At 34.1% G+C, this 72,089-nt stretch overlaps 1 protein-coding gene across 1 annotated transcript; it reads left to right on the plus strand.

Annotated features, from left to right (window-relative positions):
- The first annotated feature begins 17,834 nt into the window (after positions 1-17,834).
- LOC139903010 (pectinesterase-like) lies at positions 17,835-26,703 on the plus strand. The gene is made up of 3 exons (XM_071885759.1): positions 17,835-18,431; positions 18,626-19,031; positions 25,955-26,703. Exons 1-3 carry the CDS (start codon positions 17,835-17,837, stop codon positions 26,647-26,649), a joined length of 1,698 nt encoding a protein of 565 aa, XP_071741860.1. The 3' UTR covers positions 26,650-26,703.
- The last annotated feature ends 45,386 nt before the right edge of the window (positions 26,704-72,089 follow it).

Consider the following 72,089-nt stretch of genomic DNA (forward strand, 5'->3'; position numbering starts at 1 on the left):
TATGGACTGGTTGAAAGAAGTGAAAGCAGAGATCGTTTGTTACAAAAATGCAATTCGCATTATACGAGAAAAAGGAAAACCCTTAATGGTGTACGGAGAAAAGGGCAACACGAAGCTACATCTTATTAGTAATTTGAAGGCACAAAAACTAATAAGAAAAGGTTGCTATGCTGTTCTAGCACACGTCGAGAAAGTACAAACTGAAGAAAAGAGCATCAATGATGTTCCCGTCGCAAAAGAATTTCCCGATGTATTTCCGAAAGAATTACCGGGATTACCCCCACATCGATCCGTTGAATTTCAAATAGATCTTGTACCAGGAGCTGCACCAATAGCTCGTGCTCCTTACAGACTCGCACCCAGCGAGATGAAAGAACTGCAAAGCCAATTACAAGAACTTTTAGAGCATGGTTTCATTCAACCAAGCACATCACCGTGGGGAGCTCCTGTTTTGTTTGTCAAGAAGAAAGATGGTACATTCAGGTTGTGTATCGACTACCGAGAGTTGAACAAACTTACCATCAAGAACCGCTACCCACTACCGAGAATTGACGACTTATTTGATCAACTACAAGGCTCGTCTGTTTATTCAAAGATTGACTTACGTTCCGGGTATCATCAAATGCGGGTGAAAGAAGATGATATTCTAAAGACTGCTTTCAGAACACGTTACGGTCATTACGAGTTTATGGTCATGCCGTTTGGTTTAACTAATGCACCAGCTGTGTTCATGGACCTTATGAACCTAGTGTGTGGACCATACCTTGACAAGTTTGTCATTGTTTTCATTGATGACATACTTATTTACTCAAAGAATGACCAAGAACACGGTGAACATTTGAGAAAGGTGTTAGAAGTATTGAGGAAGGAAGAATTGTACGCTAAGTTTTCAAAGTGTGCATTTTGGTTGGAAGAAGTTCAATTCCTCGGTCACATAGTGAACAAAGAAGGTATTAAGGTGGATCCGGCAAAGATAGAAACTGTTGAAAAGCGGGAAACCCCGAAAACTCCGAAACACATACGCCAGTTTTTAGGACTAGCTGGTTACTACAGAAGGTTCATCCAAGACTTTTCCAGAATAGCAAAACCATTGACTGCATTAACGCATAAATGGAAGAAATTTGAATGGAATGATGAACAAGAGAAAGCGTTTCAGTTATTGAAGAAAAAGCTAACTACGGCACCTATATTGTCATTGCCTGAAGGGAGTGATGATTTTGTGATTTATTGTGATGCATCAAAGCAAGGTCTCGGTTGTGTATTAATGCAATGAACGAAGGTGATTGCTTATGCGTCTAGACAATTGAAGATTCACGAACAAAATTATACAACGCATGATTTGGAATTAGGCGCGGTTGTTTTTGCATTAAAGACTTGGAGGCACTACTTATATGGGGTCAAAAGTATTATATATACCGACCACAAAAGTCTTCAACACATATTTAATCAGAAACAACTGAATATGAGGCAGCGTAGGTGGATTGAATTGTTGAATGATTACGACTTTGAGATTCGTTACCACCCGGGGAAGGCAAATGTGGTAGCCGATGCCTTGAGCAGGAAGGACAGAGAACCCATTCGAGTAAAATCTATGAATATAATGATTCATAATAACCTTACTACTCAAATAAAGGAGGCGCAACAAGGAGTTTTAAAAGAGGGAAATTTAAAGGATGAAATACCTAAGGGATCGGAGAAGCATCTTAATATTCGAGAAGACGGAACCCGGTATAGGACTGAAAGGATTTGGGTACCAAAATTTGGAGATATGAGAGAAATGGTACTTAGAGAAGCTCATAAAACCAGATACTCAATACATCCTGGAACGGGGAAGATGTACAAGGATCTCAAGAAACATTTTTGGTGGCCGGGTATGAAAGCCGATGTTGCTAAATATGTAGGAGAATGTTTGACGTGTTCTAAGGTCAAAGCTGAGCATCAGAAACCATCAGGTCTACTTCAACAACCCGAAATGGAAATGGGAAAACATTACCATGGATTTCATCACTAAATTGCCAAGGACTGCAAGTGGTTTTGATACTATTTGGGTAATAGTTGATCGTCTCACCAAATCAGCACACTTCCTGCCAATAAGAGAAGATGACAAGATGGAGAAGTTAGCACGACTGTATTTGAAGGAAGTCGTCTCCAGACATGGAATACCAATCTCTATTATCTCTGATAGGGATGGTAGATTTATTTCAAGATTCTGGCAGACATTACAGTAAGCATTAGGAACTCGTCTAGACATGAGTACTGCCTATCACCCACAAACTGATGGGCAAAGCGAAAGGACGATACAAACGCTTGAAGACATGCTACGAGCATGTGTTATTGATTTCGGAAACAGTTGGGATCGACATCTACCGTTAGCAGAATTTTCCTACAACAACAGCTACCATTCAAGCATTGAGATGGCGCCGTTTGAAGCACTTTATGGTAGAAAGTGCAGGTCTCCGATTTGTTGGAGTGAAGTTGGGGATAGACATATTACGGGTCCGGAGATTATACAAGAAACTACCGAGAAGATCATCCAAATTCAACAACGGTTGAAAACCGCCCAAAGTCGACAAAAGAGCTACGCTGACATTAAAAGAAAAGATATAGAATTTGAAATTGGAGAGATGGTCATGCTTAAAGTTGCACCTTGGAAAGGCGTTGTTCGATTTGGTAAACGAGGGAAATTAAATCCAAGGTATATTGGACCATTCAAGATTATTGATCGTGTCGGACCAGTAGCTTACCGACTTGAGTTACCTCAACAACTCGCGGCTGTACATAACACTTTCCACGTCTCGAATTTGAAGAAATGTTTTGCTAAAGAAGATCTCACTATTCCGTTAGATGAAATCCAAATCAACGAAAAACTTCAATTCATCGAAGAACCCGTCGAAATAATGGATCGTGAGGTTAAAAGACTTAAGCAAAACAAGATACCAATTGTTAAGGTTCGATGGAATGCTCGTAGAGGACCCGAGTTCACCTGGGAGCGTGAAGATCAGATGAAGAAGAAATACCCGCATCTATTTCCAGAATATTCGTCAACACCTTCAACAGCTTAAAATTTCGGGACGAAATTTATTTAACGGGTAGGTACTGTAGTGACCCGAACTTTTCCATGTTTATATATATTAATTGAGATTGATATTTACATGATTAAATGTTTCCAACATGTTAAGCAATCAAACTTGTTAAGACTTGATTAATTGAAATATGTTTCATATAGATAATTGACCACCCAAGTTGACCGGTGATTCACGAACGTTAAAACTTGTAAAAACTATATGATGACATATATATGGATATATATATAGTTAACATGATACTATGATAAGTAAACATATCATTAAGTATATTAACAATGAACTACATATGTAAAAACAAGACTACTAACTTAATGATTTTTAAACGAGACATATATGTAACGATTATCGTTGTAAAGACATTTAATGTATATATATCATATTAAGAGATATTCATACATGATAATATCATGATAATATAATAATTTAAAATCTCATTTGATATTATAAACATTGGGTTAACAACATTTAATAAGATCGTTAACCTAAAGGTTTCAAAACAACACTTACATGTAACGACTAACGATGACTTAACGACTCAGTTAAAATGTATATACATGTAGTGTTTTAATATGTATTTATACACTTTTGAAAGACTTCAATACACTTATCAAAATACTTCTACTTAACAAAAATGCTTACAATTACATCCTCGTTCAGTTCATCAACAATTCTACTCGTATGCACCCGTATTCGTACTCGTACAATACACAGCTTTTAGATGTATGTACTATTGGTATATACACTCCAATGATCAGCTCTTAGCAGCCCATGTGAGTCACCTAACACATGTGGGAACCATCATTTGGCAACTAGCATGAAATATCTCATAAAATTACAAAAATATGAGTAATCATTCATGACTTATTTACATGAAAACAAAATTACATATCCTTTATATCTAATCCATACACCAACGACCAAAAACACCTACAAACACTTTCATTCTCCAATTTTCTTCATCTAATTGATCTCTCTCAAGTTCTATCTTCAAGTTCTAAGTGTTCTTCATATATTCTACAAGTTCTAGTTACATAAAATCAAGAATACTTTCAAGTTTGCTAGCTCACTTCCAATCTTGTAAGGTGATTATCCAACCTCAAGAAATCTTTGTTTCTTACAGTAGGTTATCATTCTAATACAAGGTAATGATCATATTCAAACTTTGGTTCAATTTCTATAACTATAACAATCTTATTTCAAGTGATGATCTTACTTGAACTTGTTTTCGTGTCATGATTCTGCTTCAAGAACTTCGAGCCATCCAAGGATCCGTTGAAGCTAGATCCATTTTTCTCTTTTCCAGTAGGTTTATCCAAGGAACTTAAGGTAATAATGATGTTCATAACATCATTCGATTCATATATATAAAACTATCTTATTCGAAGGTTTAAACTAGTAATCACTAGAACATAGTTTAGTTAATTCTAAACTTGTTCGCAAACAAAAGTTAATCCTTCTAACTTGACTTTTAAAATTAACTAAACACATGTTCTATATCTATATGATATGCTAACTTAATGATTTTAAACCTGGAAACACGAAAAACACCGTAAAACCGGATTTACGCCGTCGTAGTAACACCGCGGGCTGTTTTGGGTTAGTTAATTAAAAACTATGATAAACTTTGATTTAAAAGTTGTAATTCTGAGAAAATGATTTTTATTATGAACATGAAGCTATATCCAAAAATTATGGTTAAACTCAAAGTGGAAGTATGTTTTCTAAAATGGTCATCTAGACGTCGTTCTTTCGACTGAAATGACTACCTTTACAAAAATGACTTGTAACTTATTTTTCCGACTATAAACCTAGACTTTTCTGTTTAGATTCATAAAATAGAGTTCAATATGAAACCATAGCAATTTGATTCACTCAAAACGGATTTAAAATGAAGAAGTTATGGGTAAAACAAGATTGGATAATTTTTCTCATTTTAGCTACGTGAAAATTGGTAACAAATCTATTCCAACCATAACTTAATCAACTTGTATTGTATATTATGTAATCTTGAGATACCATAGACACGTATACAATGTTTCGACCTATCATGTCGACACATCTATATATATTTCGGAACAACCATAGACACTCTATATGTGAATGTTGGAGTTAGCTATACATGGTTGAGGTTGATTCCAAAATATATATAGTTTGAGTTGTGATCAATACTGAGATACGTATACAATGGGTCGTGGATTGATTCAAGATAATATTTATCGATTTATTTCTGTACATCTAACTGTGGACAACTAGTTGTAGGTTACTAACGAGGACAGCTGACTTAATAAACTTAAAACATCAAAATATATTAAAAGTGTTGTAAATATATTTTGAACATACTTTGATATATATGTATATATTGTTATAGGTTCGTGAATCAACAGTGGCCAAGTCTTACTTCCCGACGAAGTAAAAATCTGTAAAAGTGAGTTATAGTCCCACTTTTAAAATCTAATATTTTTGGGATGAGAATACATGCAGGTTTTATAAATGATTTACAAAATAGACACAAGTACGTGAAACTACATTCTATGGTTGAATTATCGAAATCGAATATACCCCTTTTTATTAAGTCTGGTAATCTAAGAATTAGGGAACAGACACCCTAATTGACGCGAATCCTAAAGATAGATCTATCGGGCCCAACAAGCCCCATCCAAAGTACCGGATGCTTTAGTACTTCGAAATTTATATCATATCCGAAGGGTGTCCCGGAATGATGGGGATATTCTTATATATGCATCTTGTTAATGTCGGTTACCAGGTGTTCACCATATGAATGATTTTTATCTCTATGTATGGGATGTGTATTGAAATATGAAATCTTGTGGTCTATTATTATGATTTGATATATATAGGTTAAACCTATAACTCACCAACATTTTTGTTGACGTTTTAAGCATGTTTATTCTCAGGTGATTATTAAGAGCTTCCGCTGTCGCATACTTAAATAAGGACGAGATTTGGAGTCCATGCTTGTATGATATTGTGTAAAAACTGCATTCAAGAAACTTATTTTGTTGTAGCATATTTGTATTGTAAACCATTATGTAATGGTCGTGTGTAAATAGGATATTTTAGATTATCATTATTTGATAATCTACGTAAAGCTTTTTAAACCTTTATTGATGAAATAAAGGTTATGGTTTGTTTTAAAATGAATGCAGTCTTTGAAAAACGTCTCATATAGAGGTCAAAACCTCGTAACGAAATCAATTAATATGGAACGTTTTTAATCAATAAGAACGGGACATTTCAATATAAGTAGTGCCTCCAAGTCTTTAATGCAAAAACAACCGCGCCTAATTCCAAATCATGCGTCGTATAATTTTGTTCGTGAATCTTTAATTGTCTAGACGCATAAGCAATCACCTTCGTTCGTTGCATTAATACACAACTGAGACCTTGCTTTGATGCTTCACAATAAATCACAAAATCATCATTCCTCTTCAGGCAATGACAATATAGGTGCCGTAGTTAGCTTTTTCTTCAATAACTGAAACGCTTTCTCTTATTCATCCTTCCATTCAAATTTCTTCCCTTTATGCGTTAATGCAGTCAAGGGTTTTGCTATTCTGGAAAAGTCTTGGATGAACCTTCTGTAGTAACCAGCTAGTCCTAAAAACTGGCGTATGTGTTTCGGAGTTTTCGGGGTTTCCCACTTTTCAACAGTTTCTATCTTTGCCGGATCCACCTTAATACCTTTTTTGTTCACTATGTGACCGAGGAATTGAACTTCTTCCAACCAAAATGCACACTTTGAAAATTTAGCGTACAATTCTTCCTTCCTCAATACTTCTAACACCTTTCTCAAATGTTCACCGTGTTCTTGGTCATTCTTTGAGTAAATAAGTATGTCATCAATGAAAACAATGACAAACTTGTCAAGGTATGGTCCACACACTCGGTTCATAAGGTCCATGAACACAGCTGGTGCATTAGTTAAACCAAACGGCATGACCATAAACTCGTAATGACCGTAACGTGTTCTGAAAGCAGTCTTTGGAATATCATCTTCTTTCACCCGCATTTGATGATACCCGGAACGTAAGTCAATCTTTGAATAAACAGACGAGCCTTGTAGTTGATCAAATAAGTCGTCGATTCTCGGTAGTGGGTAGCGGTTCTTGATGGTAAGTTTGTTCAACTCTCGGTAGTCGATACACAACCTGAATGTACCATCTTTCTTCTTAACAAACAAAACAGGAGCTCCCCACGGTGATGTGCTTGGTCGAATGAAACCACGCTCTAAAAGTTCTTGTAATTGGCTTTGCAGTTCTTTCATCTCGCTGGGTGCGAGTCTGTAAGGAGCACGAGCTATTGGTGCAGCTCCTGGTACAAGATCTATTTGAAATTCAACGGATCGATGTGGGGGTAATCCCGGTAATTCTTTTAGAAATACATCAGGAAATTCTTTTGCGACGGGAACATCATTGATGCTCTTTTCTTCAGTTTGTACTTTCTCGACATGTGCTAGAACAGCATAGCAACCTTTTCTTATTAGTTTTTGTGCCTTCAAATTACTAATAAGATGTAGCTTCGTGTTGCCCTTTTCTCCGTACACCATTAAGGGTTTTCCTTTTTCTCGTATAATGCGAATTGCATTTTTGTAACAAACGATCTCTGCTTTCACTTCTTTCAACCAGTCCATACCGATTATCACATCAAAACTCCCTAACTCTACTGGTATCAAGTCAATCTTAAATGTTTCGCTAACCAGTTTAATTTCTCGATTCCGACATATATTATCTGCTGAAATTAATTTACCATATGCTAATTCGATTAAAAATTTACTATCCAAAGGCGTCAATGGACAACTTAATTTAGCACAAAAATCTCTACTCATATAGCTTCTATCCGCACCCGAATCAAATAAAACATAAGCAGATTTATTGTCAATAAGAAACGTACCCGTAACAAGCTTCGGGTCTTCCTGTGCCTCAGCCGCATTAATATTGAAAACTCTTCCGCGGCCTTGTCCATTCGTGTTCTCCTGGTTCGGGCAATTTCTAATAATGTGACCCGGTTTTCCACATTTATAACAAACTACATTGGCATAACTTGCTCCGACACTACTTGCTCCGCCATTACTCGTTCCGACACCATTTGTTCCTTCCGTTCTATTAACCCCTGGTCCGTAGACCTCACACTTCGCCGCGCTATGACCATTTCTTTTACACTTATTGCAAAATTTGGTGTAGAACCCTGAGTGATACTTTTCACACCTTTGGCATAGCTGCTTCTGATTGTTGTTGTTGTTGCGGTTATTATTGTTGTTGGGATGATTATTGTAGTTGCTGTTGTTGTTGTTGTTGTTGGGCCATTTGTTGTAGTTTCGATTGATGTTGCGATTGTTGGGATAATTGTTGTGATTATTGTTGTAATTGCTGTTGTTGTTGTATTGGTGATTCTTATCACCGTTTTCCTCCCACTTTCTTTTGACTGGCTTCACATTGGCCTCTTCAGCAGTCTGTTCTTTAATTCTTTCTTCAATCTGGTTCACTAGTTTGTGAGCCATTCTACATGCCTGTTGTATGGAGGCGGGCTCGTGTGAACTTATATCTTCTTGGATTCTTTCCGGTAATCCTTTCACAAACGCGTCGATCTTCTCTTCCTCATCTTCGAATGCTCCCGGACACAATAGGCACAATTCTGTGAATCATCTTTCGTACGTGGTAATATCAAATCCTTGGGTTCGTAACCCTCTAAGTTCTGTCTTGAGCTTATTGACCTCGGTTCTGGGACGGTACTTCTCGTTCATCAAGTGCTTGAATGCTGACCACGGTAGTGCGTACGCATCGTCTTGTCCCACTTGCTCTAGATAGGTATTCCACCATGTTAACGCAGAACCTGTGAAGGTATGCGTAGCGTACTTCACTTTGTCCTCTTCAGTACACTTACTTATGGCAAACACCGATTCGACCTTCTCGGTCCACCGTTTCAATCCGATCGGTCCTTCGGTTCCATCAAATTTCAAAGGTTTGCAGGCAGTGAATTCTTTGTAGGTGCATCCTACATGATTTCCTGTACTGCTAGATCCAAGGTTATTGTTGGTATGTAGCGTAGCCTGTACTGCAGCTATGTTTGAAGCTAGAAAAGTACGGAATTCCTCTTCATTCATATTCACGGTGTGTCGAGTAGTCGGTGCCATTTCCTTCAAAATAGTCAAATGGAACAAGTTAATCATACAGAATATTAAGAGTAGTTAATAGTATTTCGTAGCATAATATGAACTCATTTATAAAAGCTTTTTCTTCATATTAGCGTTTTATAAGTTTAAATTCGGGTAGTACCTACCCGTTAAGTTCATACTTAGTAGCTAATATACAATTCAACTACAACAATTCTATATGAAAAACTGATTATAATAATATTTCGCGTTCAAACTTTTATACAATATTTTACAAACTTACAATACCGCTTATTTTACATATAGCATGAAATATAGCACACAATAAATTTGTTACAAGATGGTTGTGAAGATAATTCTAGCTAGTACACAAGTCGTTCAGCAAAGGCAATAAAGACACGTAATTCATACGTCCAGAAACAAGTCATGCATTCTGGTTTTACTAGGATTACTTCCCATCCTTGGTCTTGTGGAACATAACCGTTATGGTCGTTGATAAGACAGTGTGTTGTAACGTCGTCAAAGGGACGAGGGTTACGTAATGTTCAACAGTCCCGTAACAATCTAAAAACCTCATTTCTTACCCCAATTACCGACTCCGTCACTTGTGGGAACGTTTTGTTTAATAGTTGTAGCCCGATGTTCTTATTCTCACTTTGGTGAGAAGAGAACATTACTAATCCGTAAGCATAACATGCTTCTTTATGTTACATGTTAGCCGCTTTTTCTAAATCACAAAGTCCAATATTCAGATATATTGAGTCAAAATAATTTCTTAACCCATTGCGTAAAATAGCATTTGGGTTCCCCGCAATATATGCGTCAAAGTAAACACATCGTAACTTATGGATTTCCCAATGTGATATCCCCCATCTTTCGAACGAAAGCCTTTTATAAACCAAGGAATTCTTGGAACGTTCTTCGAATGTCTTACAAACTGATCTCGCCTTAAATAGTTGTGCCGAAGAATTCTGACCGACTCTAGACAAGATTTCATCAATCATGTCTCCGGGTAGGTCTCTTAAAATATTGGGTTGTCTATCCATTTTGTGTTTTTATACTGTAAAATAGACAAGAGTTAGATTCATAAAAAAAATACTTATTAATACAAGCAATTTTTACATATATCATAAAGTATAAGCACACTATATTACATATATTACACCACACGAATACAACTATCTTATTCCGACTCGCTTGTTTCTTCTTCTTCGGTTTTGGTTCATTTTGCCAAGTTTCAAGGGATATATGATGTTCCCCTAATACGAGCCGTCGTTTTCCACATTGGTTTAGAAAAACCTGGTGGTTTAGAGGTTCCCGGGTCATTGTTACAACTTAAGGACTTCGGGGGTTGACGATACATATAAAGTTCATCGGGGTTGGAATTAGATTTCTCTATTTTTATGCCCTTTTCCTTATTATTTTCTTTTGCCTTTTTAAATTCAGTTGGGGTAATTTCTATAACATCATCGGAATTCTCGTCGGAATCCGATTCATCGGAGAATTGGTAATCCTCCCAATACTTTGTTTCCTTGGCGGAAACACCATTGACCATAATTAACTTTGGTCGGTTGGTTGAGGATTTTCTTAACCGTTTTATTATTTCCCCCACTGGTTCTATTTCTTCTTCCGGTTCCGATTCTTCTTCCGATTCCGATTCTTCTTCCGGTTCCGACTCTTCTTCCGGTTCTTCTTCGGGAACTTGTGAATCAGTCCACGAATCATTCCAATTTACATTTGACTCTTCATTATTATTAGGTGAGTCAATGGGACTTGTTCTAGAGGTAGACATCTATCACATAATATCAAACGCGTTAAGAGATTAATATATCACATAATATTCACATGTTAAAAATATATAGTTTCCAACAAAATTTGTTAAGCAATCATTTTTCAAGTAAACACGGTCGAAGTCCAGACTCACTAATGCATCCTAACAAACTCGATAAGACACACTAATGCAAAATTCTGGTTCTCTAAGACCAACGCTCTGATACCAACTGAAATGTCCCGTTCTTATTGATTAAAAACGTTCCATATTAATTGATTTCGTTGCGAGGTTTTGACCTCTATATGAGACGTTTTTCAAAGACTGCATTCATTTTAAAACAAACCATAACCTTTATTTCATCAATAAAGGTTTAAAAAGCTTTACGTAGATTATCAAATAATGATAATCTAAAATATCCTGTTTACACACGACCATTACATAATGGTTTACAATACAAATATGTTACAACAAAATAAGTTTCTTGAATGCAGTTTTTACACAATATCATACAAGCATGGACTCCAAATCTCGTCCTTATTTAAGTATGCGATAGCGGAAGCTCTTAATAATCACATGAGAATAAACATGCTTAAAACGTCAACAAAACTGTTGGTGAGTTATAGGTTTAACCTATATATATCAAATCATAATAATAGACCACAAGATTTCATATTTTAATACCCATCCCATACATAGAGATAAAAATCATTCATATGGTGAACACCTGGTAACCGACATTAACAAGATGCATATATAAGAATATCCCCATCATTCCGGGACACCCTTCGAATATGATATAAATTTCGAAGTACTAAAGCATCCAGTACTTTGGATGAGGTTTGTTAGGCCCAATAGATCAATCTTTAGGATTCGCGTCAATTAGGGTGTCTGTTCCCTAATTCTTAGATTACCAGACTTAATAAAAAGGGGAATATTCAATTTTGATAATTCAACCATAGAATGTAGTTTCACGTACTTGTGTCTATTTTGTAAATCATTTATAAAACCTGCATGTATTCTCATCCCAAAAATATTAGATTTTAAAAGTGGGACTATAACTCACTTTCACAGATTTTTACTTCATCGGGAAGTAAGACTTGGCCACTGTTGATTCACGAACCTATAACAATATATACATATATATCAAAGTATGTTCAAAATATATTTACAACACTTTTAATATATTTTGATGTTTTAAGTTTATTAAGTCAGCTGTCCTCGTTAGTAACCTACAACTAGTTGTCCACAATTAGATGTACAGAAATAAATCGATAAATATTATCTTGAATCAATCCACGAACCAGTGTATACGTATCTCAGTATTGATCACAACTCAAACTATATATATTTTGGAATCAACCTCAACCCTGTATAGCTAACTCCAACATTCACATATAGAGTGTCTATGGTTGTTCCGAAATATATATAGATGTGTCGACATGATAGGTCGAAACATTGTATACGTGTCTATGGTATCTCAAGATTACATAATATACAATACAAGTTGATTAAGTTATGGTTGAAATAGATTTGTTACCAATTTTCACGTAGCTAAAATGAGAAAAATTATCCAATCTTGTTTTACCCATAACTTCTTCATTTTAAATCCGTTTTGAGTGAATCAAATTGCTATGGTTTCATATTGAACTCTATTTTATGAATCTAAACAGAAAAAGTATAGGTTTATAGTCGGAAAAATAATTTACAAGTCATTTTTGTAAAGGTAGTCATTTCAGTCGAAAGAACGACGTCTAGATGACCATTTTAGAAAACATACTTCCACTTTGAGTTTAACCATAATTTTTGGATATAGTTTCATGTTCATAATAAAAATCATTTTCTCAGAATAACAACTTTTAAATCAAAGTTTATCATAGTTTTTAATTAACTAACCCAAAACAGCCCGCGGTGTTACTACGACGGCGTAAATCCGGTTTTACGGTGTTTTTCGTGTTTCCAGGTTTTAAATCATTAAGTTAGCATATCATATAGATATAGAACATGTGTTTAGTTGATTTTAAAAGTCAATTTAGAAGGATTAACTTTTATTTGCGAACAAGTTTAGAATTAACTAAACTATGTTCTAGTGATTACAAGTTTAAACCTTCGAATAAGATAGCTTTATATGTATGAATCGAATGATGTTATGAACATAATTACTACCTTAAGTTCCTTGTATAAACCTACTGGAAAAGAGAAAAATGGTTCTAGCTTCAATGGATCCTTGGATGGCTTGAAGTTCTTGAAGCAGAATCATGACACGAAAACAAGTTCAAGTAAGATCATCACTTGAAATAAGATTGTTATAGTTATAGAAATTGAACCAAAGTTTGAATATGATTATTACTTTGTATTAGAATGATAACCTACTGTAAGAAACAAAGATTTCTTGGGGTTGGATGATCACCTTACAAGATTGGAAGTGAGCTAGCAAACTTGAAAGTATTCTTGATTTTATGTAACTAGAACTTGTAGAATTTATGAAGAACACTTAGAACTTGAAGATAGAACTTGAGAGAGATCAATTAGATGAAGAAAATTAAAGAATGAAAGTGTTTGTAGGTGTTTTTGGTCGTTGGTGTATGGATTAGATATAAAGGATATGTAATTTTGTTTTCATGTAAATAAGTCATGAATGATTACTCATATTTTTGTAATTTTATGAGATATTTCATGCTAGTTGCCAAATTATGGTTCCCACATGTGTTAGGTGACTCACATGGGCTGCTAAGAGCTGATCATTGGAGTGTATATACCAATAGTACATACATCTAAAAGCTGTGTATTGTACGAGTACGAATACGGGTGCATACGAGTAGAATTGTTGATGAAACTGAACGAGGATGTAATTGTAAGCATTTTTGTTAAGTAGAAGTATTTTGATAAGTGTATTGAAGTCTTTCAAAAGTGTATAAATACATATTAAAACACTACATGTATATACATTTTAACTGAGTCGTTAAGTCATCGTTAGTCGTTACATGTAAGTGTTGTTTTGAAACCTTTAGGTTAACGATCTTGTTAAATGTTGTTAACCCAATGTTTATAATATCAAATGAGATTTTAAATTATTATATTATCATGATATTATCATGTATGAATATCTCTTAATATGATATATATATATATATATATATATATACATTAAATGTCTTTACAACGATAATCGTTACATATATGTCTCGTTTAAAAATCATTAAGTTAGTAGTCTTGGTTTTACATATGTAGTTCATTGTTAATATACTTGATGATATGTTTACTTATCATAGTATCATGTTAACTATATATATATCCATATATATGTCATCATATAGTTTTTACAAGTTTTAACGTTCGTGAATCACCGGTCAACTTGGGTGGTCAATTGTCTATATGAAACATATTTCAATTAATCAAGTCTTAACAAGTTTGATTGCTTAACATGTTGGAAACATTTAATCATGTAAATATCAATCTCAATTAATATATATATAAACATGGAAAAGTTCGGGTCACTACATCACCGATTACCAGCAACAGAAGGCACTCAGAATTCTAATCTTATTGAGCCTTCTCTTCGTCCTTATCACCTGAGAATAGACATAACACAGTCAGTAATCATGTCTTGATAACAACTCAACAAATAGAAAAGAAAAAAAAAATTGGGTTGATGATTGTGGTTTCACGTTGGTGGTTTAGTTGTGGGTTCAAGAGGGTGATCATGGTTGTCGTGGTTGATGATTGTAGCCGATGGTTGGGCTCGATAGGCACAGAAGTGGGTTTAATCGGATATAGAAGGAATTGGTTTTGTTGTTGAATTATGCAATAGGTGAAAGTGGTGGATTTAGGTGACTGTAAATGTGTCAATCTATCTTCACATAGATATATTATATATAGATATTAAGTATAATGATAATGATAATAATAATAATAATAATAATAATAATAATAATAATAATAATAATAATAATAATAATAATAATAATAATAATAATAATAATAATAATAATAATAATAATAATAATAATAATAATATATAAACAACAAGGGATCCATGAATCAAACGTGCAACATAATGCAGCAGCCACTTATTTTAACTTCATCTACCGACAGTTTATTAGGGATATTATATTGTGGTCCGTTGTTTAACAGTGGCGGATAAAAAGTTTTCAGAAAAATCCCATATTTTTAAATTAACTATATTTATTTATTTTGATCATTATGGTATAAAATTCGATCCTTAATTTATTAAATAAAAATTACATCAACTGTCCCTCTCAATTCTGGGTAAAATATAAAAAGTGTTAAAATTTAATAACTAGATCCTAAACACATTTTTAGTAAGCCTAAAATTTATAGAACTCATTTTCGAATCACCGTTTATTTTAAAATCATATAAGTTGAATTTAACTTACTTAATATCAATCGGGACATCAAATGAGTATTACAATCATTTAATATTTATTTTTAATATAATTTATTTATATATATAGATATATTTTAAATAATAATTATTATAATATCCTATTTTTTATTTTATTTTACATAATTAAATTTTAATAGCAATAACATATAATATTTCAAATTATATTTTCAATTACCATTTATATATATATATATATATATATATATATATATATATACACACACACACACACACACATATCTATTTACAATTAATTGTTCGTGAATCGTCAAAACTGGTCGAAGGTAATTGAATACATGAACATAGTTCTAAAATTTTCGAGACTCAACATTATAGGCTTTGCTTATCGTGTCGGAAATATAGAAAGATCAAGTTTAAATTTGGTCGAAAATTTTCGGGTCGTCACAAAATGTATATTTGGTAGCAACTTCTTTGTCTACATCACATTCTAGTATATTGAAATGAGCCAAGCTGCTTAACTCGATTCGCGACGTGTTTAAATGAGCCAAGCTGGTAGCAACCAATAATAATGTATTATTATTATTATTATTATTATTATTATTATTATTATTATTATTGTTGTTGTTGTTGTTGTTATTATTATTATTATTATAAACCAACATAACTCGAGTCAAACTCGAACTGATATTATATCAAACGAACTGAATTTGAGCTTAATACATTAAAATTAGGGTAATTGGCCTGAAAAGGTAGTGTAAGTTACCAAATTTGACAATCAAGGCAACCCCTAATTTTCACAAGCCCTAAAAGGATTTCAATTTAATTTTTGCGCAAAAAAGGATTACGTGTTAAAAATATTTAAAATTGAGGTAATCTTCGTCAAACTCATTAACGATCGTTAGTCAAAAATACACGTTTGGTCCCTGAAGTTTAAGAAAAATTTCATCCATAATCCTCTTCATCTTCATCATTATAAACATGCATCATCATCTCAATTTCTTTAATCAAAATCAATAACTTTCATCCTATGATTTGTTAAAAACGCACTAAGCATATAATCAAAATTAAATTAACATTTTCAAAGTTTTCAAGCTATACAAAATTAAATCAATCACCTATTGTAAGGGTGTTTGTAAACTGACTTTGAACCCAAAATCCAACCGTCATTAAACTGCAAACAGTGAATATTAACACGTAAAATTCCTCAAACAGTGATTATTAGTTCGAAATCAGTTCATATTTGTGATCTACAACGAAAATCTAAGCTAAGTGAACCTTCAAATCTGATTCACAACTTCAAATTCCTCCTAGATCTAATGTTCTTTGTTTGGTCAAACGAAGGTCAACAAATCAATTAGCATGATTATGTGATCTTCAGGCATTAAAAATGAATTTCGAGCATTTGTATGAGGATTCTAAGCATCTTTGATTCAGATAACAACATCTGAAATCTTATAGATTTTTAGTTTGATTTTTTAAAAGTTCATGAAGGTTACGTCACTGTTCTTCGATATAACATCAATTTGTTGTTGTTTTTGGCTCTGAAACTTCACTTAAGTCAACTATTCGCTGCTACTGTAATATATATAAATCGATTGGAGGCTTCAATTCGTTGCAAATCGTTGAAGATGATGAAGGGGACGTATGGTGCAAATTTTTTTCAAACTTTAGGGACCAGTTTTGTATTTTTGACTAACGATCGTTAATGAATTTGACGAAGATTACCTCAATTTTAAAATTTTTTAACACGTAATCCTTTTCTTGCGCAAAAATTAAATTGAAATCATTTTCGAGCTTGTGCAAATTGGGGGTTACCTTGATTGTTAAATACCTTTTCGGACCATTTGCCCTAAAATTATAACAAAGAGCAGTGTTGTAAAAAACCCGATTACTCGCCGATTAATCTCCGATTAATCATTTTTAAGAGCAATCCGTTCCGATTTTCTAAAATCCGTTTAATTAAACGGTCAACGTCAATTGATGGGTCAAAATCGAATTTGTTAATCAAAGTCGGTCAAAGTAAAAAATTATTAACATTTTAAAATGAATTTACACTAAAACTTTATAGTTTTTGAGCAACTAGACAATTATGTTAAAATTTATTTTTATATTTATGGTTTTTTTTTTCTATATTTACACATATAATTTTGAAATTTAATATTTAAATGTATACAGTACAATTCGATTAATCTCCGAATTACCGATTAATCCTTCTAAAGTCCCGACCGATTAATCCCCGAATAGCGAATTTTGAAACCTTCACAAAGAGAGCTCAAGCTCAAATTTTTCAAATTTTAAATGAGCCGGATCTAGTCGAGTTGATTAAACTCATCTCAACTCTTTTAAGCTGTACTATATTCTACCTCACTCATATGAGTCATATGCTACTTTCATCAAAACTGGTCCATTTGCTATGTACGTACAACAGCATATATATATATAACATGATGTGAGTATTCCAAAAGCTTAAATTTTCCCACAATGCAAACCAATAAACACTTTCTCATAACACTTACTACTATTATCTTCTTACTTGCATTTTCCATTTTTTCACTTTTCAAATTTACAGACAACCCCCAAACACTTCCACTATTTACAAAAACTACCCCATTACACATACACATTCACAAACACATCCAAACACAAACAGCGCATACACATTGTGATGGTACTCTGTACTATGACCTCTGTCTTCAAACACTCACCACTATCTTACCTGACCTCCGATCAAAATCGTTACCGGAGATCATTTCTGCTACGATAAACCAGACCGTATACGATGTACGATCTACAGACTTCAATGTTACTGCTATCAGACGAAAACTTCGTAACCTTAGTCCAATTGAAGTTCGAGCACTTGAAGATTGTCACTCTTTGTTCCTTGAAACTGTCACTGAACTCACTTCAGCCATATCGGACCTCAAACGAAGCCCGTATGGTAAGAATTATGATCTACAAACACTCCTTAGTGCCGCCATGACGAACCAAGCAACTTGCCTAGACGGATTCGCGTATAGTAAATCGAGGAATAAGATTCGAAGATATTTTCGTAAATCGTTACGAGACATAACTCATCAGGTAAGAATGGATATATTTAAACTTACACATTGATAGTTAAAAAACATCTCAATTATATTTAAATAAAATGTGTACATAATTTTTTTTACGATATTATATGTTGGTTGGAGGTGATATGTACATCATCATTCAGAAAATAATATATACGGAGTAATATATTATAATTAAAAAAATTTCTGAATTTGACACTGCAGGTGAGTAACTCGCTTGCTTTATTGAAAAAAGTAAACGGGACGTCAAAAGGGAAGGCCGAGACCTTCCCTGAGTACGGTGAAATGTCGGGTGGGTACCCACATTGGGTGAAGAAAAAGGAACGAGCGCTATTACAAGCGGCCGTGAACCAGACGGTGTACAATTTAGTGGTGGCAAAGGACGGAAGCGGGAATTTTAGTACGATCGGGGAGGCGTTAAATGCAACTCCAAACATGAGCACAACTAGGTTTGCGATATATATAAAAGCAGGGGCATATTATGAATACTTAGAAATTGATAGTAGAAAGACAATGGTAATGTTGGTTGGTGATGGGATCGGAAAAACATTGATCAAAGGTAACCGGAGTGTGGTCGACGGGTGGACAACTTTCCGATCAGCGACTGTCGGTAAGTTATTAGTAATAATAGTAATATAATATAGAAGGAGTATTATATACAATAATTGTTTTTGGGCCACATATTTATTTTCTTGTAGTGGTTTTGGTATAATTTGGTAATCATTGCGATTTGGTGAACATTTGAAAAAGACATAAAAGGAATGTTACCCCACTAATTGCATGGAATTAGTTGTTTAGCAGTATAAATAAATTATATATAAAATTTAATTTTGGAAGATGTCACTAGTCACTAGAGGTATTATATATAATGTACTTACCTGTATATATACTTTTTTGGTTTATATTCAACTGTTTTTAGTTTATACTTTTGACAATAAACTAATTAATATTGATTTGTGTGTGTATAGGTAGTATAATATTTTTACTTTGCATCTTAGGGAAATGTTCTTATTAGTTTGGTGGGCTGGTGGCGAAGTCAAATTTATTTACCTTTAAGTAAGCTTATATTATTTAGCTTGATTGTAATTAAAATGTTTCTGTGGAACTAATAGTTAGAATTATCCACCCATGTTTATTATCAAATCTTATATTTAAAATAATTTTCATTATTAAGATGATTTAAAATGTGAAAAATTAGACTCTTGTGAAACAAAAGGTATCCAAATGCCAAAAGTCAAAATTGTATATACTTGGCTAATTATTTATTTATTTACTGTATGTATAACATAAAACAATACATTATCTTGACTTATATACGTCATCATGATCATGTGAATACAAATCGAGATTTATTAGTTAAAAGTACCGGATAATAAAAATATAAAATAATAAGTAGAAGATCTTAAGACAATAAAAGAGGGTCAGGAATATGTTAAATTTGCAGGCGGGCGGGCAGGTGGGCTGGCCCAAATTTAACCACTCACCTCCATTTTTATCGGGTGATGATATGTACACAATCACTTTTTACACATACACAACCAAATATGTTTTACAGTATTGTACAATATAATACTGTAAAGTGTGTTTGATTGTGTATATGTGTACAACAATGTAAAGCGTATTTGGTTGTGTATGTGTAAAAAGTGGTTGTGTAAATATCACTTTTCTTTTTAATCTCAATGTTTGAGTGGGGCCCAATTACAGTCAAAGAAATGTCATTGCATTTGCACAGGACGGTGAACCACTACCTAGTTCATATTTGTGGTCAGTGGTCACTACTAAATTAATCTTAACCCACGAGTTGGGTGTGGTGTTCATACGCATTTATTTTTTTTATGAAAGGTAAACTCACACACATTTTATGTTGGGAAATTACGGTCTCAATAATTTTCAACACCTAGCCCAACAATAACAGTAAAGAAATAAGAACACCACAACACAAGAATTTAACGTGGAAACTCCCAAAAACAGGAGAAAAACCACCGGCCCCCAAAGAGAGAAATTCACTATATCACAAATTGTTACAATGATATAGACGGCTCTCTTAAGCCAACTACACTCTCCAAAAAATTTAACTAATACAACTCTCAAACAAGAGTAAGAAAGAAAGAATTAATCAAATACTTAAAGTGTATTGATTGGTGCAATTTAGAATGAAGACTTAGCCCTCATTTTATAACCAAGTCACCTACCTCCAACTTTCTCCTCTCACCTATGTGGGATAACATCCTTCACAAAGTAACCATATCAATTTTTTCTATCAAAAAATAAAACCAACAAATCTCCACCTTTTTGATAGAAAAAGATAACCATACTTAAACATTATAAGGATAACCGATATAGATGCTTCCTCGACGACAACTTCAAGATCTTCATCTTCATGCCGATGACATTATCTCTCAAAAGACAAAACTTGCATCTTCATCGAACATTGTCTAAACCGACAATCATCGTCATCACAGACAATCATAACTCTTAACAAGAATTATCATACTCCACCATTAAGAGTATAGCACTTAGAATATCACATTCCAAACATTTCACCTCGGCACATGTTGTTGAACAACCAGCTGAAACTTTATGGTGCAACTTCATGTTTAGCTTTCCCTGAAAGTTTCATCAGCTACAACATCAGTTTTCACCACACAACCTGCATCAACGCCAAACCAATGCCCATGTGTAATTGTGGAACCGCTAACGAACATCCCTTTCCACGGTGGCGAGGACACACCATGAGGATGGTGTGACTTCAGAGGAATTCGTCACTCTCCGTAACAACGGAGACATCATTAGCGCCTTTAGAGCCATTTACCGAATTAGCTCCACTTGGACAATTAACCCTTACATGCCCAGTCTTTCCGCACCTCCAGCATACCAGATTCTTCCCAGAGTTTCTCTTTCGCCTATTCGAACACAACACTATCGTATCTCCTGATGACGAGACCCCGTTACCTTCCAGTCTTTTCTCCTCGGATAAAAGCTTGCTAGTAACGTCTTCAAACTTCAGAGTTTTCTTCCCATACATCAAAATAGGTTTCATGTGTTCATAAGACGATGATAAAGATAATATCAACCTCAAAGCTTTATCTTCATCATCCGTTTTAACTCCAATAGCCTCCAGTTCTGAAACAATACCGTTAAGAATACTTAGATGATCTGAAATCTTTGAACCCCCATCCATACGCAGAGTATGAAATTGTTCTTTAAGACACAACCGATTTGAGATGCCCTTGCCCTGGTACAACTGCTCTAGTTTAACCCAAAGCTCCTTTGCCGTTGATAACCCGTGCACATTTGTAAGCACGTTCTTTGCAAGACACAAACGAATCGCACTTGCTGCCCTCAAATCCATATCATCCCATTCTTTTTCATCGAACTTACTGCTAGAATCACTGCCGGGAACAAAGGTGGGTTTACCTTTCAATGCCTTGTGTAACCCGGACTGAATCAACACATCCTTGACTTGAACCTGCCATAAGCCAAAATTGATCATCCCATCAAATTTCTCTACATCAAACCTCATTGGACTGAACTTTGACATCGTATTCGTATCCTATAAACAATATTTTCTCTGATTTTGCTCATGTTTCGAATAGCCAAAAGATGTAGCAGGTAGCCAGGACCCTTTAAATCGGAAATCCACAACTCGCCACTAACAAATCCAACTATTACTACGAATCAGAAAAAATATTGTCTAACTAGATACCCTATACGATCAATAGAACTCGTTTCTCATGTGGACGATCCACTCCCGTGACAACCACAGAGCATACTCCGACTCCTATAACCGAGACCCCCGTCAAACTTAACGCTCTGATACCAGTTGTTGGGAAATTACGGTCTCAATAATTCCCACCACCCAGCCCAACAATAACAGTAAAGAAATAAGAACACCACAACACAAGAATTTAACGTGGAAACTCCCAAAAACAGGAGAAAAACCACCGGCCCCCAAAGAGAGAAATTCACTATATCACAAATTGTTACAATGATATAGACGGCTCTCTTAAGCCAACTACACTCTCCAAAATATTTAACTAATACAACTCTCAAACAAGAGTAAGAAAGAAAGAATTAATCAAATATTTAAATTGTATTGATTGGTGCAATTTGGAATGAAGACTTAACCCTTCTTTTATAACCAAGTCACATACCTCCAACTTTCTCCTCCCACCTATGTGGGATAACATCCTTCACAAAGTAACCATATCAATTTTTTCTATTAAAAAATAAAACTAACATTTTATACGAATTTTTACAATAAATCACGAAATATGTCCACGACAGGTCATTGATCTAGATCCGTAATGTTATACTCACCCGTCCCAATTGGTCTAGATTTCTTATTTTGGTCGTTTTATAATGGTCTATTTTATGAAAATAGATAAGTAATAATAGTGATGTATAGTTTTTTTAAGACCCTTATTTTATTTATATAAAGCAAAGATGTGGGTAAAAGAGTATGGATAAAGCTGTACATTAAACAAAAAATCGAGTAAGTTTTCTTAAACTGCGTATTTTTCATATACAGTACTCCGTATTAAATTAGAACGAAAAGATTAGCATTTTTACTTCCTAACAGAATATCTATGGTTATCAATTGTTTTATTATTGTTCACTTTGTGTTGGTTTAATCTTATGAATGTTGTTTTTGGTCGTCAATAGATCTTGTTAATCAGTCATAATTCACGTTTCTTCGAAAAGAAAAAAGGAAATATTTATAGTATCAGTCCATGCATGGTGCATATTAATGGTATTAGTTCAATTTTCAATCTATATAAACATCTATTTTTCTTTTCTTTTTATTTTTGCTAAAATAACTAATACTTAAAACAAAACATAATTCATTAAAAGATGAACCAACCGAACAAAGATACAACATGATAACGAAGCTTCGAACTAGAAAACGAAAGCTTAATCTATATTAGCATTTGAATCGCTTTTTCTCTCTAAATACTTTCCCTTTCATTTTTTTCCACGCCCATCTCCCTCAACCGTAATATTTACGCCGCATCCACCACCTTCTCATTTTCACTATGCTTCCCTTATGTGTTTAGCTGCCGGTTAGTCGCTTCAGGTTCTTCTTCTCCAACCACCGACACTTTGCCGGTGGCTAGGTCTTTCGCTTTTTTTCCTCATTCCTGACAAGTAGTTTCTGGCCGATTTACTCTTTATAGCCATTGGGCTCGTGTTTTAGTGTAATGATTTTGGCATCCTTGATGGTTACTGATTCTTTTTTTACTTATGTTTAGATGCCATTTTCTTGCTTTCTCTTTGGTAATACCGAGTTCCCCGTGATCACCATAAGTGGTTTTTTGGTTTCCAGATCTTCTTGTTCAATGTTCTCTCAACCTTTCTTGTTCCTTATAATACCTCTTCGTGTTGTGGCTTCATCGGAATTAGATGCATTGGCGGATTATGGTTTGCCTTGTAGGAGTACAGTTTTATTCTTCATCCTCTTCAGGTGACGAATACCTTTAGGTATTCTAATTTTCAGTCGATGGGTGATGGCTCGAGTTATTAGATTTGCTAACTTTGGATTTTGTTGGAGAAGTTGTGGGTTTGATGGTGGCTAATGTGTTCCGTGGCAGGTACATGGTTCTCCGGCTAGTTTTGTGACCAATGTCTTAGGCTACTCTAATTGCATGGGTCCTTTTGTGATATAGTAAATAAAGAATGTGGTAAGACCTTTGCAGAGTTCCACAACAGCATAGAGCTTGTGTATCTCGAACCTGGTCAAGATCCGAACAACAAGGAGCACTCATTTTCTTCCTTTCGAGTTGAGGTGACGAAGTACGGTTGGATGGTGATTGTCGTTTCGTGCAGTGGTTGTCCGATGGTAGGGTTAGGTTGTTTATTCCTGTGGTGGTCAGCGTTCTCCGATCATCGTCGTTTTGTTATATTTGTTGTAATTGTGTAGTACATACGTTACTTTTGTTTTCTTTCCTTACATATTTAGCCTTGCTTTGTATCCTAGTAAAACATGTTTTCACCTTTTTGATGAGACCGTTTGGTTCAATTTGTTTAGAGTGCGTTTGTTTGCCTCTTAATGGAATGGTTCAGTGCTAAATGCTGAACCGTTCAGCATTAACTGCGTTTGTTTCTGACCTTTGAATGACATATAGTGTTGAATAGTTCAGAATTCAGTGCTGAATCATTCAGAGATGAAATACACTCTTAACCATTAAGAGCCTAAATTTTCTGTAATTTTCTCCTCAAATCATATTCCGAACACTTAACTAACAAGTATATTGAATATTTTATTTATTTTACACTTTGATAAGGTGATTTTACTCCGCTTATATCGTTCATTCTAAATGATTATCAAACAGCTTATTTTCATTCAGAATAAACTTTATTCAGAGGCTTTGAATCATTCAGATTCTGAACCATTCAGCGCTAAATCATTCAGTTTTATCAAACGCACCCTTAGTTCGAGTATGACTCATTTTGAAATCTTTTGTCTTGCTTGTATTTGTTGATCTTTGATATGTTTTATGTTATTAAATTTTTGCAACAACGACAACAATAATATAATATAATAATTAACAATAATAATAATAATGATAATGATAATAACAATTATTATTATTATTATTATTATTATTATTATTATTATTATTATTATTATTATTATTATTATTATTATTATTATTATTATTATTATTATATATAAAATATAAACATTTGTATTTAATAAAATTTAATTTATTATTTATTATTTTTGCTGTGTATTAATTAAGAATTACAGTATGATATTTAAGGAAATTGTGTATTTATTAAAAGCACCATAGCGTATTACGTATATGATATCAAAGCACATATATGGAGTAGTATTCAAGGTTGATAGCGTTTAATTTGCTAATTCATTGTTGGTATAAATCTAGACTATCTAGTATAATTCGTATACCATTTGATCCAGTGGCGGATCTAGGATTAATAGTGAATGGTGTCACTGGTTAAAAAAAAATATATATATTCTACTAGATGTGTTATTTCAGTGGTGTCACTCATAAAAATTTAATTTATCCAATAGTGTCAAAAGTTAAAAACTCAAAAAAATTCTCATTACATCGCGTATTTCAATAGTGTCCCGTACTACCACTCATTACTTAATAGGTCCGCCCCTGATTTGATCATGATTCATTTTTTTTTTTTTTGGACAAGTGAGGAAACTCTTCTATGAACGAGCACATTGGCTCCCCCATTGAAGGTAAAACCTCGGGTAATCACGCCTCGTGAGCGTGAGATCTGGTACCGGGTGAATTGCGCATTATGCACACCCTCTAGTCACACTCCCTTTTTGAACAATTTGGTATAGTCAGGAATTGAACTCGGGTGGTGTGCTTCATTGAGCAACTCGGTGACCACTCAGGCAAGCCTGTGTAGTTAAGCATAATCTTTCATAATAAAAACAGTTCCTGCTTATTACTAACTATTAATTCTAATAATCAAAGCAAGATTATAACTTACCATAGAATGTGATGATGCATGATTAACTTAATATATCTTATTTCCTTGTTTCTTTATCAGCTGCGGTTGGCAACAACTTTATAGCAAAAGGAATCACATTCGAAAACTATGCGGGTACCATAAAACACCAAGCAGTAGCATTACGGTCCGGGTCAGATTTCTCGGTCTTCTACCAATGCAGCTTTGTCGGCTACCAAGACACGCTTTACGTCCACTCTTTTCGTCAATTCTTTCGGGAATGTGACATTTATGGTACGATCGATTTCATATTTGGTAACGCAGCCGTAGTATTCCAAAAATCAAATCTTTATGCCCGTCAGCCCGACCCAACTCAAAAAAACTTATTTACAGCACAGGGTCGTGATGACCCAAACCAAAACACCGGCATTTCACTATTGGAATGTAAAATTGCTGCTGGTTCGGAACTGATTCCGAACCAGACAATGTTTAAGTCGTACCTTGGTCGACCGTGGAGACAGTATTCAAGAACAGTGGTTATGAAATCATATATTGGTGATTTAATTGATCCGGCGGGTTGGTTGGAATGGTCGGGTGATTTTGCATTAAGTACACTTTATTATGGTGAGTATATGAATAGAGGGCCCGGTTCGAATACAAGTGCTAGGGTTACTTGGCCCGGATACAAAGTGATTGTCAATGAGACCGAAGCGGGCCAGTTTACGGTTGGTAATTTTCTTCAGGGTGGAGAGTGGTTAAATGCTACTAGTGTTCCGTACTATCTCGGATTAAATTGACGACCTAGTTTTAAACAAAACTTGTTACTCTTCTTGAATAGATCATAGAACGAAAGGAACCTTTTTTATTGTAATGTTGCAAAAAACTCGAGTAACATTTTCAGTTGGAATTCAACAGGTCATGAGAATTGAAGATTTATAATCAAGTTACTTATAACAAGAAGTATCATATGGGCCAAAATAGCCCATCACCCTAAAACTAATATTTTAAGTTTGGACCTTATAGAAGTCCAATGTGTAATGCTGCCTGTCAGCCCCAAGCAATATTTTCACTTTTACATAACTATAGTCTAAAGATATAGAATATAGATAAATAATAAATATATAAATAACTAGGTATGTGGTCCGTGCGTTGCCGCGAATTTTGTATACGATATTTTTGGGTATTTGGTAAACGATATCTTTCTATTACTTCTAAATATTTGGGTGAAAAGCGGTTGACCTGGTAAATATTCCACAATTGCACAGCTCATAGTAAAAAGAGGCGAGGCGTGTTTAATAAAATGGTAGCAGGCATTAAAAAAACCACAAATGATAACATTTGAGATATTAAAGTTTAACTGCAAAGAAACAACTCAGTTGATAAAATTAAATATACCTTAGGCGGTTAATATCTGTGATTCATGAGCATACATATTCTTAGCAGTTTGCGCATCAGCCACACCCAGTGTTTGTACAAAATTACTCGTTTCAAATTCATGAGCAGACGTACTCTTTGTGATTCACATGTAGTTAATGACACAAATTTATATTAGAATAAAAAAACTGATTAGTCAAATGAGAACTTCAAGTAAAGGAGAACAAAATGTTTGCTGCTTTTGTATTATTAATTTTGTTATAACAAACATGCATATCTTTTATTTTGGTTTAACAGTAGATAGCATTAGGAAATAGAATAGGTTGAAACATGCAGCTTGCAAATTAAGAACATGTACTTCTCAATGACCCGTCTGAATGCATCAACTACAATGCATGACCCGTTTAACACGCCTTATATCTTCTGATTGAACTCTCCTCTTTCTCAATCTTCCAGGTGGCCGAAGTGATTTGGGCGGGTTAATAATAATTTGCGTTACACCACTTTCACCTTTCGATAAACCGATGAACATTGTGTTTGCACGAAAGAAGAGCTTCAATTGTTAAGCACATGGCAGTCCGTAAAGCTGCCTTCGTCTACACAAACAACAACGGTTACTCAATAACATTGCATTCCAAAAAGACATGAAATATTAGACTTACTTTATGAAGGTTGGGGTCCTGGCTAAGTGTAAATCAACATTCCAATTTAAAACCAAAAAATGTACGAAAATGTTAGTGCAAATATATAAACAGTTGTACAATTTTAAAAGATTTATACCTATATATCTCTTCTGCTAGTTTATATTTGTGTTAGTTGCCCAATGATTGCGAATACTCTTGTCCCATCATGATTTGAATTTTCTTTATTTGTGATCTCGGAAGTCTCGTTTTGTTCAAATTATTAGTTTACGCATCCTCGATATGTTTGACTCGTAATTGAAGCAATCGTATATGCTCCTCTAGTCTTCCAGACCTGTGTAAACACGTTCTAATTCTTTATTCGACATTTTAAACAAAAAACTTACGAAATACATAAATAGTTAGTGTTAAATACATGCATTATTATTGTAACATACCTTGTATAATTTAAGCAAAATATTGTCAAGAGCCTCTTGTGTTTCGAGTGGGCACATATGTCGAAAAGATTTGATATCGTCAGTCACTTGATCTGATCGATTCACTTGTTTCATTGTTATTGTCATGTCTTTTAAAGCGCTACCGAATCGATCACCAAAATTTATTGCGGCCCAAAATATCATTACTGCTTTGCTTGCGTTCATGTGTATTAACTGTCAAGGAAAAATCACCCAAATAAGCCTCAAACAAATAATGACACATCTCAGAACAAATTAGTTCATTAAGTTTCGACTAAACGTGTCCAGCTTCAAATTTGTAATAAAATGATCACATTTATGTTAATAATTTGGTAACCAAATTTATGCTTGTAAAATCAAACTATAACTGCAACAGTTAATGATATATCAATTGTGAATTATGAGACCTGGTTTGAGCCCAGAAAAAAGTCAAACACTAAACCGTCTTTGATTATAACGTATATAGTAATAATGGGGGCATCATCAGCTGAGTAAACTAAAATACATCTAATTACTTACAACAAAATGTTTGAAACTAAAAATCACCAAAAATTTCTGGGAACAGGAAGCAGTCACACATTCCAACTGGATCAATATTTTGCATTATTAATACCCATTTTATATCAAGGATGTAAATCTTTAACTTAATATACATTGATTAATTTCAAGACAAATAAAATAACCAAATGTACATACCTTGTAAAATGTCTAAGAGGATCAGGTGAGGAAAATTAGCCATTGACTTTTCACATCCAAACTTCGCCCTGTTTCAATTTTTCTTAATAAGGTTTCACCCGAAAATCAAATATTTACATGTTTAAGAATGACATGTGAGTTCGGATGCGTACCTTTCACTTTAGTGCCCCTAAAGTAGCAGAGTCTATCATCACTATAAGTGAAACAATATTAGTGAAAAGAAATAAAAATCTGTTCATTCAAGCATTCACGCAAACACATGGAGTGCGAGATAAAATTTATATTCATCAAACTCACTCTAACATAGTAGTACTTATAACAATTCCTTTTAAATTGAATATATTATGCTTTTTGTTTAATTGAACCATGAGTTCTCCTAATTATGGTATACCGTGACCTGTTATCAACATCCAAAAAAGCCATTAGGTATGAAATCAATTTATTTTTCACTTTGTAAACATTCGCATAACATAGTAAGTTCTCACTTGAGGTCAATAAAGCAAAGCATAAATTAAAACATCTAACAAACAATCAAGTAAGAAATATAAAAACTTACTAAACATCCATATAGCCTGTAAAACCTGAAACAAAAGTTATGAACAGCAGAGGAACAAAATTGTTTATCAAACATACATAAAATTAAAATCTGAAAACACCAATAAGTGAAACATCCACTAATTCATGGAGCTACTGAAACAAATACAATTATAAGAACATGGATATAATTGAAAATTAAACAAAAATTACTTGTAAACCGTCGCTAAACAACCTTGTAAACATAAAACCTGAAACAAAGATCATGAACAACGTGTACAAAAAAGTTATTTAACAAACCTAAAAAACATTGAATCGAGCAGGTTTAAATTTTGAATACCCAAATTTGACCTAATTTTATCATAAGAGGAATAAATACCTGGTTTGATCATCAATGATGGTAGCATTCAGTTGAGTGAACGGAACCCTAGGTTTTTGAAAATTAAAAAAAAAAATAAAAAAAAAATACCTGTAAACCTTCGCTAAACAACCTTGTAATACGTAAAACCTGAAACAAAGTTCATGAACAACAGGCACAAAAAAGTTATTTAACAAACCTAAAAAACATTGAATCGAGCAGGTTTAGATTTTAAATACCCAAATTTGACCTAATTTCATCATAAGAGGAATAAATACCTGGTTTGATCATCAATGATGGTAGCATTCAGTTCAGTGAACGGAACCTTAGGTTTCGAGAAACCCTATTTTTTGTTGTTGAGAAGCGGGGGTGATGAAGGGGCTAGCGGAGGTGACCCCGTCTGTGAAAGTCGCCAGGGGTGATGAAGGGGCCAATGAAGGTGGCAATGAAGGGTTCGGTGAAGGAGGCGGAGAGAAATAGGATGGAGGAGAAAATAGAACGAAGGTGAGAGTTGGGAGGATATGGGTTTGGTTGAAAAGAGAGAAGAAACATCTGGAGAAATGGTAGGGAATGTCGTATTTGGCTCTTTTGTGAATAAAACGACCAATTTCGGGTATTTACTGTTAGTTACTATTAACGCATGGTGTCGACCAATCATATGTTGACGCCATTTTCCACAAAATATATATATATATATATATATATATATATATATATATATAAACTAGTAATAGTATAACTATACTAGAGCTAACTACCCCGTGACCGAATTGTGTAGTCATTTTAGTGAAACGATACGTGGGTAAAAAAATTGTGTAGTCATTTTGCATATATAAGCAACTTTGTTTACATATTTGTGGGAATGTTTGATTGTTTTTAGAAGACAAAAACATATGAATGTTGGTGAAAAAAAGAAAAAGCAAGGTACATTAGATGATTGTATTTATTATAGTCATAGTTATATTATACCGAGGATTTAAATATTACTTTGAAAAGGCAATTGACTCCAACCTTTTTAGCAGGGTTACTTTTAATTCAACCTCCAAGATTTCACACCTAATTCATGCGGATGATGTGATTATTTCTCATATTGTAAAATTTGGGATTTGGCCAACATCATTCCAAACTTTTTTCTTGCGTTAGGATTAAGGCTAAACACGGGGAATTTCACTTTTGGTGTAGGTTTCACTACTGATATCTATAGATTGACACTGCATCTGATTCGAGTGTCTCTGTCATCCCTTCCGATGATAAGGCTGCCTTCTGCAAACAACCTAAAGGACAAGAGTCACCCGACATGTAGCACGACCGTGAGAACTTTGATATCAGTGACATACATAGGCGAACCTATTAAGGGTTAATCTGTTGGATGTGAATAATATCAAAACAAAAATGGTTCAGACAAACAGGGAGGTGTGACGTGGCCTAACATGTGAACATAGCATCAGATTGGGAAACCTACTGTCCGGAGTTTCTCCTTTGAGGCGCGGTGCGACCCCATATGGGCGCGGCGCGGCTCGTCTGACGGGGAGTTTTCATATTGACATTTTTCTTATTCTTCAAGGTGTTTCTTTGTTGTTTTTGGCCTATATAAGCATCATATTGTAACCTTCATCCGTATCTACGAATTATATCAATAAAATCTCTTTAGTTGGTTGGTGGATTAAAGTAATCGACATTCAATTACATATAACCACGTTAAATCTCGTGTTATTAATTCTTTTCATTTTATTGTCTTTCGTTGGTGATTAATCACAGTGATTAGGTCCTATGATCCTTACAATTGGTATCAGAGCTCAAGGTTCGTGTTGGGATCGATGGCGGAAGATGGTAAATTGAAGATTGAGCGGTTTGATGGCAAAGATTTTGCCTTTTGGAAGATGCAAATAGAAGACTACTTGTATCAAAAGAAACTTCACCAACCTTTGTTGGGGACCAAACCCGAAGGCATGAACGATGCCGATTGGATGCTCTTGGATAATCAAGCTTTGGGTGCGGTTCGTCTTGCACTCGCCAAGAACGTTGTTGGTAATATTATGAACGAAAAAACAACGTTTAATTGTTTGAAGGCACTCTCCAACATGTAAGAGAAACCTACGGCGACGAATAAGGTTTTTTCTCATGGGACAACTGTTCAACACGATGATGAAGGAAGGTATGAGTGCAACGGATCATATCAATGAATTCAACAATCTTGTTTCAAGATTAGAGTCGGTTGAAATCAAATTTGATGATGAACTAAAAGCACTAATCTTGCTTTCATCATTACCGGAAAGTTGGTCGGGTACGATTACCGGGGTTAGTAGCTTGACCGGTACTACTAAACTTGCGTATGAAGGAATTAGGGATTTAATTCTCGGAGAAGACACTTGTAGGAGAAGTTCGGGGAAATTGTTATCCGATTCTTTGTTGAGTACCGACAACTGATAACGCCAAAATCATACATGTTTATTGTCGTTATTCCGATCTGATTTAATATCAATTTGTATGTAATTGTTGTACGTATGTATTGTAATTCATGTATATTTGTAAAAGTCCATTGTGATTGAATAAATGAAGACCAACAGCGAAAACAGAGTTAAAACGAAGATTGAACGCGTAAAACAGGTCGAAACTACTAAAACAGGTCCAAATGCGGCGCATCTACCTCAGATGCGGCGCATCTCTGCATCAAATAACTCCCGACAGTTTCAGATGCGGGGCATTAGGATTTCTGGACCAAAACAGCACCAGATGCGGCGCATCTGAGAGAGATGCTGCGCATCCAAGCCAGATGTGGCGCATCTGTCCCAGATACGGCGCATCTGATCCCCTGCCGACAGTTCTGAGTGCAGAATCTAGCTGGGATCTACTGAACGTAAAGAGATGCGGCGCATCCCTAAGAGATGCGGCGCATCTAGTCACTTTTTGGCCAAAATACCTAACTTTTGAGCCTATTTAATGGAGCCTTTGGTTACATACTTGATACACCTTCACTATTACGTTCTCCCTCAGTTCTAGTATGATTTTCAAGGCTCAAGGAAGGCTACAAGGCAATCTCCACTCTTTCAACATCAAGATTAAGCTAGGGTTATTCATCGCAATTGGTATTATTGTTCTATATCTTTTAAACATGAATTCGAATTGTATTTACTATTTCATTAGTTCTACTATGATTATGTTTGGCTAAAAACCTTGTATGTTTGCTTCAATGTAAGATTTATGGCTTGGGATTGTTCTATACTTTGATGTTATGCTAGTCATATATATGTTTGATTGATTAAATTATCTAGTTCAACCGTAAGAACCATTGTTATGCTTGCTTAGTTCATTACTTCAATTATATAGATTGCAAACCTATTAATGTGAGTTAACTAGAAAAACAATCTATACTTCAATACACCTAGTAATCTAGATGATTAGATGCATAAACTTAAGTGATTTTGTTATGTGTTTAATTCGGTAATTGAATAAGTTCCAAAGCAACATAGTTATGAAATTACCTCAAGTGATTGTTGTAATTTAAGTTTCATGTGAGTTTAACCGGGTTAGATCTAGTTAGTTAATCAATCTAAATTACCATGTTCTTTCAAAAGATCCATTGTTGTAATCATCCTTGTATCCTAGTTCAATTATGTAAGTTATGACTTGGTTTATGTGAGTTTATCAAAGACCATAGCTTATACTTCAACACCTAGTGATCTAGCCACCTATATGTGAGTATAGGATGTTAATTGAACGATATTTAGGATATACAATCATGTAGTTTACTTAGAGTGATCTTAGTAAACTAGGTTTTATGTGAATTCAACCACGAAAGAATCTTGTTGATTAAACATAGCTCTTAAGTTTATAGAAATTGTGAAATTGATATAAACTGCTCTATTGTAACTATCACATAATGGTTTTAATTATAAAAGAACAATCCCTGTCATTTATCAAGCATAGAAGTAAACACCGCATTCTCATTTTTGTTATTCATTATATTTATTTACTGTTTCGTTAAACGAAAATACAACTTCAAACACAAACCCCCCCCTTTAGAATAATTAATCGTTGTAAAATTCTTAAAACAAACTTCTCCCTGTGGATCGAACTGGTCAATTTACTTGCTAGTTACTGCATGATCGGGTTTTATTTGCCTGTATTATGTGTTAATTATTAAGCATATTGTCTACATTTTAAAGGTTACGTCTTGACACATCAAATTTTTGGCGCAGCTGCCGGGGAAGCGGTTTTGTTAAAAGATTTTAATAAACTTTGAATTATTCGATCCTTTTGTAGGAATTAAATTCCTAGAAAAGTTACTTTTTATTGTAAGCTTGTGTTTTTGCAATTGGTTTGTTTGTGGTGTTGTGATTGCAGGATAGGTATTAATGCATGAATCTACGTTCTTCCAACTCTAATTTAATTCCTTCATATCCTGAACCTGAAAGAGAACTTCACGAACGCTTAAGAGCTCAAGAAGTAGAGTCTCTTGCTCAGGGTTTAGAATCACTTTCATTAGATTCTAACTCTGAACCAATTGTTCAACCAATCATAGAGCCAGTTATTAAAAAAGAGGAAGAGATGGCTGCTACAAATCAAACGATGGATGCATTAATGAAGGCAACAAGGACAGGTTAAGGCCACGCAATTATTCAACCCACAATGACTGACGGCTTTGAAATAAAGGGTCAATTTTTCCACATGGTGACTAATACATGCCAATTCGGTGGAGCCCCAAATGAGGATGCTAACGAGCATCTTCATAAGTTTGTAAGCATTTGCAAGCTTTTCAAAATCAAAGATGTCACCGATGATGTCGCATGTTTAAAAATCTTTCCATGGTCATTAAAGGACGATGTAAGAGATTGGTTAGATTCTTTACCAGAAGGTTATATCGAAGATTGGAATGATATGATGGACAAGTTTTTGTCAGAATTCTTCCCTGCTTCAAAAGCAGCAAAGTTGCAAAGTGATATAAATCACTTCAAGCAAAAGCCTAGTGAGACTCTTTATGAAGCTTGGACCCAATTCAATAAAATGCTTAGGGTATGTCCTCAACACGGGTTGAATACATTCCAAAAGGTCCAAATATTCTATAAAGGAGTCAATGTGGCTACTCGAAAGGATATTGATGTTGCAGCAGGAGGATCAATCATGAAAAAAATGCCCGAAGAAGCTCACACAATCATTGTCGATATAGCAGCACATTCTCATAATTGGCATCAAGAAATGGAGTTCTCTAGATCATCAACGGTTGCTAATGTCGAAAGCAACGATGAAATCGCTGCATTAAAAGTTCAATTGGCAAATCAAGCAAGGCAAATTGAGAAGGTAACCAAAGAAATGCACGCTATCAGGGTAGGGTGTGAATTGTGCCAAGGTCCCCATCTCACTAGAGATTGTGATCAAACAACGATGGAAGAGCAACCAAATTTCTTAGGTTACTTGCGTAAAGGTGAAATGAATTTTGACGACTTTTCGGCGGTTGAAGCAATGAACCGGAAATATCCTCCTATCAACAGTTATCAAATAGGAGGACCTTCAGGTTCAAATAACAACAATTACCAAGGAGGAAATTCAGGTTACGAAAATAACCGGAATTTCCCAAATCAAAATCAAAGAAATGCACCACCGGGTTACAATCACCTAAACAATCGTAATCAACCTCCACAAAATTACCAAAATAATTTTCAACACAATCAACCACAACCACAAGCACTTATACAACCACAACCCGAGAAGAAATCTGGTTTAGAAGATCTTTTGAGAGATTTTATGGTTAAACACGAGCAAACTGCGGAACTTCAAACTCAGCAAATTCGAAATCAACAAGCTACGATTCAGAATTTAGAAAGGGATGTTGGAAGGATCTCACAGTTACTAGCAGAGAGACCACCTGGTGCTCTCCTCTCAAATACTCAAGTAAATCCCAGTAAAAATCAAACAAGGAATGAGCATGTAAATACTATAACTACTAGAAGTGGTTTAACCACTAACCCAGAGACCCTTAAGTCCCCGAAAGTTCCTTTGTCTCCTTCTGTTTTGCAGGTACCTGTTGATGTAGATGATCATGTTGAAAAAGAACAAGAGAAAGATGATCCACCGGAGGTCATATCGAAGAAAAGAAAAGAACCACCAGTGAAGGTGTACAAGGCACCTATTCCATACCTAAAAGCATTGAAGAAAGACAGACTCGCGAGTCAATATCAGAAATTTGCAGATATGATCAAGCAAATCAGCATTAACATGCCACTCGCAGAGGTTCTTAAGGGTATGCCCCATTAAGGGAAGTTTTTGAAAGATCTCATATCCTCGAAGGGTAAATACCACAAAGTTTCTGCCACATTCCTCCATGAGGAGTATTCAGCCATCTTGAAAAAGCAAAATGTACCTCCAAAATTGGGAGATCCGGATAGCTTTATCATACCATGTATGATGGGTGATTCGTTAGTGTACGATGCACTAGCCGACCTAGGTGCAAGTGTTAACCTAATGCCTTACTCGTTATATTTAAAACTTGACTTAGGAGACTTGAAACCAACCCGGATGGGTATTCGATTAGTAAACCAATCATTTGATACTCCCATAGGTATAGCCGAGGATATTCTTGTAAAGTTGACTCACTTATCTTTCCCGTCGACTTTGTTATTCTAGAAATGCAAGAGGACACAAAAGTTCCTATTATTTTAGGACGTCCTTTCCTTAACACCGCAGATGCTATCATTAATGTCCAAAAAGAACAATTAAGTCTAGGTGTGGGAAATGATAGAATAATTAGTCATATTGACAAAGCCATGAAAAGACCCACTTCCACCGATGACTCTTGTTTTCAAATTGATGTTATAAATCTTTGTGTTGAGGATGAATTGCAGGAGCTACTTGAAATTGATACCTCGGGGTTTGCCCCGATAAGTGAAAGTAAATACTTCAATATTGATGAAGATTTTGATGAATTGATGAAGGTGGTCACGAATGATGAGACCATAGAAGAAGGAATTCCCAGGGAAGAGGAATCATTTGAAGATATCGAAAAAAAAAAAGATAGATTCCGAATAAAGAATTCCTTGGAAGAACCACCCGTACTAGAGCTTAAGGAGCTACCCAAACATTTGGAGTATGCTTATCTCGAAGGTACATCTCAATTACCGGTAATTATTGCTTCACATCTTTCCGGTAACGAGAAGGAAAGGTTAATCTCTGTTTTAAAAACCCATAAAAAGGCTATAGCCTGGAAAACGACCGACATTCCAGGGATAAACCCGTCTTATTGTACACATAAAATTCTCCTTGAGAATGACTTCAAACCAGTAGTACAAAGACAACGAAGGCTAAATCCCAACATGAAAGAGGTTGTTAAAAAGAGGTAGTCAAACTTCTTGATGCCGGGTTAATCTACCCCATCTCCAATAGTCCTTGGGTTAGTCCAGTACAAGTAGTACCCAAAAAGGGGGGTACAACCGTTATTGTAAATGAAAAGGACGAACTCGTTCCAACTAGAACGGTTACCGGCTGGAGAGTCTGTATTGATTACAGACATCTCAATGATGCCACTAGAAAGGATCATTTCCCGTTGCCTTTTATTGATCAAATGATTGAACGATTAGCGGGGAAAGAATACTATTGCTTTCTAGATGGTTTCTCCGGTTACTTCCAAATTCCAATTGATCCCAACGACCAAGAAAAGACCACATTCACTTGTCCTTTCGGGACCTTTGCCTATCGCCGCATGCCATTTGGTTTATGCAATGCACCCGAAACCTTTCAAAGGTGAATGATGACAATTTTTGATGATATGGTAGAGGATTGTATGGAAGTCTTCATGGATGACTTTTTCGTGTTTGGAGACTCCTTTGAATCGTGTCTTTTTAACCTTGAACGTATGCTTATCCGATGTGAGAAAGCAAATTTGGTCCTAAATTGGGAAAAATGCCACTTCATGGTGAAGGAGGGCATTGTACTTGGTCACAAGATATCTCGTGCGGGAATAGAGGTAGATAAAGCTAAAATTGAAGTTATCTCTAAGCTACCTATATCGACGAATGTCAAGGTCATTAGAAGCTTTCTTGGTCACGCGGGATTCTATAGGCGATTTATCAAAGATTTCTCTAAAATCGCCCGCCCAATGACCAAACTTCTTGAAAAGGATGCTCCATTTGACTTTGATTCCAATTGCGAGAATGCATTCTCCATTCTAAAGTCAAAACTCACACAAGCTCCCATTATCGTATCTCCGGATTGGAGTATGCCATTTGAGTTAATGTGTGACGCGAGCGACCATGCCTTAGGTGCTGTCTTAGGACAACGACCCGATAATCATTTTTGTCCAATTTATTATGTGAGCAAAACGCTAACAGGGGCTCAAATTAATTATACCACCACGGAAAAGAGCTCCTAGCGGTTGTTTATGCGTTTGATAAATTTCGGTCATATTTGGTGTTGTCCAAGACCATTGTTTACACGGACCATTCGGCCCTTAGGTACTTATTCTCGAAACTAGATGCAAAGCATCGTCTCATATGTTGGGTTCTTTTACTTCAAGAGTTTGACATTGAGATACTCATTTTGCAAACTATCTTGCTTCAGGCATTCTTCAAAAAGGACTTTCTTATCAACAAAAGAAGAAATTCTTTGCGGATTTGAAGTCCTATTTCTGGGAACACCCCGACCTATTTCGTCTTGGTGCGGATCAAGTGATTCGCCTTTGTGTGTACGGAAAATAGGCTCAATAAATTCTTGAGCATTGCCATCAAGGGCCCACCGGCGGTCATTTCGGACCAAACCACACCGCAAGAAAAATCCTTGACTCGGGCTTTTATTGGCCCACGATCTTTAAAGATGCCCATAATTTCGTTCGGACTTGTAATGCATGCCAACGAACGGGTAACATCACAAAAAAGGATGAGATGCCTCAAACCGGCATCCAAGTTTGTGAAATCTTTGATATTTGGGGAATCGATTTCATGGGACCATTTTCAAGTTCCCATAAGTGCAAGTACATCCTAGTAGCCGTTGACTATGTATCTAAGTGGGATGAAGCGAAAGCTTTACCTACGAATGATGCTAGGGTGGTGGTGAACTTCTTGAAAAATCTCTTATCGCGCTTTGGAATCCCAAAGGCGCTCATATCCGATCGAGGAACACATTTTGCCAACAACCTTCTTGAAAAGGTGTTGAAGAAGTATGGCATAACTCATCGTTTCTCTACTCCGTACCACCCACAAATGAGTGGTCAAGTGGAGAACACAAATCGTGCCTTGAAATGCATACTTGAGAAGACGGTTGATAACAACCCTAATATTTGGCAACGTAAGTTAGATGATGCGTCGTGGGCCTTTAGGACTGCTTTTAAAACACCAATCAGTACCACACCATTTAGACTTGTATATGGTAAAGCGTGCCATCTTCCGGTTGAAGTGGAACATAGAGCATACTGGGCATTGAAGCTTTGTAATTTAGACATGGAAAAGGCTGGTGAAAACCGATTCATGCAAATGCATGAATTGGAAGAGTTGAGGTTAGAAGCGTACGAGAATTCGAGCTCGTATAAGGAGAAAAAGAAAAGGTGGCATGATGCCCGATTGAAAGAAGTGAAAGAGTTTAAAACCGGTGATAAGGTTTTGGTTTTTAACTCACGGTTTAAATTTTCTCCCGAAAAGTTGAAGTCCCGATGGACGAGACCTTATTTGGTGAAACAAGCATTTCCATCGGGATATGTTGAATTGTTTGGAAATGGGAACACTTTTAAAGTGAATGGTCATCGATTAAAACTCTATTCTGATGGAGTTAATACCACGGTTCAAGATGACATCACTTTCTCCCCCAAAGCTAATAAGCTTGGGAAGGAGTCGCGTTAACGACTCACTAATAAACTTCACAACGTGTACATAGTCTCATTCGTGAGTCTCGTTTCTTAGGATTGATTGTTTTTAAGTGATTTTTCAAGTTTTAGTACGAACTAAGTTGTTTAGGGGCCTTCCGCAATGTTTAATACGCGAAAAAACATCAAAAACTGGTGCAACAGGGCCAGATGCGCCGCATCTATAAGGGATGCGCCGCATCTGAAGACAAGAAAAATCCTGACAGTTTTAAATGCGCTGAGATTGGGTCATGCGCCGCTTTTTGGCCAAGAGATGCGCCACATCTACTTCAGATGCGCCGCATCTGAGCTAGATGCGCCGCATCTGCTCCAGATGCGCCGCATCTGTGTCTGATTGTTGGAGTCTGCCTATTTTTTTTGCACAAATACGGGAGTTTATCAATTGTATTCATTTTTTCACCTACAACTCCGACTTTCATCTCATTTTCTCTCAAGGATTCCATCTCCAAACACTAAATCAACCGATTAAACCCATCTTTGAGCATCTAATCCGTCTATCAACATGAGAAAGGTAAGATTAATCTTCATTTCTTCATGATTCTTGTGTTCTTCATTCTCAAATTCGGATTTAGCTTGTTCTAAGTGTGGGGATGTTTGAATCTTCATGTTTTTGGTCATTATATGCTTATATTGTTGTTACTAATCCTTATTCATGCTCGAATTTCATGATTAATTGTTTAAAAATTTATTTTACAAATTAGGGTTCTTCATGAATTTGGGGGTTTCGAAATTTTTGACCATTAATTGATTAAATTGAGATCTTTTGAAGTTTAATTACTAGCTTACACTAGCAATTTGCCTTGAACCCTTGTTGAAACACATGATTTTGAATAAATTAAGAATTAGGGTTCTTGAATTGGGGATTTTGACTTTTGTTGACTAGTGAGTGTTCTAAGTGGAATTAAAGCAATTCATTGATTATGCTAAACTCATATATGCCTTAACTTAGTGTTTGTTCGAATTGAAAAGTTTTATTTGCGGAAGTTAAGGATTGTATGCTTAGGTTTTTTGATGAAATTGTATACTTGAGTCGACTTTAGTGTCTAAATGTACGATAACCATTGATTGCATATTGTTTGACATGCTTATTGATGAATGCTAATGGTTCCATATACTTATTTTGGTGAAACTAATTATGCTAGATATGATTGAACTTATGAAGTGATAAAGATTATGAGTCATACTAGTACATGTTTGTTAAAAATGAGATAAGTACATCCATGATAGAATTATGTTTGACATGAGAGTTTGTGTAATGCATAAGATATAACGTGTTCTACATGGTTTTGGCTTGTGCAATATGAAAGATGTTTTGAATTTCTTTAACGCTAATCAACTTGGTTTGTTGTTTTGTTTGTTTGGTTTTGTTGTGTTTTTATGTAGACTAGAGCATCATCATCAAACCCAAAATCAAAGAAGCAAAAAGGCCCGGCAATTAGAGATCCGGACACGAGTGACGAAGAAAATATTGTGGAAGAAGAAATGGATATTGACAACCAGCAATTAAATATCCGTGGATTAACCACTTCGGATCCATGGATCAACGTGGTTTTGAGGCATCCGGAATATTATGAATGGATGAAGACACTTTTGCACAAAGACGTATACCCGGGTAAAAAAAATTAATTGGTCACCGTTGGAAGAAGCCGGTGAATTGCAAACCTTTCGTAACCTTTTTCGGGTAACATATCAAGGCCATCGAATACATGCATGGGAAAACCTATTCAGAATGGAAGAAAAAGTGTACCCACTCTTAACCAAGGAATTCATTGGTTCACTGAGAGTTGATTATTCTTCGCCAACATCAAACACCTTTATGAGATTTTGGCTTGGAGGACAAGACCGGACATTAACACTGCTACAATTTGTAAAGGCATTGGATATCTATGAAGGGTTGCCACAATCATTGATGCAAAATTACTTTAATCAGGCTATAGTTTATGTTTCCTCTTTTAATCATTCAGAAGCATGGGTGAACATGAGCAATAGCGCATATAGTGCAAGCAAGCAGACTTGTAGCAAGCTACGTACTTATGAGCATCGATGCGTCCAAAGATTCATTTCAAGTACCATAAACTGTCGAAAAGACAGTAGCGAAAAAGTTACCAACTTGGATATCTGGTACATTCACGTGATAATGGATCACACCCATGTTCATATTCCACGAATGATTCTCACTTTCCTTCTCGAAGAAAGGAAAAAGATTACACCAATTATGGGCGGCCATTTTGTAACCAGGATTACCCAACATTTTCGTATCAATACAAGTGGGTTAGAGGAGAAACATATGATTGCCTTTAATAGAGTAAGTTATACAAGGGTAAACATTTTGATGAGGGGGTCGAACGGCCTTCTAACTAGGTATGTGGATCCCGAGTACAGGCAACCGCAACAACCACAACCGCAGCCAGATCCACAGCCGAATGTTGGAAGTAGTTCAGGTCCGGGAAATGATTGGGAGGCTTACATGGCGCGACAATTTTCAGATTTGCGACTCCATAATGATTGAAACACTCAAAAGGTAATTGATCACTACGATACAGGTAACAGGGAGATGTAACAGTACATTGATGTAGGGAATGATAGAACGTGGTACACTCAAGAGGGGCAGCAAAATCAGCTTAACTGGATACATGAACAGACCGTGTCATACGCTGCAGATCCCGCTAACTATACCCCCTCTCCTTGGCATGCATACGAACCATGGGTTCGAATGGGTGATCCATATCTTGTGCCTTTTCCTCCTCCTGCATACCCCCTAACCCACCTAATGAAGACACTGCTGTCGTCCCTACTCAAGCAACTTATCCGGGGTATAACCCTTCAATATTCCAGGACGACGACGCGGCAAACCAAAACGAAGGTGGAGCTGGCCCAAGTAACTATTTTTGGGGATTCTTCTGAAGTTGACGTGATTATTCATGAAGTGTGTGAAAGGTTTGAATGATGTTGGTTTGTTTGAAAAACAATTTAATTTCATGTTTGGTGTGTAATAACTTAATAGTATGTTGGACGTTTGTAATTTGAATAACTTTGTTAATTAGGTGTGGGGTTTTCAGTACACGGAGTACAACCCCATTGTTTCTATGAAATGTTTGCTTTGTTTAAATTGATACAGGTGAGCATTGTGCTATATGCTGCATTTTTTACAAAGACTGGCAGTAAGTTCAGCACATACTTGATTGGTGATTGTTTTGTGGTTGCAAGAAGTGGATGATGTTCTTATGCTGGCATTGAGTTCGGCGCCATCATCCCGTGAACTTCGGTTTTAGACCTTGAAAGTAATAAACTCTCTTACACTCTTTAACCCTCTCGAATTTAAATTTTTCTGATTTCATGTAACGAGGGCGATACAAGAACTCAAGTCTAAAGACCCGTCCTAATCCATCTGGACGAATACGTTACATTTGGTTATATTGCGAGGTACTTGACCTCTATATGATACATTTTACAAACATTGCATTCGTTTTTAAAAGACAAACTTTCATTTCATCGAAAGTTGAGGGCATGCATACCATTTCATAATATATCCAACTATAATTGACTTATTAATAATCTTGATAAACTCGACGACTCGAATGCAACGTCTTTTTAAATATGTCATGAATGACTCCAAGTAATATCTCTAAAATGAGCAAATGCACAGCGGAAGATTTCTTTCATACCTGAGAATAAACATGCTTTAAAGTGTCAACCAAAAGGTTGGTGAGTTCATTAGTTTAACATAAATAATCATTTCCATCATTTTAATAGACCACAAGATTTTTCATTTTCAGTTCTCATAAATATACGTCCCATGCATAGAGACAAAAATATCATTCATATGGATTGAACACCTGGTAACCGACATTAACAAGATGCATATAAGAATATCCCCTATCATTCCGGGAAATCCTTCGGACATGATAAAACAACATCGAAGTACTAAAGCATCCGGTACTTTGGATGGGGTTCGTTAGGCCCAATAGATCTATCTTTAGGATTCACGTCAATTAGTAGACTGGTTTACTAATTCTTAGGTTACCAAGTAAAAGGGGCATATTCGGCTTCGATCATTCAACCATATAATGTAGTTTCGATTACTTGTGTCTATTTCGTAAAACATTTATAAAAGCGCACGTATTCTCAGTCCCAAAAATATATATTGCAAAAGCATTTAAAAAGGGAATAATGAAACTCACCATACTGTATTTTGTATTAAAAATACATATGACGTCATTGAACAAATATAGGGTTGGCCTCGGATTCACGAACCTATATCATTTATGTATATATCAACACACATAATTTGTAATCGAATAAATTTATATATTATTTCTTAAATTATATATCTGATATATTTAGTTTGTATATTCATTTAAAATAATTAATATTTAGATAGTTTTATATATATATGTGGTTAGTATTATGTTGAAATTCAATAAGTTGTCATATGTAAATATTTATATAAATAATGTTAATATGTTTATTCTATAATTTCATGTAATACTAATGTGTTATGTATCAAATATATTTTTATGTATCTAGTATTTCTTTGATAAAATAATGTTAATAATAATAATAATAATAATAATAATAATAATAATAATAATAATAATAATAATAATAATAATAATAATAATAATAATAATAATATTACTAATAATAATAATGAGTAATATGTAAACTACCTCAATGAAGTAGCCCTTAAAATAATGCCCAACTCCGGGTTTGAACCTGCGACGTCCCGCTAACCCGATAACGCCTTAAACCATTACATTGTCTCAGTTTTTCTGATTAAATTCGCTTGTTAAATTCTTTTAATTCATCGTTCATCATCATCATGTTTCATCTATCATCATCATTTTCTTCTTTGCTCATCATTATCCGAACTATAACATACGCGTATCATCATTCAAACTTAATTATAGTCATAATCATCATCGTCCTCTTGTCATCATCTATATCATTATCTATATCATCATCAAAAACCATAAGTCTAATCCTTTCATCATTATGATCATCACTCCATCTCCATCATAATACTATCATCATCTAAAAGTCTTTCATCATGCTTCATGATCTTAATACACCCTCACCATCTTCATATTTGTTTGTACAAAGAAATAGATTAGTTGCAGTACTAGTTCTCGATTAATAGCATTAGAATAGTCGGCTCATAGGTCTATTGGGCTTAGTCTAATACGCACGGCCCAATATCCTCTAGAATTGAACAAGGCTTAATTTAACTTCTACTAGCCCAATACAATTAAAAAGCCCAAAAATGAAAACAAAAAAAATTCAGTTTTGCTTCTATGTGGATCGATTAGAAACACAACAACTGGCATGACCTATTATTATCATCATACATCCCCACATCATCATGATTATGAGTCATCATAAAAAAAATGTTCTTGACCAAAAATCACGGTCCACCATAGTATATTAGGATTTGTTTCTATCACTTGTCCCACCATAAAAACTAAATGACTATCAGCAAAACTTTCGGCCACTTTACAGTTGTTACCATCCCATTAAGTTTGCGACTATATTATATTGGATCGTGGGTTTTGTTTTCTTCTTTCCCTCTTCCTTTTAACCAATCGACAAAACAAGTTGAGCATATATAAATTGAATCGTGGGTTTGTGGGGTTCAAAGGGTGTCGACTATAATGGTTCTCTCATGTTCCAAATGCCTATTTATAAAATACCTTCACTATATAGAAGTAACAAGTTGACAAGGCTTTTAGTTAGTGAGCATCAACTACTCCTCTTTATTGCTTTAATTTATACGCCACCCTCATTTTTTTTAATACTCGATTGTCGGCTAACAAGAGTAGAAACAAACGTGTTTGACATGATCAATAATTAGTTTAATACACAACACCATTGGCATTATTTTCATTTACTTAGAACACCAAAAAGAAACGCAGCAAAGGTGGCTGCAAATCTGCAGCAGCCATGGTAATCGAGTGGAACAGAAAAAAATAATATATACGTGAAGCTGTGATGGTGTAGTGTGACGGTTGTGGCGGTTTTTATGGAAAGCAGAAAATACAATGTGGTGTTCAATGGAAATGGGTTTGAAGAGGGTCATGGTTCACGAATAAAAAAATAGAAAGGCTTAAAGTGGAAGGAGGTTGTGAGTGTAATGTTCAATTGTTCATAGTTTGGTTGCAAGAAGAGTAGTGGAAAAAGGTATGAGCTCGACAAAAAGAAAAAAAAATGATCGAGTTTGATTAGGGTTGTAGCCGGTTGTGGTGATGATTTCATACGAAGATGGTGACGGGCTGTTAACGATGGTGGTAGATATTGTTGTAGTAGTGGTGTTGATGGTGGTCTTCAAGATGGTGAAGCAATTTTGAAAAAGTAAACAGGTAACACGCAATAGCAGCGAAACAATACTACTTTCTTTGTGTTTGCCATTAACATTGTGAGGTAATTGATTAATTATAAGGAGATAAGGGAGTCGACAGGATCAATTTCAAGGACAGAATAAATAAAAAAAATACTGAAGAGTTGCTATCCACCTTTATCTGATTTGTACGACCTAGATTCAGTATGTAATAATTTTTGTAATTGTCTGTTTGATCAATTTTGAAGATATCGACCTGTAACAGATATCCAGACAGGATGTTCAATCATATAGGATCGATTGGTTAAAACAGATTCCATTTATGTAGCTTTTTAGTTTATTTTTAATTAATATTAAAAATAATAATTTTATTAATAATAACTAATAAAACAATTAATAATACTGAGATATTATTAATTATAATAACATAATAATATTGTTAATAATAATTATTATAATAATAATATTTAGAATAATTATGCTAATAATTATAATAATGTTTTTAAATGATATTATTAGTGATCACATTAATAAATTGTATTATTTTTAATAATGGTAATATATATAGTAATAATAATGATTCTTAATGATAATACCTAATAATAATACTAGTGATATCAAGTTACATGTTTTAATTATATATGTAAAATACTAATATTACTAATACTGATATTGCTATTAATAAAAGTAACAAATATATTTTCAATTTGTAATTACCTTTAATATATTACTATCACAGTTTATTAATTGTTTCATATTATATAATAACATACTTTGAATATTTAATCTTATATATATATTACAATATATATAGTATTATTTAGGTCTAGAATTTACATAAATATATGTATATATTCATTTTAATAATATCTTAATTATTTTGTATATTACTTTATATTTTCAATTCATTGATTAAATTGTATTAATTCAAATTAATATATACACCTATATTTATATAATCTATACATTTACTTACTTATTTAGTTACATTCAATCGTTCGTGAATCGTCGGGAATAGTCAAGGTCAAATGTATTCATAAAAAAAATAGTTCAAACATATTGAGATTTGGTTTAATAAACTTTGCTTATTGTGTCAGAATCATTTACAGTTTAAGTTTAAATTTGGTCGGAAATTCCCGGGTCGTCACAGTACCTACCCGTTAAAGAAATTTCGTCCCGAAATTTGAGTGAGGTGGTCATTGCTAACAACAAAAATGTTCTCATGACGAATATGAGTTGATAAATAGGGTTTTATCATCATTGAGTAATATAGATAAAACAATTTGATTTTGTGAAGAGTACGAGTGAAGCTATTACTACATAGTGAAATGAGAAAGACATGTTTCATCATAACTTTTGACTAGTCATGGTTGAATTTAGGAAAATAAGGTTCGTCTTAACTTTTGACGTTGTCTCGATTGAATTCCGGAATTCAAGGGATTTAAAGAAAATCTTCAAAATCTATAAGATCTGATTCTTCGGGATTTAAGAGATTTAGGATTTCTTAAATTAAATGCGATCATCTATCTTGATTGCTTTGTCTGGTATTTTCACTATAAATGAATTTCTTTTGTTCCATTACTTTTCACCATTCCTTTACTTTCTTCCTCTATTCCTACTTCCAAAATATTGTGGAAATGCTCCATCCAGTTCTGATTCTTGATATTTTCCTAACTATCGCATCTGTCATTCTTTTTTTTTTCATTTACCGCCGGAGGAATCTATTCACTTCTACCATTACCTTGGGGTTATTGTGTTTATCATACTCCCGTGTCTTTATATTGCTATTCGTATTAATGTACACGGTTTGTGATTTCTGTGTTGTTGTTGGGTTTTATATCTTCCCTTATGTTTCGGAGCTCTTTGCCTTTTTCTTCTCTTCTCGACCTCTAGCAAAGTGAGTAACGGTAAAGAATTCGTAACTATGGAGTTTCGAATGAACTTAATGTTCTAATCAAGAAAGAATGTAATAGCACGATTTGATTTGTCAAATTACCAGAATCACTGAGAATAGAAATATCAAGGATATATTTTCTTGATATGTTTAGAAGTTAATCAGAATGAAAGAGTTATGTAACATGACACATGATGATGTTATAATCTGTGAATCATCATGTTCTATTTAGAAACTCAGCATGACTTACTGTAATATAATCACGTTGATCAAGTGTCATTATATTATACTAACTCATGCATCAATTTACAACACTACTTCAAAATCATTCATAATTCAAATTCGAATTTTAAAGAATTTTAGAAACTAAAGTAGTTTCCTTTATGATATAATATAGATAGCACGAAGAGATAAATAATTTCGGACGATAATATTTATGAAAATATCTTCAGAAATATTGAAGATATTTATGATGATATTTTGGAATTTCTAAGTTCGATGGTTGATGAAGTAAGATTTTCCGTAACATTTTAACATGACTTCGGAGCAGGATATTCTCTAAAGATTTCATCGGATCCAGAATTACCTGGATTCTTTGAATATAGGGTTTGGTCCTTGTATTTGTCCTTGGTCTCATTCATGGTTAGCTCAATCTGTTTTTCAGTACCAAATTTTCTATCGAGCGTTCCCAACATTCCATTCTTTATTATCAAACTTTTGGCTGTTTAAACCATCTACAATTTTTACTGTTTCCTCTGCATTTAATGCTACCATATCTGAATCATCGGTTATCAATCCTAGGTGGTTTCAAGAGAATTGTGTTTTTAGATGATTAAACGCTGATGGTAATATGGTGAAATATAAAAGGTTTCCCGGTAACAATAAAAGAGCACGCATATATAACAAGGTTAAAATAGGGCTGTTTCGAATGAAACGTTGAAGTTGACTTGCTGAAGCTGTGATAAAACTGTCTATCTCGAATAGGAGTTGCAAGGTTATTTTTGGTAATAATAATGTCAAAGGAGATAGCATAGATACGTGTTAAATGTTTGCTTAGGTTCCTAGTGTTTTCAGGTGCATAACTATATGCTTAAATCTTTTCTTCAGTAGATGAGGTGCGGTTGGTTCATCATGTCGATTGAGGTGTTTTCAAGAATCATGAAAGGTTTGAACGCAAATTGTAATCGTCAAGATACTAATGAGGTTTATGATGAAATCAAGTGGCAAACTTGAAGAAATGTTTAGTTTCATATGTTATAATCAATATTTTAATTCATTTTAATTGTCCAATGTTATTAGTCCACAGTTAACAATCCAATAATTCATATATAGTTTAATATGTAATATTCGAATTAATTAATACGTATCGTGACCCGTGTACATGTCTCAGACTCGATCACAACTCAAACTATATATTTTATTGTAGAATCAACCTTAACCCTGTATAGCTAACTCCAGCATTACTGCATATAGAGTGTCTATGGTTATTCCAAATAATATATATAGATGCGTCGATATGATATGTCAAAACCTTGTATACGTGTCCCGATATTTAAAGTGCGTAAAATAAATGACAGAAATTAAATGACGATAAATAAAATTGCGAGAATTAAAATTGCGATAAATAAATTGCGATAAATAAAAGGTAATACGGAATTAACAGTTAGCTAGGAACAGTTAGCGTGGATTCTTAACAAAATTTCTCATAGTTAATTTGTTTGTTTCAAACAAATTTTATTTTGTCCAATGTTTTCTTCATTATGCCACTTGTTGGATTCTGATAAATCAATATCCAAATATGAAATTGGATGAAAATGGTTATTCTGTGATGAACGGATTCGTACTTCTGTGGTTGTAAGTAGGATAGTAAATGACTATTGAATCAGATTCGAAGAATGTACAGTGTAACTTATTAATGTGAAATCTAAATATTTCTAGGGTATTACCTACCCGTTAAAATATTTTCACCATTAATAGTTTGTACAAAAGAATTTTTAATTACAATCTTTATGAAAATATACTTGCATATATATTTTCCTCAGATGTAATCATGGATTTAATGAGTCAATATGATATTAGACTCATTTAATTTACAGTTAGAATAAGAATATATAATCTCTAAAACATTAAAGATTATATAATTGCCATATCGAACGAAGATAAATAATGTAGAAAGATTCGTAGAACGATGATTATACTCGAGGTATAGAATGAGATATTGGGGCATGTGATGTTGAAACTTATGTTGTTGGTGGTACTGTTGATGCCGGTGATGTTGCTGAAGCTGGTACGTTTTGCACCATATTCTCCAAATTGATTACTCGAGCACGAAGTTCGTTGACTTCTTGCATTACTCCGGGATGATTGTCGGTCAGAATGAGCGGATGAATAAGGTTTAGAATTGTTGATAGAATATAATCGTTTTGAGCTATTCTGGAAATGAGTGTGAAAATGGTGTTTCGGATAGGTTCGCCGGTAAGTACTTCAGATTCTTCACCAAGAGGGAACTGTGGTGGATGAAAGGGATCTTCTTCTTCTTGTCTCCAATGATTAAGTAGGTTACGAACCCAACAGATGAATTGGGGATGGCTGATTGATTGATTCATTCTGGTGACATCGCTTTCGAAGCTTAGGTGAATATCCATGTCGGAATAGTTGTCGGAATAACTATCGGAATAGCAATCGAAATCTGAGGGACTCGAACTGGTTGAGGGATTCATCCCGTACAATCAGATGAAGGGTTTTCGATAAGAAATAGATTATAAGATGTAGATTAGTACCCTGCAATACATAGTTTACATATGCATATATAATACTAAAATCCCATAAGTTACGGAGGAATCTACGGAAGCTGTCAGGCAAAGTTAACAATAACAGATACACTAAGATATGAATTTATCTATACACTGTCTATGCAATAGTGGTAGTAAGACGTGTCTAGACTTTAAGGATGATAAGCAAATAATTTTCGACACTGAATGATAAGCAAAACTTTTGACATGCAGACACGGTCGAAGTCCAGACTCACTAATGCATCCTAACGACTTATCAGTTAGACACACTAATGCAGACCTGGTTTGCTAAGACCTCCGCTCTGATACCAACTCTAACGACCCGTCCTAATCCATCTGGATGAATACATTACATTTGGTTACATCGCGAGGTACTTGACCTCTATATGATACATTTTACAAACATTGCATTCGTTTTTAAAAGACAAACTTTCATTTCATCGAAAGTTGACGGCATGCATACCATTTCATAATATATCCAACTATAATTGACTTATTAATAATCTTGATGAACTCGACAACTCGAATGAAACGTCTTTTGAAATATGTCATGAATGACTCCAAGTAATATCTCTAAAATGAGCAAATGCATAGCGGAAGATTTCTTTCATACCTAAGAATAAACATGCTTTAAAGTGTCAACCAAAAGGTTGGTGAGTTCATTAGTTTAACATAAATAATCATTTCCATCATTTTAATGGACCACAAAATTTTTCATTTTCAGTTCTCATAAATATACATCCCATGCATAGAGACAAAAAAATCATTCATATGGATTGAACACCTGGTAACCGACATTAACAAGATGCATATAAGAATATCCCCTATCATTCCGGGAAATCCTTCGGACATGATAAAACAACATCAAAGTACTAAAGCATCCGGTACTTTGGATGGGGTTCGTTAGGCCCAATAGATCTATCTTTAAGATTCGCGTCAATTAGTAGACTGGTTTACTAATTCTTAGGTTACCAAGTAAAAGGGGCATATTCGGCTTCGATCATTCAACCATATAATGTAGTTTCGATTACTTGTGTCTATTTCGTAAAATATTTATAAAAGCGCATGTATTCTCAGTTCCAAAAATATATATTGCAAAAGCATTTAAAAGGGAATAATGAAACTCACCATACTGTATTTTGTAGTAAAAATACATATGACGTCATTGAACAAATATAGGGTTGGCCTCGGATTCACGAACCTATATCATTTATGTATATATTAACACACATAATTTGTAATCGAATAAATTTATATATTATTTCTTAAATTATATATCTGATATATTTATTTTGTATATTCATTTAAAATAATTAATATTTAGATAGTTTTATATATATATGTGGTTAGTATTATGATGAAATTCAATAAGGTGTTATATGTAAATATTTATATAAATAATGTTAATATGTTTATTCTATAATTTCATGTAATACTAATATATTATGTATCAAATATATTTTTATGTATCTAGTATTTCTTTGATAAAATAATGTTATTAATAATAATAATAATAATAATAATAATAATAATAATAATAATAATAATAATAATAATAATAATAATAATAATAATAATAGTAATAATAGTAATAATAATAATAATAATAATAATAATAATAATAATAATAATGATAATAATAATATTACTAATAATAATAATGAGTAATATGTAAACTACCTCAATGAAGTAGCCCTTAAAATAATGCCCAAGTCCGGGTTTGAACCCGCGACGTCCTGCTAACCCGATAATGCCTTAAACCATTACATTGTCTCAGTTTTTCTGTTTAAATTTGCTTGTTAAATTCTTTTAATTCATCTTTCATCATCATCATGTTTCATATATCATCACCATTTTCTTCTTTGCTCATCATTATCCGAACTATAACATACGCGTATCATCATTCAAACTTAATTATAGTCATAATCATCATCGTCCTCTTATCATCATCTATATCATTATCTATATCATCATCAAAAACCATAAGTCTAATCCTTTCATCATTATGATCATCACTCCATCTCCATCATAATACTATCATCATCTAAAAGTATTTCATCATGCTTCATGATCTTAATACACCCTCACCATCTTCATATTTGTTTGTACAAAGAAACAGATTAGTTGCAGTACTAGTTCTCGATTAATAGCATTAGAATAGTCGGCCCATAGGTCTATTGGGCTTAGTTTAATACCCACGGCCCAATATCCTCTAGAATTGAACAAGGCATAACTTAACTTCTACTAGCCCAATACAATTAAAAAGCCCAAAAATGAAAACAAAAAAAAAAATTTCAGTTTTGCTTCGGTGTGGATCGATTAGAAACACAACAACTGCCATGACCTATTATTATCATCATACATCCCCACATCATCTTGATTATGAGTCATCATAAAAAAAACGTTCTTGACCAAAAATCACGGTCCACCATAGTATATTAGGATTTGTTTCTATCACTTGTCCCATCATAAAAACTAAATGACTATCACCAAAACTTTCGGCCACTTTACAGTTGTTACCATCCCATTAAGTTTGCGACTATATTATATTGGATCGTGGGTTTTGTTTTCTTCTTTCCCTATTCCTTTTGACCAATCGACAAAACAAGTTGAGCATATATAAATTGAATCGTGGGGTTGTGGGGTTCAAAGGGTGTCGACTATAATGGTTCTCTCATGTTCCAAATGCCTATTTATAAAATACCTTCACTATATGGTAGTAACAAGTTGACAAGGCTTTTAGTTAGTGAGCATCAATTACTCCTCTTTATTGCTTTAATTTATACGCCACCCTCATTCTTTTTAATACTCGATTGTCGGCCAACAAGAGTAGAAAGAAACGTGTTTGACATGATCAATAATTAGTTTAATACACAACACCATTCACATTATTTTCATTTACTTAGAACACCAAAAAGAAACGTAGCAAAGGTGGCTGCAAATCTGCAGCAGCCATGGTAATCGAGTGGAACAGAAAAAAATAATATATACGTGAAGCTGTGATGGTGTAGTGTGACGGTTGTCGCGGTTTTTATGGAAAGCGGAAAATACAATGTGGTGTTCGATGGAAATGGGTTTGAAGAGGGTCATGGTTCACGAATGAAAAAATAGAAAGGCTTAAAGTGGAAGGAGGTTGTGAGTGTAATGTTCAATTGGTCATAGTTTGGTTGCAAGAAGAGTAGTGGAAAAAGGTATGAGATCGAAAAAAAGAAAAAAAATGATCGAGTTTGATTAGGGTTGTAGCCGGTTGTGGTGATGATTTAATACGAAGATGGTAACGGGCTGTTAACGATGGTGGTAGATATTGTTGTAGTAGTGGTGTTGATGGTGGTCTTCAAGATGGTGAAGCAATTTTGAAAAAGTAAACAGGTAACACGCAGTAGCAGCGAAACAATACTACTTTCGTGGTGTTTGTCATTAACATTGTGAGGTAATTGATCAATTATAAGGAGATAAGGGAGTCGACAGGATCAATTTCAAGGACAGAATAAATAAAAAAATACTGACGAGTTGTTATCCACCTTTATCTGATTTGTACGACCTAGATTCAGTATGTAATAATTTTTGTAATTGTCTGTTTGATCGATTTTGAAGATATCGACCTGTAAGATATATCCAGACAGGTTGTTCAATCATATAGGATCGATTGGTTAAAACAGATTCCATTTATGTAGCTTTTTAGTTTATTTTTAATTAATATTAAAAATAATAATTTTATTAATAATAACTAATAAAACAATTAATAATACTGAGATATTATTAATTATAATAACATAATAATATTGTTAATAATAATTATAATAATAATATTTAGAATAATTATGCTAATAATTATAATAATGTTTTTAAATGATATTATTAGTGATCACATTAATAAATTGTATTATTTTTAATAATGGTAATATATATAGTAATAATAATGATTCTTAATGATAATACCTAATAATAATACTAGTGATATCAAGTTACATGTTTCAATTATATATGTAAAATACTAATATTACTAATACTGATATTGCTATTAATAAAAGTAACATATATATTTTCAATTTGTAATTACCTTTAATATATTACCATCACAGTTTATTAATTGTTTCATATTATATAATAACATACTTTGAATATTTAATCTTATATATATTACAATATATATAGTATTATTTAGGTCTAGAATTTATATAAATATATGTATATATTCATTTTAATAATATCTTATTATTTTGTATATTACTTTATATTTTCAATTCATTGATTAAATTGTATTAATTCAAATTAATATATACACCTATATTTATATAATCTATACATTTACTTATTTAGTTACAATCAATTGTTCGTGAATCGTCGGGAATAGTCAAGGTCAAATGTATTCATAAAAAAAATAGTTCAAACATATTGAGACTTGGTTTAATAAACTTTGCTTATTGTGTCAGAATCATTTACAGTTTAAGTTTAAATTTGGTCGAAAATTCTCGGGTCGTCACATCAAGTGTGGGGAGGAAGTTATAAATTCTTTCGGGTTTTTGATTTTGGTTAAAAAGGCTTAAAATGGTGAAATTTTTTTAACTTTTATCTTCATAAATTTAAATTTTGTTTAAAATTTGTAGATTTTAAAACTAGGTGTATACACCGAAATTATTATCACAAAACAAATTAAGAAACAACCAAATGATTGAGTTTATTTTGTTAAAAATCATAAAACTAGTAGTCATATAAAAGATATAATCATCATGCTATACCACATTCTGAATGAAAAGAATCATCAAGTAATTTGTTGTTCTAACAATCTAATCCAATGCTCATCTATGTAATGATTGTGAAGGAAGTCAAGTCTTCCAATACGACACACTTGCTAACTTATGTTAGAAGATGTATTCCAGAACAGCTGTAGGTTGACGAAAAATTTTGAAAAGTCATCTCTATCATCGGCTGAAAATCCACCTCACCACAGCATCAAACAGGGTTTTTGGTGGTCAGACTTATCCTAACCATGAGATGGATCTGTCTCGTACAATGGGGGGGGGGGCACATTGCAAATTAGCTATTAAGACTAATGAATCTAATCCCCAGATGGATGATCTCCGTAAAGATCAACCGCATCTATGTTGACCGCGGTCAACATACATATGCTATAACAAACTGAGGTGTGCAAACTCATGGTTCACCGATGATATTTGAACATGATATAGTTTCTTCTAAAACTTATGCTATTTTATGAATTATATTGTGTAAAACTATTTTTAGGACATCCGGTTTCAAGTTCCATGATACTTCAATCATGGGGGCGAGTAGCTTGCTAAGCGCCAACTGAGGCTTCGGTTTTCAGTTACCCTCAACCGGACTTTGAGGTTAAAATCGGAAAAATTGTTAGTGTAAAAACTAACATGTCTAATTTTCAAAATATAAAAGGTTTTTCGCAAAGGTCTGAATTTCCCTAAGGATCCAAATTTTTAAGAAATGTGGACTTTAAAACCCACCTTTCGACTTTGGTGTAATTTCATTTTGTGTATGTACTCAAAGTGTGTGTATTACATTGTGAAATAAATAAAAGCGTGTGTACTCCAAAGGTGTGTGTATACTCAAAATGCGTGAGTTTGATTCGTGTGTGAAATAAAAAGTGTAAGTGTGTATATATTGTGATCCGAGTGTGTGTTCCATATAGCGTGAGTTATTGTGTTCCAAAATAACTTGTGTGTCTTGTGTACTATATCGAGTGAGTGTGATTCTCATTTTTGTGTTCTCAATTAAATGTGTGTGTTTACTATAGTAAATTTCGATTTCTTTTAAGTCTTGCTTGAGGACAAGCAAGGTCTAAGTGTGGGGATTTTGATAACGCCAAAATCATACATGTTTATTGTCATTATTCCGATCCGATTTAATATCAATTTGTATGTAATTGTTGTACGTATGTATTGTAATTCATGTATATTTATAAAAGTCCATTGTGATTGAATAAATGAAGACCAACAGCGAAAACAGAGTTAAAACGAAGATTCAACGCGTAAAACAGCCCGAAACTACTAAAACAGGTCCAAATGCGGCGCATCTCTGCACCAAATAACTCCCGACAGTTTCAGATGCAGGGCATTAGGATTTCTGGACCAAAACAGCACCAGATGCGGCGCATCTGAGAGAGATGCGATGCATCCAAGCCAGATGCGGCGCATCTGTCCCAGATGCGGCGCATCTGATCCCCTGCCGACAGTTCTGAGTGCAGAATCTAGCTGGGATCTACTAAACGTAAAGAGATGCGGCGCATCCCAAAGAGATGTGGCGCATCTGGTCACTTTCTGGCCAAAATACCTAACTTTTGAGCTTATTTAATGGAGCCTTTGGTTACATACTTGATACACCTTCACTATTATGTTCTCCCTCAGTTCTAGTACGATTTTCAAGGCTCAAGGAAGGCTACAAGGCAATCTCCACTCTTTCAACATCAAGATTAAGCTAGGGTTATTCATCGCAATTGGTATTATTGTTCTATATCTTTTAAACATGAATTCGAATTGTATTTACTGTTTCATTAGTTCTACTATGATTATGTTTGGCTAAAAACCTTGTGTGTTTGCTTCAATGTAAGATTTATGGCTTGGGATTATTCTATACTTCGATGTTATGCTAGTCATATATATGTTTGATTGATTAAATTATCTAGTTCAACCGTAAGAACCATTGTTATGCTTGCTTAGTTCATTACTTCAATTATATAGATTGCAAACCTATTAATGTGAGTTAACTAGGAAAATAATCTATACTTCAATACACCTAGTAATCTAGACGATTAGATGCATAAACTTAAGTGATTTTGTTATGTGTTTAATTCGGTAATTGAATAAGTTCCAAAGCAACATATTTATGAAATTACCTCAAGTGATTGTTGTAATTTAGGTTTCACGTGATTTTAACCGGGTTGGATCTAGTTAGTTAATCAATCTAAATCACCATGTTCTTTCAAAAGATCCATTGTTGTAATCATCCTTGTATCCTAGTTCAATTATGTAAGTTATGACTTGGTTTATGTGAGTTTATTAAAGACCATAGCTTATACTTCAACACCTAGTGATCTAGCCACCTATATGTGAGTATAGGATGTTAATTGAACGATATTTACAATCTTAGTAAACTAGGTTTTATGTGAATTCAACCACGAAAGAATCTTGTTGATTAAACATAGCTCTTAAGTTTATAGAAATTGTGAAATTGATATAAACTGCTCTATTGTAACTATCACATAATGGTTTTAATTATAAAAGAACAATCCCTGTCATTTATCAAGCATAGAAGTAAACACTGCATTCTCATTTTTGTTATTCATTATATTTATTTACTGTTTCGTTAAACGAAAATACAACTTCAAACACAAACCCCCCTTTAGAATAATTAATCGTTGTAAAATCCTTAAAACAAACTTCTCCCTGTGGATCAAACTGGTCAATTTACTTTCTAGTTACTGCATGATCGGGTTTTAGTTGCCTGTATTATGTATTAATTATTAAGCATATTGTCTACATTTTAAAGGTTACGTCTTGACACATCAACAACCGTGGTAGAAAAGTTGATCATGGTGTGAAGAAGAGTAAAAGGAAGTTCAAGAAGTTGTATCCATCAAAAGACCGAAGTGATGTTATTTGTTGGGGTTGCAATCAAAAGGGGCATTATCAAAGATATTGTAAGAATGCTCCGGTTAAAGATGTTAACTTGACCGCGGAAGATACGGAGGATGCACTATTATGTAGTGTTGAAAGTTCGGTAGAGGCTTGGGTCTTGGATTCGGGAGCTTCGTTTCATGCTACACCCACTAAGAGCGCGATGAAGAATTTTCGGTCGTATCTGTCACGACCCTACTTTTTGTGTTATCATTTACAGTTTATTATTTAACGCCCGTTAATTGTTATTCGTGCCACATCATTTCTATGACCTATATTATTATTTTAGTAATAATATATTAATTATTATGTGTTATATAAATATTTGTATTCATATTTAAAATTTGTACGTTTCTACGTGTCGTAGATTTCTATCCGGCGAATCTTTTCGGTTTTCAAACCAACGGTCAGACTTTTGAGATTTTCGAATCTCAATTATTTTAAATATGATATTTTTATGTCATATGAAAATATATAGTGTTTATATATTTTATTTTTCGCGTGTGCGTTATCTCTCAAAATAATTAATCGCGTAGTAGCGTTTTCGCGTTTCGGGATTCGATCGGGCGTTCGGGCTAAAAGAAATTTAGCAACTATAAAATTGGGCCGCTAGGGGGCCCACCACATACCATTTTTGGCCGAACACTCCAAGGGAAGGGGTGTTTAGCTCACTTGTTCCCTCATTTTCATTTTTATCATTTCCTTAATCATTTCCAACTTAAACCTAATTTCTCTCTAACATTTTCTCTCTTCCTCTCTTCTCCCCTTTTTGGTCGTCACCAACCATCATCAACATCATTATCATCTTCATTCAATCAAGTGCTTGGATCAAAGACGGATTCCTCTCGTTCCCCTCTACGCGTTCATATCATTTAATTCTTGATTAGGGTATAAACCTTAACCCTAAATTTTTGATTTCTATTTATTTTTACTGATTTTGATGCTATTGTGATAGTATAGCACTTGTGTATTGTTGTATTGATGATTGTATGCGTAGAATTGCTCGTTTGTGTATGTTTTCGGTTTAATAAAATTGGGACAGCGGACTTTTTGATTAAATCAGTACATTTGGCTGCTGTTTTTGATAAAAATAAAGTGTATAGATGAGTTTCTCTCATCAAGACAATAATTTTGGACTTTGGATTCATGTTATTTCGAGTCCCGAATCAAAAGTTATGCTTAATTTGATGTTTTCATGAGATTAAAATATAAAAACGAATATGATCAGTTGGGGTCCAACTTTGTGACCATTTCTGAAGGCTCTAGGGTGTAATAATGGGTTAGGATTGATGATTGGATGAACATTCATGTTCGGATCATCGAAATCCGAGCCACGGATCACCCGGAATGGCTAAAACAAGATTTTGAGCTGATTCACGTTCTAAGTTGGTTCATGGCTGATTTTCATGAACCATGAACTGAACTTAGGGTATTCTTGAGTGAACTAATGTGTCGGGTGGTTTGGTTAGACGAAGATATATATAAAATTCGTCAAAAACCGACACCCGAGGCTCAAGTTATGAACCGACGAACTTTTAATTAAACTCATGGTTATAAAATTTGAACTTATGATATAAATAATGATTTTCATTAGTATTAACTTACTTATGATATAAAAGTAATTATTTTAATTTAAGACTTATGATATATATATTTATTATATCATTTATTAATTACATAATGATTTAATTAAACCTATGATTAATAATACTTTTATTATTAATGAAAAATACTTATGATAAGTATTAAACATATATTATGAGATTATTATAATAAGAATTATAATAAAGATTAATTAATTATTTAATTATTATAAGGCTTAATTATTATTTAATTATAATTTATTTATTTAATACTTATGGTTTAATAATTATAATTAAATACTTATGATATGATTAATAATTCATTATTAATTAATAATACTTATGATATGATTAAAAATTTATTATTAATTAATAATATTTATGTTATGATTAATATTTAATTAATAAATTAAATAATTATGTTATACTAATTATATCATTTAAACTTATGGTAACTTTATTAATTCAATTTAATTTAATTAAACTTATGATATGACATGATTATACATATATGACTTTAAATAACATTATAACTTATATTAATACTATAACTTATACTTTAAAATTTAATGTTGACTATGTTTGATCAAGGTTGACTTTTGAGTTGACTTTTGGTTGACTTTGACTTTCAGTTGACTTTTGTTGACTTTCTAATTAAGGAAACTTTCATAAGTTAAAAACTTTCCAAATATAGCAACTTTCTAAAAATAGAAACTTTCCAAAAATTAAAACTTACCAAAATAGAAACTTTCCAAAAATGGAAACCTGCTAAAAATAGAAACTTTCTAAAAATGGAAAGTACGTGTTATACGCTGTCCTAATCATACCGAAACATACTGAGTATTGTTCTATGTCTATTTGCAACAAGTACTATAGCTATCATACTAAGACTTGACCTAAGTTAGTTATTTATATCGACCTGCTTTGTCTATAGGTCGGCGTTGTGATCATTCTTGATCATTTTATCTTTTGCTGCTCACGTTTTTGTGTTATCACTTCGTTACATTAAGGTGAGTTATAGTCCCGTTTTTCATACTATTTAAAGTATTTTTGGGATGTGATTACATGCATTTTGTTTTACGTTTGGACACAAGTGGCAATTAAATTTAAATTATTCATTATGAGTTAAACAAAAATATTCCCTAGTCTGGTAACTGTAATCACTGGTTTCTACTGTGAACGCGAATCCTATGGATAGATCTATCGGGCTTGACAGCCCCATTTCGAGCTAGTCGCGCTAGCAATTTATAATCGAAATGTATTAGTACTTCGTTATTATTTGAAGAAACACGTGTTCAGTATATATTGTGTTTGGTAAGGGTATGGAAATAGTTAAGTGGTTACCATATGACTCATGTATTAATGGAATAATAGTTTAATGTTTTCTAACATTTCAAATCTTGTGGTCTAAAGTTTATTCGTTATTTTAAAACCTATAATTCACTCAATATTTTTGTTGACAGTTTACTCGCATTTTTTCACAGGTACTTGATTATTTGGGCTTCCGCTGTGTTAGAGAGTTTGCATGCATTTCGGCAGATTTTGTTAAACATTAAACTTTGCATTCTCTTTTTGTTTGTTAAATTGTGGGTGTTTGGTTGACAATGTTTTGGTCAACTTTGGTTATTTTAATAAGTTGGGTTTGTTTAAACTACTTATTTTGGTAAATTTCCTTTATAGAAAATTATTTTAAATAAAGAATGCACTGTTGTTTAATAAATTCATTTAGAGTTTCGATAAAGTTGTGGGACCAATTGACGGAGCCGTTAAGGGTACTTGACGGGTCATCACAGTATCAAGGTAAATTTCGATTGGCAAACAACAAAAGTCTCAAGATTAAAGGTATAGGAGATATTGTATTGAAGACTAATCTTGGTTCTAATTGGACTTTGAAGAACGTGAGTTTTATTCCTAAGTTAAAGAGGAAGTTAATCTCGGTTGGTTAATTAGATGAAGAAGGTAATGAGGTTACTTTCAAGAATCGCCAATGGGAGGTGATTAAGGGTAGTAGTGTCGTGGCACGTGGACATAAAAGGGGAACTCTTTATATGGTTGAGGTGTTTGAAGAAGACACGATGATTGCTATTGTTGATGTTGGAGCTAGTTCTGCCCTATGGCACCGAAGACTCGGGCATATGGGTGAGAAGGGTATGAAGGTTCTCAGTTCGAGTGGGAGGATTCCGGATTTGAAAAAGATAGAGCTTGGGTTTTGCGAACCATGTACTTATGGGAAGCAAAGGAAGGTGACTTTTGTTAAATTGGGGAATTCACCAAAGTTAAAGAAATTGGAGCTAGTTCATACTGATGTTTTTGGGCCAACGAATATAGAATCACATGGAGGTTCTCGTTATTATGTTACCTTCATTGACGACTCCACTCGAAAGGTATGGGTTTACTTTATTAAAACTAAATCCGAAGTTTTTGGTACTTTTGTGAAGTGGAAAGCTATGGTTGAGAATGAGACAATTTTGGAGGTCAAGTGCTTAAGGTCGGAAAATGGACGAGAATATCGTAGTCTTGAGTTTAAATACCATTGTGCAAAGCTCGATATTAGAATGTTAAAAACGGTACCGGAGACACCGCAACACAATGGGGTCGCCGAACAGATGAATCGTATGTTAAATGAAAGGGCTAGAAGTATGAGACTACATGCCGGTTTGCCTAAGATGTTTTGGACGGATGCAGTTAATACGGTGGCTTATTTGATTAATAGGGGACCCTCAACACCATTGGTTTCCGAATTCCCGAGGAAGAATGGCTAGGTAAAAAGGTTAGTTATGATCATCTTAGAATCTTTGGATGTAATGTTTATGTGAAAACCAAAGATATTGATAAAGATAAACTTGAAGCTAAGTCAAAGAAGTGTACTTTCATTGGTTATGTTTCGAATGAGATGGGCTATCGTTGTTGGGATAATGAAGCTAGAAAGGTTATTCGATCGCGTGATGTTACCTTTGATGAAGATTCGGTCTATGGCAAACCGAAAACAGGGAGTCAAAAACCGGATCATGTTATTCTTGATGACGTTTCTCTTGATGATCTTGCGGGTTCTAGTGGGAGTTCGGGGAACAATGAATTACCGATTAATGGTGATGACTCGGATCTTAACAATGATGGATGGTTTAGATAGCGGTGATAATTCTAAACATAGTGCAAGTTCTAGTGATGAGGAGGTTACTAATGAAACCGGTCCAACCATATCGGTTGCTCCTATACTTAGACGCTCGACTAGAGTGCCCAAACCTAATCCTAGGTATTCTCCATCAACAAACTACTTGCTCTAAACCGAGAATGGTGAACTCGAAAACTACTTTGAAGTAAGAAAGACTAAAGAATCCATATAATGGGAGCTTGCTATGAAAGAAGAGATGGGGTCACTTGAGAAGAACAAGACTTGGTCACTAGTGAAATTACCTCATGATAAAAAGGCATTGCAAAACAAATGGGTGTATAGAATAAAGAATGATGTGGATGGCAAGAAGAGGTACAAAGCACAATTAGTGGTTAAAGGGTTTCAACAAAGGAAAGGGGTTGATTACCAAGAGATATTTCACCTGTGGTGAAGATGACAACTATTCATTTGGTACTTTAGTTGGTCGCATCCGAGGACTTACATCTACAACAACTAGATGTGAAGACTGCATTCTTACATGGGGATCTTGATGAGGAGATCTTTATGAGGCAACCCGAGGGCTTTGAGGTAAAGGGTAAAAAGAAGTGGGTTTGTATGTTAAAGAAAAGTTTGTATGGATTGAAGCAAGCATCTCGGTAATGGTACTTGAGATTTGATGAGTTTATGAAGAAGGTTGGTTTTGTAAAATGTGAAGCGGACCATTGTTGTTACTTGAAGAAATTCAAGTCATCTTACATAATCTTATTGTTATACATTAATAACATGTTGCTTGCGGGTTCGGACATGTCCGAGATCAATAAGTTGAAAGGTATGCTTTCAAAAGAGTTCGAGATGAAGGATCTTGGTAGTGCTAAGCAAATACTTGGAATGAGTATTATGCGTGATCGTGCTAAAGATGTTCTATACTTGTCTCAATCCAAGTATATTGAGGAAGTAGTAGAAAAGTTTAATGTTGATAAAGTAAAGGCTCGTTCTATGCCTATGGGTGCGCGATAAAGTTATCGAAGAATCAATCACCTAAAACAGAAGAAGACAAAGCGGAGATGGAAAAGGTTCCGTATAGATCGGCCGTGGAAAGTATTATGTATACCATGGTCTGTATGAGACCGGATATAGCTCATGCATTGGGAGTTGTAAGCCGTTATATGTCTAATCCGGAGAAGGAACATTGGGAAGTAGTCAAATGGTTGCTTCGTTATTTGAAAGGTACTTCTAGTATGGGATTATATTTCACTAAGGGCAATGTTATACTTAGAGGTTATGCGGATGCAAATTTGGGTGGATTTGGTGATTCGGGTAAGAGTACAACGGGATATGTGTTCATATTTGGTAAGACGGCGGTTAGTTGGATGTCTAGACTATAAAGGAGTGTTGATTTGTCGACCACCGAGGCCGAGTATATGGCTATTGCGGAAGCTTCTAAGGAGCTTGTTTGGTTGAAGAACTTTTTGTGTGAGTTGGGTAAAAGACAAGACAATTGCGTCTTATATTGTGACAACTAAAGTGCAATCAATCTCGCGAAGAAACCGGTGTTTCATAATCATACGAAACACATTGATTTGAGGTATCATTTTATTCGAGAACGTATTGAGAATGATACTTTGATTTTGGAGAAAGTCCTTGGTACGAAGAATCCCGCGAATATGTTTACTAAGGCGGTGTCAATGGACAAGTTGAGGTTTTGCATAGCCTCAACGGATCTTCTCATGAACTAATGAGAAGGTGGTGACCGACTAGGGAGATAGAGAGATGATGATTTGATTCTAACAAGAAGTGTTGAAGACCTTGTATCGAAAGTCTGATTATCCGGCTTATGTGATAGGAGTGTGCGTGTCCCAAATGGAGTTTGGCGGTAAAGGGTGCTTTGGCGATCTCGGTTAGTTTGTATGATGGGTTGATAATGTGAGTCATGGTTTTGACTATCTTCAAGTGGGAGATTGTTAGATGTGAAGAATATCAAAACAAAAGGATTCGTACGAACAGGGAGGCGTACCGCGGCCTTGAAAGGCGCGACGCGACCTAACATGTGAACAGAGCATCAGATTGGGAAACCTACTGTCCGGAGTTTTGCCTTTGAGGCCCGGCGCGGCCCCATATGGGCGCGGCGCGGCTCGTCTGACGAGGAGTTTCGATATTGACGTTTTTCTTGTTCTCCAAGGTGTTTCTTTGTTGTTTTTGCCCTATATAAGCATCCTATTGTAACCATCATCTGTATCTACGAATTATATCAATAAAATCTCCTTAGTTGGTCCGTGGATTAAAGTAATTGACATTTGATTACATATAACCACGTTAAATCTCGTGTTTTTAATTCTTTTCATTTTATTGTCCTTCGTTTGTCGAAGTTGGTGATTAATCTCAGTGATTAATCTTATTGTTTGGGTCCTATAATCCTTACATAATTGGGGTCGGCCGCCCATGACAACTTCAAATTTTTCCAGTGTATTTATTGTTAGAACATGCCAACTATACTCAAAATATGTACTAAATTTAATTTCAAAATGGAGAGCAAGTTAATATTAAGGACTACATGCATCTTACTGCACTTTTCTCTGCATCTGTTATCTATTCTACTCTAATATTTAGCTAAAAGTGTGATGTCATAAACAAGCCTTTCTATAGCTTAAAAAAACAAAAAAAGAAAGAAAAAAAACTAGGGCCTTTGATGATGTCATTAAGGGGTGATTAATTTTTAATTAAATTAATTAAACAAATACAGTTAAAAAGGATATAAAACGTGAACTTTAAAAAAAAAAACATGAAGGATAAAAAAAAATGCAAGCGTGCCTGACAATCTCATTCAACTGCACGCCTCCTAGGCTCCTGCTCCTTTTTCTGATTGTGTGTCTTTTATCAAGAGTTCAAAATTCAAATGTATCTCTTTATTAAACTTCTAGATCAGTCTCCCTCATCCAAACCCTAAAAAATCGTCAAATATGCTTTCATTATCTCATTTTTTTCATCTGCATCTTGATTTTTAATCAGATCTTCAACATATAAATTTGTTACAGATTCAATCTGAAGACAAAATTAGTTAAGGATTGTTTTCGGATTCAACAGGTAATGTTTTCGGATTCAACAGGTAATGCTTATTTTTTTTTATATTTGTTGCTTGATGATATCTGTTTATATCTTTTCGATATCAAGAATTGATCAAGATCAATATTGGATAAGGTTGTCTACTGATTGTTTGATAAGACTTGTGAAGCTTTCTGAATGCACACAAGGTGTTCGATGTAATGTCAACTACGATTCTTGGTTGTTCGGATCAATTATGATTGTAAAACAGGTAGTTTTTTCTGTATATATTCACTATGGATTCAGGTTTGAAGAATCAGACTTTGAAACTTGTGGTTTGGTTAGAGGTATTGACAATAAGGTGTTAATCTGTACTTTTTTATAACTAATATTATCTTATTTGATTATGCACATTAACTGTTTGCTATAATGCTTGAATGAACTGATTTTTGAAGATTATATGTTTAGTTTATCATTTGTTGGTTTAGGACTTCAAGTACTTGATGAACTCATATTTGAAGCTTAAGTCTTTAATTGCTATTATAATTTAGACGTTTGAGTTTTTCTTATGCTAACCTGCTTTTAGACTTAGTTTTATTTTAGTTTTACTTACATGCAGGTCTTGAAGTTGTGTCTGTTCAAGCACCTAAAACTCTTCTTTGTTCATTCATCTCAGGTTCTTTTTCTTTAAAAATTATCTTTTTTTTATGTTGCTTCAAAGAATTCAATGTGGATTTAGAAATTAATCGATATTGAGTTAGATTTTTCAATATGTACCCATTCACTGTTTGCTCAGTGATAAGTTTTTATGATAATGTAGACCCATTTACATTTATGCAATGTTGACCTATTAACGGATGTCATATTGTATGCTTTTGATGATTGTGGAATGTGTTCTCACTTTTTGCTATAAAAAAAAGTGAAACAGTTTATTGATGGCATACTGATTTTTTTTTTTTTGGGTAGTTATCATTCAGTTTTATTTAGTTTTATATGTCAATCTTGAATCATTTAGGGTGTATTAGAAGACTACAGTTTCATTTACTTTGCACGTGTCAATCTGGATCCATGTGAAACTAAGTAAAGCTACCCCTCTAGAAGTTAGAATAGTCAAATTAGTTTTTGGGATTGATAATTTGCTAATTATATTTTGGAATTGATAGTTTGTTAATTAGTTTTTAAGGTACTATATCGATGTCCAATATCCACCCATAACTATTATTTCACAGTATGGTCATTTGAGTGTTGTTTTAAAGATAATTTGGAAGATTCGTGGCTGCAACTTGATTGCGTTAGTGAATCAATGGTTAATGATATCAAAGATGATCATGAGTTTTCTTTTGAAGTAATAGTGAGAGTTTTTAATTCCAAGTTCAAATGTATGCCTGCATGTTGTTTTAAAAGCATGGGTCAACACTTTTGACCCATGTTATAAAAGGTGATCATGAGTTTTCTTTTGTTGTTTTAAAAGCTGATCATGCATTTTGTAGCCACTGTAAAATGACATGTACTCAACACTTTTGATTAGATTAATTTAATTTACTGTTCCCTTCTTCCTGCAATTTATTGGTTAAGTTTAGTTTTTTTGATAGAAATTTGGACCCATAATATAACTTAATTTTATTGGTTAAGTTCACTTTAACACACTTTTTCTTTTGTAGTTATTTGAACCTGTGAATACTTGCCACTATGAAGTGAAATATTATAAATGCTATCACCTAAATTGGTCGGTTTAATTGAACTTCGTTCTTTTGAATAATTTGCAGTTTCGCTTTCGATTTTATTATAATATGATGATGAATGATGAATGAAGGTTTTAGAAACTTACTTATTGTTGATGGATCTCCATTCCAAGTTAAAGTATTTAGTATTCACAATGTAAGTTTCCTTCTCTTTTTAGTGTGTAATTTTTAAGAATTTTTTTCAATATAGTTCAATTGGAGATTTGTACATGTCTATATGAAGAAGCAAGGTTTGACGAGACTCTATTAATGTTTGACATTTTAATTTAATACGGAACACTACTATTTGGCCAAAATGGTTCTGTTGTACAGTAGCAAACAAGAAGGCTAGATATGAAGAGGTAGGATTAGGAAAAAGTAATGGTAATATATGATAAAGCAATCACTTTCTTTGTACATAGAGTTATATTGTTATTAGTCTATGGATGTACATAGAGAAACATAAGTATGTAGTTTGGTAAAATATGTTTTAAGATGCTCTTTCCTTTTCTTTTGTAGGTAGAAATATTGAAGATGAATTGGACAAGTTGTTGAACGATAAAGACGAGTTAGCAAGAAGGAACGGTGAATCGAATGAATGATACTCTATGGGAATTAAATGGTTCAAGAGCACAACAAATGTTTCAATAGTTATAGTTATTATATTTTCTTTTTAACAAACCCGTGAATTCACGGGTCCTTTAACTAGTCCAATATTTAACGTCAAAAAAAAAAAAAAAAAAAAAACTGATACTTCTATTTAGTTACAGAAAACTCACTCCTAACAAACAGCAAGTAACAACAAAACGTGTAAACATATAACGCCTTGCACCACGTCTTTTCTTCTCCACGTTTCAATAAAACATGAACATGAATTGACTTGTCACCCATTCTCTAACATGTGACTTTAGATATATATGGGTTGCAACATGGGCTAAATCTATTAATTGGAAGAAAAAAAAAATTAAAAAAAATAGTGGGCTAAACTTTAGTTCAAGATTACTCTAACATTTGTATGTTAAAGTTTGCCTTTTTAGTGTATTTATACATTAAAAGTTGACATTTTGCCCCTTTTACATGTTTTTACATTTTTAACACTATACACTCGTCGAAAATAAATTATGGGTCAGCTACTGGTGACATAGTTGCAGATTTCGGTTGTAAAGCGGAAATTTTTCCATGAAGTATTTACGTGTCCCGATTGGTGCTAATATGAACATTTCAAGTAGAGTGAGTTGGTTTTCAAATTTCGTAAAAGACTTGCAGATTGGAAGGTTAACCTTCTTTCAATTAAAAGTAGATTGACTTTGATGAGGTCCATTTCGGAGAGCATCAGTGTATATTATTTGTCGTTATTCATGTAGGATCGACTAAACAGTATTAATCGACCTAATCAACAATATTGAGTGCGGAAAAACTCGATATTGAGTTTTATATCAAAATAGCTTAAACAACTTTGATCTATTGATTAAAAAACAACTTGTAGATGTTATAGATCGGCCTTGATGAGTGCTAGACCTGCAGGGAATGATAAACACGACTAGGGTTGTGTAAAGGTTCATAACCTCAACAATGAACCTGAAATCCTCAATATATAGGGTCTGCACTTGTAACCGTGCGGTTGCAGTTTGCAACCGTGCGGTTGCAGTTTGCATCCGTGCGGTTCCCCTTGTATCTGTACGGATGCACTCTAGATATGTGCGGTTACACAGACACAATGTAAGTAAACAACAAAAGCATACAATTGATTGTTATTTAAACCATAGACATAATAAACCAACAAACAATCGTCCAAGTACTTATAACGTCAACAAAACTCAAGAATACATCACGATGAACTCGGGACATACATTGTGCACTAACAATTCACGTGTCCGGAGAGCATTATTAAAAAGTTTGATACTTCGTTTTTTTATTACTTAAATTTAGAGGCAGATTTTTTTCAATTGAAAGTAATGACTTCTAAATATGTTGTAATTTCTATTCTTGTTTCTATTCTAGCTTCCCAATAGAGAAAATTTTCAATTGAAAGTTGATGTTTTAGAAAAATTTAATTTATACTCTATGGAACGGGTTTTTGTGATCGTTTTCATCTCTTTTATTGGTCAACCTAATACGGAGTATATACTTTGAGAAGTTGCCTATTTTATGAACTCGAGGGAAATGGTAGAAAAGATGATGATGCAGAATAGCACATGGGTATCTTCATATATCCCATTCCCCTTCCCTGACACCATACCTCCAATCTTTTCATGCCAATTGTCATTCTTTAATCTACCTTCATTTCACATCATTCAATGTTTTCTTTTTCACGTTTTATTAGAGCACTCGCAACAAGCAACAGTTGAGCCGTTGCGGTCCGCCGATATTAGCACTGTGTCGTTGCTCCCGTACTTACATCCCATAATCGAATTCGTCGATGGACATCAATTTTCAGAATGGGAGGATATATATACATTCAACCTGAATATTTACACATTCAAACATAATTTTTATCAAAAAAATTTAATTTCCTCTCAAATTTTCAACTTCAACATCAACTTCATGGCTCGTTGCTCTGTTTCCATGGACGTTTACTATGGGGGACAATTAAGTGAAGACTGGAAATGTAACTCGACGGTCAATGTGAATCGTTCGAGTCACTCGATATAACCTTATGGAACACGACGCGTTTGTTCGAGTATATAAGAGAAAATGTTGGCTTCAAGGCATCGGATTTTGCTTATTATGATCGAGAAACTGATAAATTAGAATTTATCACAACCGAAAAAAGTGGCATGAAATTATCGGGAGAGCAAAACTCAAATGCGAGGGTTTAGAGTTGTACTGTATTGGTATATGGGTTCGATCTTTCTGCACCCGACCTCATCCTCACTACCCGCACAATAGTAGCGATTCAGGACACATGAGTGATGACACGATCATGTCGTATTAAAATCGTTTTTTATTTTTTTATTTTAGGAATTTGTAATCGTTTTTTTTTCTTTTTTAGGAACTCGTAATCGTTTTTTATTCTATTTTAGAAACTTGTAATCATTTTTTTTTTTAGGAACTTGTAATCGGTTTTTTTATATTATTTTAGGATTTGTAATCGTTTTTTTAATGCAAGTATTTGTGTTTTTTTCTATAGTTTGAGGATTAGTGTTTTTGTTTTTATTTTGTTGGTTAATAAGTATAAAGTAATATAAATAATATGTAAAAATAGTTTAATATTAAAAATGGTGGTGGGACCAAGTCTTGGGTACGCCGTGGATGTAGTAGTTAGTCTTGAGTTAGTGATAGAAAGAAAGCGTTGATGTGGCACTGATGTAGCAGTAAGCTTTGGGAAGAAGCTACGTAATGGTTGACATTGATCTTATACACACAATTAAGTGGTGTTAAAAGAAAATTTTATGTATAACTTATTTTATGTGTCTACATCTTTAAAAATTAGATTATCATATCTATATTATTAAAGTTAGTCTACCTTAGGGTAATTTTTTCCCCATTCTTCAGGGTTTTTGTTGGATCGTATCGTTTGAAAAACAAACGAAGATCATTATCTGTTCAATGTTCTCGGTGGTTGAAGAACATGTTTGAGGAGAGGTTTTTGATCTTGTTTTGGTTGTGTGTTGGTAATGGAATGTTATTTGAGTAGGTTGCCTGCGGACGAGGGTTTTTCGGTGGCGGAGATGTGAAGATGGGTTGTTTGTAACCACCATATTTTCTAATAAGTTCACGGATATGTTCGTTTTTTCGATTTGTTTTGGGTGACTTTTTGTATTTTTTTTATTTACTCGAATTCATTCTCCTTTCTCGATATCGTTTGTAAATTGTGGTTTGAAGGTGGGGATTTGGCGGTTCGATGCCGGAAAGTTGGGGTGAAGGTGGGTATTGGGAGAGAGAACATTTTAAGCTTTAAATTATTTTGTAATTAGGTAATGAAATAAAACAATATATTATCATGTGCCTCACTGCTTAGTGATGTGGTTCAACCCCATTTTGAGTACCATAACTTGAAAGTGAGGTTATCCATGCTTGCACACTTTGATTGACCATGGATTTCCTTTTAGTCTCAGTTTTTCTTGGATTCCACAAAAATTTTTGGACACAATTGTCTTTTCTAGAATCTTTTAACTACAAAAGCACTTTTGATTTAGCAACACACTGTTTAGGAAATCTTCCTTTCTTCTTGATTTAGAACCCGTGTTTAATTTTCATCAAAATGTATACAT

The sequence above is a fragment of the Rutidosis leptorrhynchoides genome, chromosome 3, assembly GCF_046630445.1.
Source record: "Rutidosis leptorrhynchoides isolate AG116_Rl617_1_P2 chromosome 3, CSIRO_AGI_Rlap_v1, whole genome shotgun sequence".
NCBI lineage: Eukaryota > Viridiplantae > Streptophyta > Magnoliopsida > Asterales > Asteraceae > Rutidosis > Rutidosis leptorrhynchoides.

Excerpts from the sequence above, each read along its gene's own strand:
- LOC139903010 (XM_071885759.1), top strand. The coding sequence starts at position 17,835 with ATGCAAACCAATAAACACTTTCTCATAACACTTACTACTATTATCTTC. Across the intron at positions 18,432-18,625 it reads TACGAGACATAACTCATCAG|GTGAGTAACTCGCTTGCTTT; the intron begins GTAAGAATGGAT and ends TTGACACTGCAG. Across the intron at positions 19,032-25,954 it reads TTTCCGATCAGCGACTGTCG|CTGCGGTTGGCAACAACTTT; the intron begins GTAAGTTATTAG and ends TTTCTTTATCAG.